At 44.6% G+C, this 72,089-nt stretch overlaps 1 protein-coding gene across 1 annotated transcript; it reads left to right on the top strand.

Annotated features, from left to right (window-relative positions):
- Window positions 1-33,360: 33,360 nt before the first annotated feature.
- Window positions 33,361-59,253, top strand: LOC138472464 (uncharacterized). The gene is made up of 4 exons (XM_069610649.1): window positions 33,361-33,453; window positions 33,560-34,134; window positions 58,469-58,568; window positions 58,675-59,253. Exons 1-4 carry the CDS (start codon window positions 33,361-33,363, stop codon window positions 59,251-59,253), a joined length of 1,347 nt encoding a protein of 448 aa, XP_069466750.1.
- The last annotated feature ends 12,836 nt before the right edge of the window (window positions 59,254-72,089 follow it).

The following is a 72,089-nucleotide window of genomic DNA, read 5'->3' as shown; positions in this document are numbered from 1 at the left end:
CCTTGCTTGCTCAGTTTCACCCTGATCTTTGTGTTGTCATGTAAAGCTTTTATCGGGCCCGTGATGGACGCTGGGCATTTCCAGTCACTTAGTTTTGACCATAGTTTTGCTCGGTCCACTTTATCGAATGCTTTCGATAAGTCTGCAAACGCCAGGTAAACTTTAGGAGATCCTTCTCTTACTTTCGCTTTCAGAATATGTAGCATCAAGATGTTTATTGTCGTACTTCCATTTTTCTGAAACCCTGTCTGGAAGGTGTCAAAGCAGGGTGCGCTTTTAGCCCACATTCTAAAGTGGACCAGCAGCTGCGTTGCGTAGATTTTGCCCACAATATCTAACAAGGCTATGGGCCTATAACTTTCCGGGTTATCTCTTCCACCTTTTTTATACACCGGCACAATTATAGCCTTTAACCATGTTTCCGGGTCCCATTTTTGTTTGAGCGCAATGCGTGAAGATTTTGCTTATTATGACTGCCCAAGCGCTCGAAGCTTGTTTCAGGTCCACATTGGTCAATCCATCGGGCCCGGGCGCCCTCGATGTTTTTAAGCTTTTGATTGTCCTTTCGATATCGGTAACCTTCGCCACGTCCACCCAAGGGACTTTTGGATCTACTTTTTCGATAGTTGTTTTTGGCTTGGGGCGCTCAAATTGGGCCGTTAGGTATGTTTTCCAGCTTGTCTCAGAAACCGCATTTACCGATTCTGGTGGTTTTGAAGGATTTGCTGCTTTGATTATTGACCAGAAGTCACTAGATTTCTTGGAACTGAGACTTTTCAACATACTTTCGGCATCTTGTTTGTACAACTGTAGCCTGTGGTGTTTTATCCAGTGTTTGTACCTCTTAGTCTCAATGTGCCAATTTTCCTAGGCTTCCTTGTGGTCTTCTTTTTTAGCTATTTTTCTTAGTCTCCTGACCACTTTTCTTTTTTCCACCACCTGCTTGTTATAGACATGTGTTGCACTTGGCTTTTTCCTTGCCTGTCTTCCCACTGGTTTTCTGTATGGCATTAACAGTGGAAGATAATTTGGTCGATTTACAGGCACTTGTACCTTGGCTGCGTCTGGGAGTATATATTTATCTGTTATTCTTCTAATGTCTTCTTCCGACAAACGGACTCTCGATTGTTGGATATTAGACTCCAGGTTATAGTTGTATGCATGCTTCTGCATTTGTGCTCCTCGCCATTTGCATGTCAGGAGATTATGATCACTGTGCATTGTTCTATGGACTTCGTACTCTTCGATCATTGGTAAGAACTCTGTTGACACAAAAATATAGTCCAGTGTTGCTTTGCAGTTCATGTTCTCCCACGTTGGAATATTCTTTTGGTTCGGGAGTACCGCTGCGATGTTATGAAGGTTTCTTGGTTTAACCAACGCCCCCCATGCAATACCTCTCTCACGGGTCGTTCCTTGTACTTTCTCCAACTTCTTTTCTTTACTCCCATCACTATAATCCGCGTTTAAATCTCCACAGACAATGATGTCCGCATTCTCGTACTCCGCGTTGAGTGAGTCTATTACTTCCGCCATTTTGGCGCAATAGATTTTGGTTGCCATTTTCTGTGGATTCCAATATGTGTTTATTATGATGAGTTGATTTTTGTCCACCTTCATCCCCGATTCAGATTGGTCGGTCCATGAGGTCAGCGTAACTAATGTCTCATACGATTCGTGTAGCTTAGTCGGTGTTGCCAAGCCTACTCCCGTTTTTGTGGCTGTCAACAGGCCTGACGATGGGCGGCCTAGCACACCCTTGCTTGCCGACGATATTTCAACTACAAAGCCGTCAAGGCAGGGTTTTTCTTGCAGCCAAGTCTCTTGTAGACATATAATGTCTAGTGAACCTAAATCGACGTCACCAGGTCTGGTTAAGTGAACATGCCCCCTTGTGTTCCATGATCCCAAAACAAAGCACTTCTTACTTTCATCTTGCTTTCCGTCATTCTGTTCACCCACCATAGCTGCCGCTAACAACTTTGATTGCTAGTTCTCTTTTTTTAAATTCAGTGCTGCTCTTATCCATGCCAATGGACCTGTGCCTTCTCACGTACTGCTTGCTTCCACCGGGGCTGGTTTGCCTGACCTCTCGTTTCGGTTGTGGTAAGTGGTTCGTTCTATGCTATGTTGGCGATAGAAGTGTCGCGCTTCGGCTCTTGGTCGTGCGCTGTATTTATCTGGTACTGTTCCTTATGTTCATTCCTTGATTGCTTATTATCTTTGCTTTTCTCCTCACCATACCATCTTTTATTGTGTTTTTTATCCTCTAGTCGTACATACTCCCTCTCCGAGTCATAACCCTTTTTTTCTAAGCCTTTACAGATTCTATTGTCTCGATAGCGCTCTTCTGTTCGTGATGTATAGTGGTATTCTCTCTCTCCTTTCTGGTTGTAGAGGTGGTCTTTCTTATCTCTTGGCGTTTCTCTCTTTATTTCTGTCAGCCCAAACCCGTTTTGTTCCATTTCTCTGATTGCGTTATCATCTGTGTGTTGCACGCTAGTTTCTTTAACATGGATGTAAGCCTTTGCGATCTTTCCTCTTTGATATGGCTCTACTAACAAGATTTCTTCTGTTTTTATCTTTTTCAGCAAATTCATTCTGCTCATTAGTTTCAAGATCGTCTTCCTGTTCAGAATCATGTATTCCTTTTTTGTATCAAGTTGTTCGACTTTGAAAATGCGTCCCTGTTTTTTTACTTTGGGAGAATCTGTTCTTCGACGATCCTCTAAGCTTTTAGCAGCCCCCATTCGCTGTGGTGGACTTTGTCGTCCCTGTTTTTTTGCTTTGGGCGAATCTGTTCTTCGATGATCCTATGAGCTTTTGGAGGCCTCTATTCGCTGTGGTCGACTTTGTCGTCTCATTCTTTGGTCTCTAGGAGACCTAAGTCCCTCTTCCCTCTTCTTTTTTTGTTCCCCTACTACTGTTCTCTTTTGTCTCTCATGTTCCTCTTGTAATCCTTTACTTGTTTGTGCTTTTGGGGTTTCTATGTGCTCGATTGCTTTCTCTGGTTCTTTCTGTTCTTTTGTTTGTTGGTCCATATTCACCTCAATCACTGAGTTGTTTGAGGCGGTCTCCCAGTGTTGGGATAGATTCATCAAATTTGTATCGCACATGAAATCTTCTACCGATCGCGGGGAGCTCCTCATTTTATCTCTGTTTGTCACTCTCGGTGTATCTTCTTGGCTTTCCTTGTTTTTCTTTACTTTTTTTTCCTTTGCCTTTGATGGTTCCGGCTGCTTCGCCTTCTCTCCCGGTGACGATTTCTGAATCTTGTCATTATTCGCTATTTTTAGTACCACTGGGACTTTTCTTTGAGGGTGGTTAAGCAGTCCCGATTTAATTAGGTATAAGTGCTGGATTTTTGGACTTTCTTCATTTGCTTCCTTTATCTCTTGCTTTTTCTTTGAGTTGTCCACGATTTCGTCGTTCTGTCTTTTCTAATTGATTCCTCATGGTTCTCAACTCCTTTTGGCCCCTCTCCCTTGGTAAAAGCTCAATTTGTTTTTTAAGGTCCTCCACTTCTTTTTCCCATCCTTTATGATGTCCGATATTCCTTTCTTCTTATGCAGTGATGTAGCCTTCTATTTGGGTGATTTTCGTGGACATAGAAGCCAGGATTGATGTGTTGTCCTGTATTCCCTCTTTTATTGCTTCGTACAATTTGCACGGGGCATGAGCGGGGGTGAGGGGCAGGGAGAGAGACACACGGGGCATGAGCGGGGGTGGGGGGGAGGGAGAGAGACACACGGGGCCTGAGCGGGGGTCGGGGGGAGGGAGAGAGACACACGGGGCATGAGCGGGGGTGGGCAGGAGGGATAGAGACACACGGGGCATGAAAGGGGGGTGCGTGGGAGGGATAGAGACACACGGGGCATGAGCGGGGGGTGGGCGGGAGGGATAGAGACAGACGGGGCATGTCAATCAATCTTACTTGAGCTGTGAGTCTTTTCACCTTGTCCCATAGCTGGTCTTGCATGGCTTTATCAGCCGGTGACCCGTCCATGGTCACCCCTAGATATTTGAACTTGTCGACTACTTCCAGCTTTGTATCCTCCAAATGCCATTTCTGCTCCTTCAATCTCTTCTTTCTGGTTTTCTCGAGAACCAGCACTTTTGTTTTTGATGTATTAATTTCCAAATTATTTCTTCTCATATAGCTTGCCAGATTTGTCAATTTTCGTTGCAGCCCGATAGGCGTTTGGTCGATAATGATGGCATCATTTGCATAAAGCAGACGTGAGATGTTACTATTGCCAATTTTCGGTGGGAAAGCTCTTATCTTTTCCATCCCCCTTCTGGTAGTCCCCCAAGAAAACGATGAACAAGGCCGGGGCTAATGGGCAGCCCTGTTTAACACCTTGTTGGACTGCAATCTCTTCCGACAAGATGCCTTGCTTGCTCAGTTTCACCCTGATCTTTGTGTTGTCATGTAAAGCTTTTATCGGGCCCGTGATGGACGCTGGGCATTTCCAGTCACTTAGTTTTGACCATAGTTTTGCTCGGTCCACTTTATCGAATGCTTTCGATAAGTCTGCAAACGCCAGGTAAACCTTGGGAGATCCTTCTCTTACTTTCGCTTTCAGAATATGTAGCATCAAGATGTTTATTGTCGTACTTCCATTTTTCTGAAACCCTGTCTGGAAGGTGTCAAAGCAGGATGCGCTTTTAGCCCACATTCTAAAGTGGACCAGCAGCTGCGTTGCGTAGGTTTTGCCCACAATATCTAACAAGGCTATGGGCCTATAACTTTCCGGGTTATCTCTTCCACCTTTTTTATACACCGGCACAATTATAGCCTTTAACCATGTTTCCGGGTCCCATTTTTGTTTGAGCGCAATGTGTGAAGATTTTGCTTATTATGACTGCCCAAGCGCTCGAAGCTTGTTTCAGGTCCACATTGGTCAATCCATCGGGCCCGGGCGCCCTCGATGTTTTTAAGCTTTTGATTGTCCTTTCGATATCGGTAACCTTCGCCACGTCCACCCAAGGGACTTTTGGATCTACTTTTTCGATAGTTGTTTTTGGCTTGGGGCGCTCAAATTGGGCCGTTAGGTATGTTTTCCAGCTTGTCTCAGAAACCGCATTTACCAATTCTGGTGGTTTTGAAGGATTTGCTGCTTTGATTATTGACCAGAAGTCACTAGATTTCTTGGAACTGAGACTTTTCAACATACTTTCGGCATCTTGTTGGTACAACTGTAGCCTGTGGTGTTTTATCCAGTGTTTGTACCTCTTAGTCTCAATGCACCAAATTTCCTAGGCTTCCTTGTGGTCTTCTTTTTTAGCTATTTTTCTTAGTCTCCTCACCACTTTTCTTTTTTCCACCACCTGCTTGTCATAGACATGTGTTGCACTTGGCTTTTTCCTTGCCTGACTTCCCACTGGTTTTCTGTATGGCATTAACAGCGGAAGATAATTTGGTCGATTTACAGGCACTTGTACCTTGGCTGCGTCTGGGAGTATATATTTATCTGTTATTCTTCTAATGTCTTCTTCCGACAAACGGACTCTCGATTGTTGGATATTAGACTCCAGGTTATAGTTGTATGCATGCTTCTGCATTTGTGCTCCTCGCCATTTGCATGTCAGGAGATTATGATCACTGTGCATTGTTCTATGGACTTCGTACTCTTCGATCATTGGTAAGAACTCCGTTGACACAAAAATATAGTCCAGTGTTGCTTTGCAGTTCATGTTCTCCCACGTTGGAATATTCTTTTGGTTCGGGAATACCGCTGCGATGTTATGAAGGTTTCTTGGTTTAACCAACTCCCCCCATGCAATACCTCTCTCACAGGTCGTTCCTTGTACTTTCTCCAACTTCTTTTCTTTACTCCCATCACTACAATCCGCGTTTAAATCTCCACAGACAATGATGTCCGCATTCTCGTACTCCGCGTTGAGTGAGTCTATTACTTCCGCCATTTTGGCGCAATAGATTTTGGTTGCCATTTTCTGTGGATTCCAATATGTGTTTATTATGATGAGTTGATTTTTGTCCACCTTCATCCCCGATTCAGATTGGTCGGTCCATGAGGTCAGCGTAACTAATGTCTCATACGATTCGTGTAGCTTAGTCGGTGTTGCCAAGCCTACTCCCGTTTTTGTGGCTGTCAACAGGCCTGACGATGGGCGGCCTAGCACACCCTTGCTTGCCGACGATATTTCAACTACAAAGCCGTCAAGGCAGGGTTTTTCTTGCAGCCAAGTCTCTTGTTGACATATAATGTCTAGTGAACCTAAATCGACGTCACCAGGTCTGGTTAAATGAACATGCCCCTTGTGTTCCATGATCCCAAAACAAAGCACTTCTTACTTTCATCTTGCTTTCCGTCATTCTGTTCACCCACCATAGCTGCCGCTAACAACTTTGATTGCTAGTTCTCTTTTTTTAAATTCAGTGCTGCTCTTATCCATGCCAATGGACCTGTGCCTTCTCACGTACTGCTTGCTTCCACCGGGGCTGGTTTGCCTGACCTCTCGTTTCGGTTGTGGTAAGTGGTTCGTTCTATGCTATGTTGGCGATAGAAGTGTCGCGCTTCGGCTCTTGGTCGTGCGCTGTATTTATCTGGTACTGTTCCTTATGTTCATTCCTTGATTGCTTATTATCTTTGCTTTTCTCCTCACCATACCATCTTTTATTGTGTTTTTTATCCTCTAGTCGTACATACTCCCTCTCCGAGTCATAACCCTTTTTTTCTAAGCCTTTACAGATTCTATTGTCTCGATAGCGCTCTTCTGTTCGTGATGTATAGTGGTATTCTCTCTCTCCTTTCTGGTTGTAGAGGTGGTCTTTCTTATCTCTTGGCGTTTCTCTCTTTATTTCTGTCAGCCCAAACCCGTTTTGTTCCATTTCTCTGATTGCGTTATCATCTGTGTGTTGCACGCTAGTTTCTTTAACATGGATGTAAGCCTTTGCGATCTTTCCTCTTTGATATGGCTCTACTAACAAGATTTCTTCTGTTTTTATCTTTTTCAGCGAATTCATTCTGCTCATTAGTTTCAAGATCGTCTTCCTGTTCAGAATCATGGATTCCTTTTTTGTATCAAGTTGTTCGACTTTGAAAATGCGTCCCTGTTTTTTTACTTTGGGAGAATCTGTTCTTCGACGATCCTCTGAGCTTTTAGCAGCCCCCATTCGCTCTGGTGGACTTTGTCGTCCCTGTTTTTTTGCTTTGGGCGAATCTGTTCTTCGATGATCCTCTGAGCTTTTGGAGGCCTCTATTCGCTGTGGTCGACTTTGTCGTCTCATTCTTTGGTCTCTAGGAGACCTAAGTCCCTCTTCCCTCTTCTTCTTTTGTTCCCCTACTACTGTTCTCTTTTGTCTCTCATGTTCCTCTTGTAATCCTTTACTTGTTTGTGCTTTTGGGGTTTCTATGTTCTCGATTTCTTTCTCTGGTTCTTTCTGTTCTTTTGTTTGTTGGTCCATATTCACCTCAATCACTGAGTTGTTTGAGGCGGTCTCCCAGTGTTGGGATAGATTCATCAAATTTGTATCGCACATGAAATCTTCTACCGATCGCGGGGAGCTCCTCATTTTATCTCTGTTTGTCACTCTCGGTGTATCTTCTTGGCTTTCCTTGTTTTTCATTACTTTTTTTTCCTTTGCCTTTGATGGTTCCGGCTGCTTCGCCTTCTCTCCCGGTGACGATTTCTGAATCTTGTCATTATTCGCTATTTTTAGTACCACTGGGACTTTTCTTTGAGGGTGGTTAAGCAGTCCCGATTTAATTGGGTATAAGTGTTGGATTTTTGGACTTTCTTCATTTGCTTCCTTTATCTCTTGCTTTTTCTTTGAATTGTCCACGATTTCGTCGTTCTGTCTTTTCTAATTGATTCCTCATGGTTCTCAACTCCTTTTGGCCCCTCTCCCTTGGTAAAAGCTCAATTTGTTTTTTAAGGTCCTCCACTTCTTTTTCCCATCCTTTATGATGTCCGATATTCCTTTCTTCTTATGCAGTGATGTAGCCTTCTATTTGGGTGATTTTCGTGGACATAGAAGCCAGGATTGATGTGTTGTCCTGTATTCCCTCTTCTATTGCTTCGTACAATTTGCACGGGGCATGAGCGGGGGTGGGGGGGAGGTAGAGAGACACACGGGGCATGAACGGGAGTTGGGGGGAGGGAGATAGACACACGGGGCATGAGTGGGGGTGGGGGGCAGGGAGAGAGACACACGGGGCATGAGCGGGGGTGGGGGGGAGGGAGAGAGACACACGGGGCCTGAGCGGGGGTCGGGGGGAGGGAGAGAGACACACGGGGCATGAGCGGGGGTGGGCAGGAGGGATAGAGACACACGGGGCATGAACGGGGGGTGCGTGGGAGGGATAGAGACACACGGGGCATGAGCGGGGGGTGGGCGGGAGGGATAGAGACACACGGGGCATGTCAATCAATCTTACTTGAGCTGTGAGTCTTTTCACCTTGTCCCATAGCTGGTCTTGCATGGCTTTATCAGCCGGTGACCCGTCCATGGTCACCCCTAGATATTTGAACTTGTCGACTACTTCCAGCTTTGTATCCTCCAAATGCCATTTCTGCTCCTTCAATCTCTTCTTTCTGGTTTTCTCGAGAACCAGCACTTTTGTTTTTGATGTATTAATTTCCAAATTATTTCTTCTCATATAGCTTGCCAGATTTGTCAATTTTCGTTGCAGCCCGATAGGCGTTTGGTCGATAATGATGGCATCATTTGCATAAAGCAGACGTGAGATGTTACTATTGCCAATTTTCGGTGGGAAAGCTCTTATCTTTTCCATCCTCCTTCTGGTAGTCCCCCAAGAAAGCGATGAACAAGGCCGGGGCTAATGGGCAGCCCTGTTTAACACCTTGTTGGACTGCAATCTCTTCCGACAAGATGCCTTGCTTGCTCAGTTTCACCCTGATCTTTGTGTTGTCATGTAAAGCTTTTATCGGGCCCGTGATGGACGCTGGGCATTTCCAGTCACTTAGTTTTGACCATAGTTTTGCTCGGTCCACTTTATCGAATGCTTTCGATAAGTCTGCAAACGCCAGTTAAACTTTAGGAGATCCTTCTCTTACTTTCGCTTTCAGAATATGTAGCATCAAGATGTTTATTGTCGTACTTCCATTTTTCTGAAACCCTGTCTGGAAGGTGTCAAAGCAGGGTGCGCTTTTAGCCCACATTCTAAAGTGGACCAGCAGCTGCGTTGCGTAGATTTTGCCCACAATATCTAACAAGGCTATGGGCCTATAACTTTCCGGGTTATCTCTTCCACCTTTTTTATACACCGGCACAATTATAGCCTTTAACCATGTTTCCGGGTCCCATTTTTGTTTGAGCGCAATGCGTGAAGATTTTGCTTATTATGACTGCCCAAGCGCTCGAAGCTTGTTTCAGGTCCACATTGGTCAATCCATCGGGCCCGGGCGCCCTCGATGTTTTTAAGCTTTTGATTGTCCTTTCGATATCGGTAACCTTCGCCACGTCCACCCAAGGGACTTTTGGATCTACTTTTTCGATAGTTGTTTTTGGCTTGGGGCGCTCAAATTGGGCCGTTAGGTATGTTTTCCAGCTTGTCTCAGAAACCGCATTTACCAATTCTGGTGGTTTTGAAGGATTTGCTGCTTTGATTATTGACCAGAAGTCACTAGATTTCTTGGAACTGAGACTTTTCAACATACTTTCGGCATCTTGTTGGTACCACTGTAGCCTGTGGTGTTTTATCCAGTGTTTGTACCTCTTAGTCTCAATGCGCCAATTTTCCTAGGCTTCCTTGTGGTCTTCGTTTTTAGCTATTTTTCTTAGTCTCCTGACCACTTTTCTTTTTTCCACCACCTGCTTGTCATAGACATGTGTTGCACTTGGCTTTTTCCTTGCCTGACTTCCCACTGGTTTTCTGTATGGCATTAACAGCGGAAGATAATTTGGTCGATTTACAGGCACTTGTACCTTGGCTGCGTCTGGGAGTATATATTTATCTGTTATTCTTCTAATGTCTTCTTCCGACAAACGGACTCTCGATTGTTGGATATTAGACTCCAGGTTATAGTTGTATGCATGCTTCTGCATTTGTGCTCCTCGCCATTTGCATGTCAGGAGATTATGATCACTGTGCATTGTTCTATGGACTTCGTACTCTTCGATCATTGGTAAGAACTCCGTTGACACAAAAATATAGTCCAGTGTTGCTTTGCAGTTCATGTTCTCCCACGTTGGAATATTCTTTTGGTTCGGGAATACCGCTGCGATGTTATGAAGGTTTCTTGGTTTAACCAACGCCCCCCATGCAATACCTCTCTCACGGGTCGTTCCTTGTACTTTCTCCAACTTCTTTTCTTTACTCCCATCACTACAATCCGCGTTTAAATCTCCACAGACAATGATGTCCGCATTCTCGTACTCCGCGTTGAGTGAGTCTATTACTTCCGCCATTTTGGCGCAATAGATTTTGGTTGCCATTTTCTGTGGATTCCAATATGTGTTTATTATGATGAGTTGATTTTTGTCCACCTTCATCCCCGATTCAGATTGGTCGGTCCATGAGGTCAGCGTAACTAACGTCTCATACGATTCGTGTAGCTTAGTCGGTGTTGCCAAGCCTACTCCCATTTTTGTGGTGTCAACAGGCCTGACGATGGGCGGCCTAGCACACCCTTGCTTGCCGACGATATTTCAACTACAAAGCCGTCAAGGCAGGGTTTTTCTTGCAGCCAAGTCTCTTGTAGACATATAATGTCTAGTGAACCTAAATCGACGTCACCAGGTCTGGTTAAATGAACATGCCCCCTTGTGTTCCATGATCCCAAAACAAAGCACTTCTTACTTTCATCTTGCTTTCCGTCATTCTGTTCACCCACCATAGCTGCCGCTAACAACTTTGATTGCTAGTTCTCTTTTTTTAAATTCAGTGCTGCTCTTATCCATGCCAATGGACCTGTGCCTTCTCACGTACTGCTTGCTTCCACCGGGGCTGGTTTGCCTGACCTCTCGTTTCGGTTGTGGTAAGTGGTTCGTTCTATGCTATGTTGGCGATAGAAGTGTCGCGCTTCGGCTCTTGGTTGTGCGCTGTATTTATCTGGTACTGTTCCTTATGTTCATTCCTTGATTGCTTATTATCTTTGCTTTTCTCCTCACCATACCATCTTTTATTGTGTTTTTTATCCTCTAGTCGCACATACTCCCTCTCCGAGTCATAACCCTTTTTTTCTAAGCCTTTACAGATTCTATTGTCTCGATAACGCACTTCTGTTCGTGATGTATAGTGGTATTCTCTCTCTCCTTTCTGGTTGTAGAGGTGGTCTTTCTTATCTCTTGGCGTTTCTCTCTTTATTTCTGTCAGCCCAAACCTGTTTTGTTCCATTTCTCTGATTGCGTTATCATTTGTGTGTTGCACGCTAGTTTCTTTAACATGGATGTAAGCCTTTGCGATCTTTCCTCTTTGATATGGCTCTACTAACAAGATTTCTTCTGTTTTTATCTTTTTCAGCGAATTCATTCTGCTCATTAGTTTCAAGATGCTCTTCCTGTTCAGAATCATGTGTCCCTTTTTTGTATCAAGTTGCTCGACTTTGAAAATGCGTCCCTGTTTTTTTACTTTGGGAGAATCTGTTCTTCGATGATCCTCTGAGCTTTTGGAGGCCTCTATTCGCTGTGGTCGACTTTGTCGTCTCATTCTTTGGTCTCTAGGAGACCTAAGTCCCTCTTCCCTCTTCTTTTTTTGTTCCCCTACTACTGTTCTCTTTTGTCTCTCATGTTCCTCTTGTAATCCTTTACTTGTTTGTGCTTTTGGGGTTTCTATGTTCTCGATTTCTTTCTCTGGTTCTTTCTGTTCTTTTGTTTGTTGGTCCATATTCACCTCAATCACTGAGTTGTTTGAGGCGGTCTCCCAGTGTTGGGATAGATTCATCAAATTTGTATCGCACATGAAATCTTCTACCGATTGTGGGGAGCTCCTCATTTTATCTCTGTTTGTCACTCTCGGTGTATCTTCTTGGCTTTCCTTGTTTTTCTTTACTTTTCTTTCCTTTGCCTTTGATGGTTCCGGCTGCTTCGCCTTCTCTCCCGGTGACGATTTCTGAATCTTGTCATTATTCGCTATTTTCAGTACCACTGGGACTTTTTCTTTGAGGGTGGTTAAGCAGTCCCGATTTAATTGGGTATAAGTGTTGGATTTTTGGACTTTCTTCATTTGCTTCCTTTATCTCTTGCTTTTTCTTTGAGTTGTCCACGATTTCGTCGTTCTGTCTTTTCTGATTGATTCCTCATGGTTCTCACTCCTTTTGGCCCCTCTCCCTTGGTAAAAGCTCAATTTGTTTTTTAAGGTCCTCCACTTCTTTTTCCCAGCCTTTATGATGTCCGATATTCCTTTTTCTTATGCAGTGATGTACCCTTCTATTTGGGTGATTTTCGTGGACATAGAAGCCAGGATTGATGTGTTGTCCTGTATTCCCTCTTTTATTGTTTCGTACAATTTGCACGGGGCATGAGCAGAGGGTGGGTGGGAGGGATAGAGACACATGTGGCATGAGCGGGGGTGGGTGGGAGGGATAGAGACACACGGGGCATGAGCCGGGTGGGTGAGAGGGCAAGAAACACACGGGGCATGAGTAGGGGTTGAGGGGAAAGACACACAGGGCATGAGTGGAGGGTGGGTGGGAGGGGTAGAGACACACGGGGCATGAGCGGGGGGTGGGTGGGAGAGATAGAGACACACGGGGCATGAGCGGGGGGTGGGTGTGAGGGATAGAGACACACGGGGCATGAGCGGCGGTGGGTGGGAGACATAGAGACACACGGGCATGAGCGGGGGGTGGGTGGGAGGGATAGAGACACACGGGGCATGAGCGGGGGGTGGGTGGGAGTGCTAGGGGCATGAGCGGGGGGTGGGTGGGAGGGCTAGAGACACACAGGGCATGAGTACGTGGTGAGGGGAGAGACACATGGGGCGTGAGCAGGGGGTGGGGGAGGGGGAGAGACACACACGGGGAATGAGCGGGGGGTGGGTGGGAGGGCTAGAGACAGACGGGGCATGAGCGGGGGGTGGGTGGGAGGGCTAGAGACACACGGGGCATGAGCGGGGGGTGGGTGGGATTGCTAGAGACACATGGGGCATGAGCGGGGGGTGGGTGGGAGGGCTAGAGACACACGGGGCATGAGCGGGAATGGGGGGGGAGAGAGACACACGGGGCATGAGCGGGGGTGGGTGGGAGGGAGAGAGACACACGGGGCATGAGCGGAGGGTGTGGGGGGCGAGAGACACACGGGGCATGGGTGGGGGGTGGGCGGGAGGGAGAGACACACACGGGGCATGAGCGGGGGTGGGGGGAGGGAGAGACACACACGGGGCATGAGCAGGGGGTGGGGGGAGGGAGAGAGACACACGGGGCATGAGCGGGGGGTGGCAGTTGGGAGAGAGACACACGGGGCACGAGCAGGGGCTGGGGGAGGGAGAGACACACACGGGGCATGAGCGGGGGGTGGGCAGGAGGGATAGAGACACACACGGGGCATGAGCGGGGGCTGGGGGGACAAACAAAAACACGGACATGCCGCACGGACATGAGTTCGTGCGGCAGATCCCGCTCCTCGGCCCTCCGCTGGCCACCGACACGGGGCATGAGGGGGGGTGGGGTGGAGGTAGAGAGACACACGGGGCATGAGCGGGGGTCGGGGGGGAGGGAGAGAGACACACGGGGCATGAGCGGGGGTGAGGGGGAGGGAGAGAGACACACAGGGCATGAGCGGGGGTGGGGGGGCAGGGAGAGAGACACACGGGGCATGAGCGGGGGAGGGAGAAAGACACACGGGGCATGAGCGGGGGTGGGGGGAGGGAGAGAGACACACGGGGCATGAGCAGGGGGTGGGCCGGAGGGATAGAGACACACGGGTTATGAGCTAGGGTGGGGGGACGAACAAACACACAGACATGCCGCACGTACATGAGTTCGTTCGGCAGATCCCGCTCCTCGGCCCTCCGCTGGCCACCGTGTGCGATGGCGTGAGCGGAGGGCTGGAGGAACAGGGGACATACGGAGCATGAGTGGGGGTGGGGGGACAGGAAGGACACACGGGGCATGAGCGGGGGTGGGGGAACAGAAAGGACACACGGGGCATGAGCGGGGGGTGGTGCAGACACGGGCATGAGCGGGGATGGAAGGAACAAGAGACAGACACGCTCCTGCTGACCTGACAAAGCCTCTCATGCGGCAAAGAATGACGCACTGGACACTTTCACCGCATCCAATGAGAGAGCACGTCAGATGTCCAGGGACATCACGCAAGCTGCTGGCCCAATCACCGTCCTGTCCGCGGAGCGAACAGGGAAGTCCGTCCGCGGACCGAACACAGATATCACTAATTTTTTTTTACCTACTTTTTGGTCATTTTAAAAAAAACTAATGGACGGATTTTCACCAAATTTGCAAAAGCACGCTTTCGGGAACAAGCTGCTGCTCCTGGTCCAAATTTGGTGAAAATCCGTCCAGCGGTTTGGGTTGTAGACGCGAGCAAATTCGTTTTCCCATTAAGTCTATGGGAAAAAAAAGTTTTGGGACCCCCCCCTATAACTTTGCCCCCCCAGGACGAATCCTCACCAAACTTTTCAAAAAAATTTAGAGTGACCAAAATACTTGTTTGGTGAGGATTCGTCCAGGGAGAGCGAAGTTATACGCCGCCCAAAAAGTGCTCTTCCTATGGAAACAGCAACTTAACCATAACTACATGGCCACTACCGTGGCCATGTAATATATAAGCCGCCCAAAAAGTGCTCTTCCTATAGAAACAGCAACTTAACCATAACTACATGGCCACTAGCGTGGCCATGTGATATATATATATATTCAATGAAAAAACGTTAGTTAAGAGAGAGTTAAGGTGCTCAGATTTAATGCAACAAAACCCCTGAAATGCAGGACTCGTATTTTAAGCCAAGTCCACCTTACTTATTCACTCCCTGTTCCGCAGCAAATGACCACAATGATGACATCACTGGTGGTCACTATTTACATCACACATGACATCAATGATGACATCAATGATAGTGTTCCTAATGACATCATGCATAATATCACTGATATCACTGATTTTATTAACTACGTTTTGAAATATGACTGTTTTGCTACATAACAAATATGAACATATTTCATACTTACTCACTACATTGTATCTGCACTTGTTTCCTTAAATGTAATGGACAGTGCATAAGTGTAGGTGCATACAGACATTATTACAATGAAGAGTAGTATATAAGCATGTATGTACTTTGGAAGGTAATTGTTATATTATATTGGAAAACAAATGAATAATTTATTTTAAAAAGAAATGACTAAAATATCAGTAATGAAATAGACATGTCTATAATTAAATATTTACTTTCTAATCTTAATTTCTTTTCTATAAATGTAGTTATGTAGTATAAGTAGCAAATGTTTGTGTATATTAGCCAAACTTCAAATTCTTAAATACTATACTATAACAATGCACACATGTACATGCTTTCTTTTATATGTGATTATTTTTTATAAAACTTGTCATTTAGGAATGAATGTGTTCATGTAATGTTATTACTATAAGGAGAATTGTAAATTTATATTGTAATTGCTTACTAATACATGAAATTGAAACCATTTTATATGACACTACAAATTGTTCTTTTAAATTGTATATTGATAAGTTCGACAAATTAATGTTCCACGCATACTCATATGATTCTCCTGTATCAGTGTATTTTTCAATGTCATGTTGTTATTAAGTGTACGAAAATAAAATATTTATCTAAAGAGGTGAAAAAAGTATTCTAACTTATATAATCAATAATTTCATATATGATGTAATCATTGATCCAATCAGTGATATCATTAGTGATGCCATCAGTGATGTCAACGGTGATGACATGTGTGATGTCATCATTGTTGGCATACGATGTGCAACAGGGGGGCGCATAGTTAAGGTGGACCTGCTTGAGTGCTTGTCTTGCGAGTTCTCAATTTCAAGGGTTTTGTTGCATTAAATTTGGTCACCTTAATTGATGTTTCCACTGAATTTGAATGGTTTTGTTATACTATAGTTTTCCCGGGACATTCTAGCCATGGCCACTGTACATGTTGCACAAATAGTTTTCTTTTGGGCCCACTAGCCATCGCCACTGGCCATGTCACCATTAGTTTGTTACCAAACACCCAAGCCCCGAAGCCCAGTAGATGTAGGTTCTGCAGATATCAAACCTTTTTATAAACTCCTTATTCCTGCGATAAATTCACAGTAATCATTTCCAATAACCCTGATTGCCTCACTAGCCCTCTCCCATTACCCTCTGTCACTCATTGCTTCGTGTGACGCAATTTTGTCTTAGCAGGTCTTGCAGCGTTGTTGTAGCAATCTCACGAGATTCCTGCAGTCTTCCTTAGATAAATCAAACAATGTTGTAACTGCAACTGGCTCCCCAACCCATCTCCAAATCCCCAACTTCACATGGTGTCTTCTTTCTTACTCCCGACCTCTGATGTGATTTCTATTGCTATGGGTATTGGTATTTATATAGCATCTACGGACAGGCCAACTGAGCTCTGTTCTTCAAAACAGTCAGTGTTCCCCTGGGAGTTACTACATAAACAGAAGGGTTTTGAGTCTCTCTTTGAAGTTGAGAGAGATGGTTATTAGACTCTCTAAGTTCATGAGGGAGTTCATTTCAAAGCGTGATTGCATCCTTTTGACTCCTCCAAATAGTGTAGTAAGTTTTTATTTTTGGCTTATCGCAGGAATCGCTTACATTGAGAAAAAAAAAATAATGAAAAGCCTCTGAGCCTCTCTGTTGCAAAGTAGCAAGACCGATATATATAAACGTTTTGAATATTTTAAAAACTTCTGGCTGGATTTACTCCAAACTAGTCAAGGAAATTAAGTTAACACTATGTGCCCAAGTTGTTTCTTGTTTGGTCCAAACCAGTGATTTTCAACCTACGGCCGTTCAATAACTGCGCTTATTCTCCATGTGACAATGATTGTGAGTAGGCTGAAAACTGTATTTTTTTGTTTTCTTAATTCTTTTTCATTCTTTTATGAATTGCCCCCAAAACATCCAGTTCAAGAGCGCCCTTGACAAACTTATTGTTTGGAAAATTTCATTCAAATCCATCCACCAAGTCAAAGGTTATTAGCAATAGAATATTGGGAAGAAAGACCTGCTTTTAACTTCTGAAAAGCATCTCAGACTCTGCTACAAAGCTTCATTTGAGGTAAATAAAAGTTTTTAGGAGCACGGGGCACCCCCTTCTCTGTCAAATATTTTAAAAAAGACTGGTCGGATTTTTCCCAAAACCAGTCAAGGAATGTATGCTTTGAGCCCAAGTTGTCTTTGATTTGGACCAAATTCACCTAGATGTTTTCGCGCTATGGCTTCCCACAATTGCACTTTTTCTCTATGGGGAAAATGAATGGTAGTAGGCCTGAAAATAGCGTTTCTTTGTTTTCTTAATGTCTTTTTCATTTTTTAACAAATTGTTCCCAGAATTTCCAGTTTGCGGGGGGCACATGACAAACATTTTGTTTGAAACAAAACATGTCATCCAAATCCGTCCAGCGAGTCAAAGGTTATTAACAACAGACATTTGTGAAAAGTCTATGTACAATGGTTTCACTTAACTATAGGGCGGCGACCACTGCCCCCTATAAAATATATGTCAATATGTTGTTCTTTTAGCGTGAACAAGTGCCAGGTGGGGCACTAAACACAAAGCTGGCTGCTCTCTTGCGCAAACATTTGTTCTTTATTAAAACGCTTCTATAACAGATTACTTTATATTTCTGTTATTTTTCATTCATTTCCTGCTGCCTATATTTATTTCTATTTATATATATACATACACACATCAGAGGCAATGAAGACCTCAGCAAGTGTAGTGTCAACACTGCTGTCTACACTAGTGAGTAATGGGCATAGCACCCTGTATCCCTCACCCAGCACATATCAGTGAAGTGCATGGTGTTAGGTAAAAGCTTCACCTATCTGCTGCACTGGTGCACACTAAGGGCCTCATCACGAGTTGGGCTGTAGCCCTTAAATGCGGTGGTAACGGTATTACCACTGCATTTAAGGGCTGGCCCTATCACGAGTTGGGCACTAAATGGGCTGTGTTACCTCCAGTTTTTTCTGTAGGAGAAAATCCTTGTTTCGGCGGTATTACCGAAAACTGTATTAGCCTGCAGTGTTAGTGTTGAAAATGCTCCATTGGATCCAATGGACCCAATGGGGAATGGGGATTTACCGTTAACGCCCAACCCGTGATCCGGCTGTAATACAGCCTGACCGGTGGGTGCTAAGGCTATTACAGTCGGGCACTATTACAGGCGGGATACAGCCCAACTCGTGATGAGGCCCTAAGTGTGCAACTACACAGGATAGCAGCTGCCATACCATGAAAGAGGGATCCTCTCCTACTTCTCTGTAATGCTGTATTTGGCATCTCCACCCTTTAAAGAGGTGCATTAGGGCCTGCTCAGGTGTGGGTACCAGGAACTCCCCCAGCAAGGCAGTTGTTCTGAGTCTTTAGCACCCAATTGAAAGTCTTGGAAGTTTTTGTTCAAGTTCTGATACCACCTTGAGAATGAATCTTGCACATATTCTGAGAGTACAGCATTGTTTTATTTTGTGCTGAGTATCTGAGTGTTTCAGGTCATTTGATATGTTACCAGAAGGAGTCAGTAATAGCTTTGAATCACTTAATGAGCATTTCCAAGTAGCACATCAGAAAGAACTCCTCAAGTATAAACATTTCAGATCCTTGGCACACACACTGACATGGCCTTCGGCTTTGACATATCACTGCATTATCTCTTTTTTGTAGAACCACAGTGACCAGCGCACGGAGAGCTAAGCTGCACCAAGAACCATCGTCACATGACTTGAACCTAGAATTGGAGAGGAAAGACAAAGAACTAAACATGGTAAATTCCTTTTGCTTTTTAAATTAAAGAAAGTATCTTAAAAAATGTGTGAACTGTGTCATCACTTTCATATATTGCTCTGAATGGGCTTTCTTCACTTTGTCAGAGCTCCTGCACATCGCTTGACAACACTGCTCATGTTCCTCGCAGAAATCTGCACTCGCTGCAGGGGGGAGAGATGAATCGCACCAGATCCTTCAGCGAACTACCAATCAGTAGTGCAATGCATGACAGGGAAATAGGAGCAAGGCCAAAGGTCATGAAATTCCTTTCTAAAGCAAAGCGCAATTCAGAATCCAGTGCAGAGGCTCATATGGACATAAACCCAAGCGGCATATCGCCCCTCAATGGCAAAGCTGAAAAACAGTCAAAGGCCAACAGATTCTGCATTGGTATATCACCCGACAAAAGAAAGTGCAGGAACAAGTTAAGTGCAGAGCCTGATCTGGACAAGAACGCTAGTGGCATATCACCCCTTAATGGGAAAGCTGAAGAGGAGTCAGAGGCCAGCAGATTCTGCATTGGCACATCACCCGACAAGAGAAAATGCAGGAGTGAGTCAAGTGCAAAGCTTAAAATCAACATATCCTGCATAAAAGGGGATCCTGAAGAAGAGTCACAGGACATCGGATTGTCCACTGGTACACATCTCACACATGAGCCTCAGGTCACCAGAACCAAGTAAGTGAAATTAGATTTCAGACAAACTGAATGGTGGGAGAATTTGGCAAAAGTGAGAGAAACCAAACAATGTGGTTTATTTCAGCAATGCAGAGTATGACCCAGTCAAAGCAGGAAGGAGGGTATATATTGCATAGCAGGTCTGTATTGACCATAACATTAAACGAGGATTAAATTATACTAGGTTGTCCTAAACAAAAATCCCAAGCAATGTTTTTTAACATGAAATCCACTGGAACTGCATAGCCAGAAACAGTGACATTTTAATGAAACCAAATAGAAATCCTGTTAGAAGCTGCAGAAAGATAATAAAGTAGCGCTTTATTGTTCGCAGTAGTTGTACAGCCCAAAACATTGTCTAATTTTAATTTATGATGCTTACGAATTCATGTTCCACATCTGTCCATATTTATGTATTTATGCTGTATATAGGATTAATGGATTTAGTTATAATGTCAGTTCCATGTACAGAATAAAACATGACACGCCTAGTTCTCAAAAACGATCTTTTTATAGGAGGTCATTGGGCCTCATTACGACTTTACAGGTGCAGAATTAACGTGCTGGCCTTACTGTGTACCGGCACGTCTGTGCACCAGCAAAGTACAAGTTTTCACATGGACACCTGATTCACCTCCAGCTAAGAGCTCGAGGTATGTCAGACACCTTACCCGAAAATGTCCCAGAAACCGTGGAGTTTACGGTTGAGGACTGGTCCTTCTGCGACCACATTGATGTTTCGCCGATTTCAGGCAACCATCTCATGAGTGAAGGTGCTTAAATATGGGGAAGGTGTGGGGAGTCCAAATGTTATGTAGCCAGTCATGTTCGGAGGGTACTAACAGTTAACTATTCAAAACCTGGTGCAGATTGGTGAAACAGTGTGGAATTGTATAAGGAACGATGCTTCGCCAAGCAACAAACCCACAAATTCTGAGTTTTGCTTAAATCTAGGGAAAGGGATGGGGTGTCCAGATGTCATGTAGCCAGCAATGTCCAGAGGGTCCTAACAGGTAACTATGCAACATTTGGTATAGACTGGTGAAACAATGTGGAATTGTATAAGGAAGAACGTTTTGCCACAAACCCAGCCACCCACACATTTTCACTTTTATAAATATAGATAGATAGATGTAGTGCAGATCAGCTCCAGCACAGAATCCTTTTTTTCTCTAGTTATATATGTAAATTAGGGTTACCACCTCCAGCTGAAGCTGTCCAGGGAGGTTTATTTTTGCCATGTTTATAGCTGTCATTGTTCATTAGTTCTTGCAGTTTTTGTGAAAAGCACTGGTAAACTATTGAGGCACAGGAAGTTATCAAAACTACCCATTGTGATGAATCCTCAGATGTCGCCCCTTCTTCTCTAGGGAGAGCCCTTCCCATGAGGCCAGGGAGGTGAGGCTGCTACCTAATAGTTCCCCTGTGGGTGGCACTCAGAGGGTGGATCTCATGGAGAGGGATCCCCTATGGGACTAGGTATGATTGCCCCATAGAATGTAGTCTGCCAAAACATATCCCAACCTCCCTCCTCCTCCCACCCTATACAGGGTCCCATAATCCCACACAGATCCATGTATTTGTGTTGGGTAGAGGATTTGTCCCCCTCCCCCCCAAGAAAGTAATGAGATGAGAAAGAGTAAGGACTACCTATGCAAGTCTTGTGTGGAAACTGGGACGAAGAAGAGTACAAGTAACAAGTAACAAGTATTGATGTTGAGAACATCAATACTGAGATGAAGAATAGGCGCAGAGTAATGAAGAATACTCTGAGGCACCAAGATCAACATTCTTCTTTTTTTTTTTTTTATTACTTGAATTTAATCGAAAAGAGTTTAACGATTTTTACAAGAACCTTTCTTCTACAGATGCGCTTGTGCGCTCCGATGCTGGGTTGCGGGGTTAAAAAATCTTGGGTTAAAGTTCGAGTAACACGAACCCTCAATGTCTGGGCTCTGTTTCCTCTTAGCTGGTTCCAGAGAGAGACAAGGTGGCTGAAGATGCCGATGACATCACCTCCTCTCCTTCTACTATATTAGTCTGTGTGCTGGCTATCATTTCGAATGCCAGATCTATCAATTTCACCGTTGTGATTGTCCATCTCGTTGTTTCTCCTGAGATTAACCTATTCCACACCGCCTCTTCATCTAGCGTGATCACCCCTTGCAGGCAGGATTGAAGATATATGTCTCTGTTTGTCCTCGTCTTGGGGCATCTTAGGACTAGTTGTTTCAGTGTTTCCACTTCCTCCTTGTCCTTACATAAGCGACATCTATTATCCATCTTCGGTGACCGAATTGCTAGGATTTGGTAGGTCATCAGCAGGTTTAATCTGGCTCTCAAAAATGTTCCTCGCATCTTTTTGTTCGGAAATTTCATGCAGTAATTCAAAGGCGTTTTCACCTTATTGAACATCGGCGGGAGATGTGTGAGTAACTTATTTTCCCTCGCAGTATCAATTGTCCGAATCCAATCCATTAGCTCGATTTTTGTTTTTACTCGATTCGGATTTATTCTTAGATCTTCTTCTGAGCAAGATATTTCATTCAGAGCTTCTTTGATTGTTGTTGCCCAGTTATTAAGTGCCTTACAGGTTCCGTTTTTGAGTTCTTCCGCGATCATAGCATATATTGGTAAAGAATCAGCCATTATGATTTTTCTGTAAAGTCTCATCTTGCTTTGTTCCACTGATGATGCGAGGGAGACCAGGCCTAGTTCCCTTCTAATTGCTGACATGGAGGTCGATTTAGGTAGACCTAGTACTGACTTCCACACATGGCCTTCCAGTTTTTGCCATATGGAGTTCGGCATGTTGAGAGAGGCTTCCATACCATATTTAATAGCTGGCACCACCTTCGCCTTGTAAAACTTTATCGCTGGCACTATGGAGAATTTCCCAAATTTTTTGTCAATCAATCTTACTTGAGCTGTGAGTCTTTTCACCTTGTCCCATAGCTGGTCTTGCATGGCTTTATCAGCCGGTGACCCGTCCATGGTCACCCCTAGATATTTGAACTTGTCGACTACTTCCAGCTTTGTATCCTCCAAATGCCATTTCTGCTCCTTCAATCTCTTCTTTCTGGTTTTCTCGAGAACCAGCACTTTTGTTTTTGATGTATTAATTTCCAAATTATTTCTTCTCATATAGCTTGCCAGATTTGTCAATTTTCGTTGCAGCCCGATAGGCGTTTGGTCGATAATGATGGCATCATTTGCATAAAGCAGACGTGAGATGTTACTATTGCCAATTTTCGGTGGGAAACTCTTATCTTTTCCATCCTCCTTCTGGTAGTCCCCCAAGAAAGCGATGAACAAGGCCGGGGCTAATGGGCAGCCCTGTTTAACACCTTGTTGGACTGCAATCTCTTCCGACAAGATGCCTTGCTTGCTCAGTTTCACCCTGATCTTTGTGTTGTCATGTAAAGCTTTTATCGGGCCCGTGATGGACGCTGGGCATTTCCAGTCACTTAGTTTTGACCATAGTTTTTCTCGGTCCGCTTTATCGAATGCTTTCGATAAGTCTGCAAACGCCAGGTAAACTTTAGGAGATCCTTCTCTTACTTTCGCTTTCAGAATATGTAGCATCAAGATGTTTATTGTCGTACTTCCATTTTTCTGAAACCCTGTGTGGAAGGTGTCAAAGCAGGGTGCGCTTTTAGCCCACATTCTAAAGTGGACCAGCAGCTGCGTTGCGTAGATTTTGCCCACAATATCTAACAAGGCTATGGGCCTATAACCTTCCGGGTTATCTCTTCCACCTTTTTTATACACCGGCACAATTATAGCCTTTAACCATGTTTCCGGGTCCCATTTTTGTTTGAGCGCAATGCATGAAGATTTTGCTTATTATGACTGCCCAAGCGCTCGAAGCTTGTTTCAGGTCCACATTGGTCAATCCATCGGGCCCGGGCGCCCTCGATGTTTTTAAGCTTTTGATTGTCCTTTCGATATCGGTAACCTTCGCCACGTCCACCCAAGGGACTTTTGGATCTACTTTTTCGATAGTTGTTTTTGGCTTGGGGCGCTCAAATTGGGCCGTTAGGTATGTTTTCCAGCTTGTCTCAGAAACCGCATTTACCAATTCTGGTGGTTTTGAAGGATTTGCTGCTTTGATTATTGACCAGAAGTCACTAGATTTCTTGGAACTGAGACTTTTCAACATACTTTCGGCATCTTGTTGGTACAACTGTAGCCTGTGGTGTTTTATCCAGTGTTTGTACCTCTTAGTCTCAATGCGCCAATTTTCCTAGGCTTCCTTGTGGTCTTCTTTTTTAGCTATTTTTCTTAGTCTCCTGACCACTTTTCTTTTTTCCACCACCTGTTTGTCATAGACATGTGTTGCACTTGGCTTTTTCCTTGCCTGACTTCCCACTGGTTTTCTGTATGGCATTAACAGCGGAAGATAATTTGGTCGATTTACATGCACTTGTACCTTGGCTGCGTCTGGGAGTATATATTCATCTGTTATTCTTCTAATGTCTTCTTCCGACAAACAGACTCTCGATTGTTGGATATTAGACTCCAGGTTATAGTTGTATGCATGCTTCTGCATTTGTGCTCCTCGCCATTTGCATGTCAGGAGATTATGATCACTGTGCATTGTTCTATGGACTTCGTACTCTTCGATCATTGTTAAGAACTCCGTTGACACAAAAATATAGTCCAGTGTTGCTTTGCAGTTCATGTTCTCCCACGTTGGAATATTCTTTTGGTTCGGGAATACCGCTGCGATGTTATGAAGGTTTCTTGGTTTAACCAACGCCCCCCATGCAATACCTCTCTCACGGGTCGTTCCTTGTACTTTCTCCAACTTCTTTTCTTTACTCCCATCACTACAATCCGCGTTTAAATCTCCACAGACAATGATGTCCACATTCTCGTACTCCGCGTTGAGTGAGTCTATTACTTCCGCCATTTTGGCGCAATAGATTTTGGTTGCCATTTGCTGTGGATTCCAATATGTGTTTATTATGATGAGTTGATTTTTGTCCACCTTCATCCCCGATTCAGATTGGTCGGTCCATGAGGTCAGCGTAACTAACGTCTCATACGATTCGTGTAGCTTAGTCGGTGTTGCCAAGCCTACTCCCGTTTTTGTGGCTGTCAACAGGCCTGACGATGGGCGGCCTAGCACACCCTTGCTTGCCGACGATATTTCAACTACAAAGCCGTCAAGGCAGGGTTTTTCTTGCAGCCAAGTCGCTTGTAGACATATAATGTCTAGTGAACCTAAATCGACGTCACCAGGTCTGGTTAAATGAACATGCCCCCTTGTGTTCCATGATCCCAAAACAAAGCACTTCTTACTTTCATCTTGCTTTCCGTCATTCTGTTCACCCACCATAGCTGCCGCTAACAACTTTGATTGCTAGTTCTCTTTTTTTAAATTCAGTGCTGCTCTTATCCATGCCAATGGACCTGTGCCTTCTCACGTACTGCTTGCTTCCAGCGGGGCTGGTTTGCCTGACCTCTCGTTTTGGTTGTGGTACGTGGTTCGTTCTATGCTATGTTGGCGATAGAAGTGTCGCGCTTCGGCTCTTGGTCGTGCGCTGTATTTATCTGGTACTGTTCCTTATGTTCATTCCTTGATTGCTTATTATCTTTGCTTTTCTCCTCACCATACCATCTTTTATTGTGTTTTTTATCCTCTAGTCGTACATACTCCCTCTCCGAGTCATAACCCTTTCTTTCTAAGCCTTTACAGATTCTATTGTCTCGATAACGCTCTTCTGTTTGTGATGTATAGTGGTATTCTCTCTCTCCTTTCTGGTTGTAGAGGTGGTCTTTCTTCTCTCTTGGCGTTTCTCTCTTTATTTCTGTCAGCCCAAACCCGTTTTGTTCCATTTCTCTGATTGCGTTATCATCTGTGTGTTGCACGCTAGTTTCTTTAACATGGATGTAAGCCTTTGCGATCTTTCCTCTTTGATATGGCTCTACTAACAAGATTTCTTCTGTTTTTATCTTTTTCAGCGAATTCATTCTGCTCATTAGTTTCAAGATCGTCTTCCTGTTCAGAATCATGTATCCCTTTTTTGTATCAAGTTGTTCGACTTTGAAAATGCGTCCCTGTTTTTTTACTTTGGGAGAATCTGTTCTTCGACGATCCTCTGAGCTTTTAGCGGCCCCCATTCGCTGTGGTGGACTTTGTCGTCCCTGTTTTTTTGCTTTGGGCGAATCTGTTCTTCGATGATCCTCTTGAGCTTTTGGAGGCCTCTATTCGCTGTGGTCGACTTTGTCGTCTCATTCTTTGGTCTCTAGGAGACCTAAGTCCCTCTTCCCTCTTCTTTTTTTGTTCCCCTACTACTGTTCTCTTTTGTCTCTCATGTTCCTCTTGTAATCCTTTACTTGTTTGTGCTTTTGGGGTTTCTATGTTCTCGATTTCTTTCTCTGGATCTTTCTGTTCTTTTGTTTGTTGGTCCATATTCACCTCAATCACTGAGTTGTTTGAGGCGGTCTCCCAGTGTTTGGATAGATTCATCAAATTTGTATCGCACATGAAATCTTCTACCAATCGTGGGGAGCTCCTCATTTTATCTCTGTTTGTCACTCTAGGTGTATCTTCTTGGCTTTCCTTGTTTTTCTTTACTTTTTTTTCCTTTGCCTTTGATGGTTCCGGCTGCTTCGCCTTCTCTCCCGGTGACGATTTCTGAATCTTGTCATTATTCGCTATTTTTAGTACCACTGGGACTTTTCTTTGAGGGTGGTTAAGCAGTCCCGATTTAATTGGGTATAAGTGTTGGATTTTTGGACTTTCTTCATTTGCTTCCTTTATCTCTTGCTTTTTCTTTGCGTTGTCCACGATTTCGTCGTTCTGTCTTTTCTGATTGATTCCTCATGGTTCTCAACTCCTTTTGGCCCCTCTCCCTTGGTAAAAGCTCAATTTGTTTTTTAAGGTCCTCCACTTCGTTTTCCCAGCCTTTATGATGTCCAATGTTCCTTTCTTCTTATGCAGTGATGTAGCCTTCTATTTGGGTGATTTTCGTGGACATAGAAGCCAGGATTGATGTGTTGTCCTGTATTCCCTCTTTTATTGCTTCGTACAATTTGCACGGGGCATGAGCAGGGGTGGGGGGGAGGTAGAGAGACACATGGGGCATGAGCAGGGGTTGGGGGGAGGGAGATAGACACACGGGGCATGAGCGGGGGTGGGGGGGCAGGGAGAGAGACACACGGGGCATGAGCGGGGGTGGTGGGGAGAGAGAGAGACACACGGGGCCTGAGCGGGGGTCGGGGGGAGGGAGAGAGACACACGGGGCATGAGCGGGGGTCAGGTGGAGGGAGAGAGACACACGGGGCATGAGCGGGGGGTGGGCAGGAGGGATAGAGACACACGGGGCATGAACGGGGGGTGGGCGGGAGGGATAGAGACACACGGGGCATGAGCGGGGGGTGGGCGGGAGGGATAGAGACACACGGGGCATGAGCGGGGGGTGGGCGGGAGGGATAGAGACACACGGGGCATGAGCGGGGGTGGGGGGAGGGAGAGAGACACACGGGGCATGAGCGGAGGGTGGGTGGGAGGGATAGAGACACACGGGGCATGAGCGGGGGAGGGTGGGAGGGATAGAGACACACGGGGCATGAGCGGGGTGGGTGAGAGGGCAAGAGACACACGGGGCATGAGTAGGAGTTGAGGGGAGAGACACACGGGGCATGAGTGGGGGGTGGGTGGGAGGGATAGAGACACACGGGACATGAGTGGGGGGTGGGTGGGAGTGATAGAGACACACGCACGGGGCATGAGCGGGGGGTGGGTGGGAGGGATAGAGACACACGGGGTATGAGCAGGGGGTGGGTGGGAGTTATAGAGACACACGGGGCATGAGCGGGGGGTGGGTGGGAGGGATAGAAACACACGGGGCATGAGCGGGGGGTGGGTGGGAGGGCTAGGGGCATGAGCGGGGGTGGGTGGGAGGGCTAGAGACACACGGGGCATGAGCGGGGGGTGGGTGGGAGGGCTAGAGACACACGGGGCATGAGCGGGGGGTGGGTGGGATTGCTAGAGACACATGGGGCATGAGCGGGGGGTGGGTGGGAGGGCTAGAGACACACGGGGCATGAGCAGGAGTGGGGGGGAGGGAGAGAGACACACGGAGCATGAGCGGGGGTGGGTGGAAGGGAGAGAGACACACGGGGCATGAGCGTGGGGTGGGGGGGCGAGAGACACACGGGGCATGGGTGGGGGGTGGGCGGGAGGGAGAGAGACACACGTGGCATGAGCGGGGGTGGGGGGAGGGAGAGACACACACGGGGCATGAGCAGGGGGTGGGGGGAGGGAGAGAGACACACGGGGTATGAGCGGGGGATGGGCAGGAGGGAGCGAGACACATGGTGCGCGAGCGGCGGCTGGGGGAGGGAGAGACACACACGGGGCATGAGCGGGGGGTGGGCAGGATGGATAGAGACACACACGGGGCATGAGCAGGCGGTGGGGGGACAAACAAAAACACGGACATGCCGCACGGACATGAGTTCATGCGGCAGGTCCAGCTCCTCGGCCCTCCGCTGGCCACCGACACGGGGCATGAGCGGGGGTGGGGTGGAGGTAGAGAGACACACGGGGCATGAGCGGGGGTCGGGGGGAGGGAGAGAGACACACGGGGCATGAGCGGGGGTGGGGGGAGGGAGAGAGACACACGGGGCATGAGCGGGGGTGGGGGGGCAGGGAGAGAGACACACGGGGCATGAGCGGGGGGAGGGAGAAAGACACACGGGGCATGAGCGGGGGTGGGGTGGAGGGAGAGAGACACACGGGGCATGAGCGGGGGGTGGGCGGGAGGGATAGAGACACACGGGGCATGAGCGAGGGTGGGGGGGACGAACAAACACACGGACATGCCGCACGTACATGAGTTCGTTCGGCAGATCCCGCTCCTCGGCCCTCCGCTGGCCACCGTGTGCGATGGCGTGAGCGGAGGGCTGGAGGAACAGGGGACATACGGAGCATGAGTGGGGGTGGGGGCACAGGAAGGACACACGGGGCATGAGCGGGGGTGGGGGGACAGAAAGGACACACGGGGCATGAGCGGGGGGTGGTGCAGACACGGGCATGAGCGGCGGTGGAAGGAACAAGAGACAGACACGCTCCTGCTGACCTGACAAAGCCTCTCATGCGGCAAAGAAAGATGGCGGGCATCTCTGAAGCCAGACGCATTGCACACTTTCACCGCATCCAATGAGAGAGCACGTCAGATGTCCACGGACATCACGCAAGCTGCTGGCCCAATCACCGTCCTGTCCACGGAGCGAACAGGGAAGTCCGTCCGCGGACCGAACACAGATATCACTAATTTTTTTTTACCTACTTTTTGGTCATTTAAAAAAAAACTAATGGACGGATTTTCACCAAATTTGCAAAAGCACGCTTTCGGGACCAAGCTGCTGCTCCTGGTCCAAATTTGGTGAAAATCCGTCCAGCGGTTTGGGGTGTAGACGCGAGCAAATTCATTTTCCCATTAAGTCTATGGGAAAAAAAAAGTTTTGGGACCCCCCCTATAACTTTGCCCCCCCAGGACGAATCCTCACCAAACTTTTCAAAAAAATTTAGAGTGACCCAAATACTTGTTTGGTGAGGATTCGTCCAGGGAGAGCGAAGTTATAAGCCGCCCAAAAAGTGCTCTTCCTATGGAAACAGCAACTTAACCATAACTACATGGCCACTACTGTGGCCATGTAATATATAAGCCGCCCAAAAAGTGCTCTTCCTATAGAAACAGCAACTTAACCATAACTACATGGCCACTACCGTGGCCATGTGATATATATATATATTCAGTGAAAAAACGTTAGTTAAGAGAAAGTTCAGGTGCTCAGATTTAATGCAACAAAACCCCTGAAATGCAGGACTCGTATTTTAAGCCAAGTCCACCTTACTTATTCACTCCCTGTTCCGCAGCAAATGACCACAATGATGACATCACTGGTGGCCACTATTTACATCACACATGACATCAATGATGACATCAATGATAGTGTTCCTAATGACATCATGCATAATATCACTGATATCACTGATTTTATTAACTACGTTTTGAAATATGACTGTTTTGCTACATAACACATATGAACATATTTCATACTTACTCACTACATTGTATCTGCACTTGTTTCCTTAAATGTAATGGACAGTGCATAAGTGTAGGTGCATACAGACATTATTACAATGAAGAGTAGTATATAAGCATGTATGTACTTTGGAAGGTAATTGTTATATTATATTGGAAAACAAATTAATACTTTATTTTAAAAAGAAATGACTAAAATATCAGTAATAAAATAGACATGTCTATAATTAAATATTTACTTTCTAATCTTAATTTCTTTTCTATAAATGTAGTTATGTAGTATAAGTAGCAAATGTTTGTGTATATTAGCCAAACTTCAAATTCTTAAATACTATACTATAACAATGCACACATGTACATGCTTTCTTTTATATGTGATTATTTTTTATAAAACTTGTCATTTAGGAATGAATGTGTTCATGTAATGTTATTACTATAAGGAGAATTGTAAATTTAAATTGTAATTGCTTACTAATACATGAAATTGAAACCATTTTATATGACACTACAAATTGTTCTTTTAAATTGTATATTGATAAGTTCGACAAATTAATGTTCCACGCATACTCATATGATTCTCCTGTATCAGTGTATTTTTCGATGTCATGTTGTTATTAAGTGTACGAAAATAAAATATTTATCTAAAGAGGTGAAAAAAGTATTCTAACTTATATAATCAATAATTTCATATATGATGTAATCATTGATCCAATCAGTGATATCATTACTGATGCCATCAGTGATGCCATCGGTGATGACATGTGTGATGCCATCATTGTTGGCATACGCTGTGCAACAGGGAGCGCATAGTTAAGGTGGACCTGCTTGAGTGCTTGTCTTGCGAGTTCTCAATTTTAAGGGTTTTGTTGCATTAAATTTGGTCACCTTAATTGATGTTTCCACTGAATTTGAATGGTTTTGTTATACTATAGTTTTCCCGGGACATTCTAGCCATGGCCACTGTACATGTTGCACAAATAGTTTTCTTTTGGGCCCACTAGCCATCGCCACTGGCTATGTCACCATTAGTTTGTTACCAAACACCCAAGCCCCGCTGCCCAGTAGATGTAGGTTCTGCAGATATCAAACCTTTTTTTAAACTCCTTATTCGTGCAATAAATTCACAGTAATCATTTCCAATAACTCTGATTGCCTCACTAGCCCTCTCCCATTACCCTCTGTCACTCATTGCTTCGTGTGACGCAATTTTTTCTTAGCAGGTCTTGCAGCGTTGTTGTAGCAATCTCACGAGATTCCTGCAGTCTTCCTTAGATAAATCAAACAATTTTGTAACTGCAACTGGCTCCCCAACCCATCTCCAAATCCCCAACTTCACATGGTGTCTTCTTTCTTACTCCCGACCTCTGATGTGATTTCTATTGCTATGAGTATTGGTATTTATATAGCATCTACGGACAGGCCAACTGAGCTCTGTTGTTCAAAACAGTCAGTGTTCCCCTGGGAGTTACTACATAAACAGAAGGGTTTTGAGTCTCTCTTTGAAGTTGAGAGAGATGGTTATTAGACTCTCTAAGTTCATGAGGGAGTTCATTTCAAAGCGTGATTGCATCCTTTTGACTCCTCCAAATAGTGTAGTAAGTTTTTATTTTTGGCTTATCGCAGGAATCGCTTACATTGAGAAAAAAAAAATAATGAAAAGCCTCTGAGCCTCTCTGTTGCAAAGTAGCAAGACCGATATATATAAACGTTTTGAATATTTTAAAAACTTCTGGCTGGATTTACTCCAAACTAGTCAAGGAAATTAAGTTAACACTATGTGCCCAAGTTGTTTCTTGTTTGGTCCAAACCAGTGATTTTCAACCTACGGCCGTTCAATAACTGCGCTTATTCTCCATGTGACAATGATTGTGAGTAGGCTGAAAACTGTATTTTTTTGTTTTCTTAATTATTTTTCATTCTTTTATGAATTGCCCCCAAAACATCCAGTTCAAGAGCGCCCTTGACAAACTTATTGTTTGGAAAATTTCGTTCAAATCCATCCACCAAGTCAAAGGTTATTAGCAATAGAATTTTGGGAAGAAAGACCTGCTTTTAACTTCTGAAAAGCATCTCAGACTCTGCTACAAAGCTTCATTTGTGGTAAATAAAAGTTTTTAGGAGCACGGGGCACCCCCTTCTCTGTCAAATATTTTAAAAAAGACTGGTCGGATTTTTCCCAAAACCAGTCAAGGAATGTATGCTTTGAGCCCAAGTTGTCTTTGATTTGGACCAAATTCACCTAGATGTTTTCGCGCTATGGCTTCCCACAATTGCACTTTTTATCTATGGGGAAAATGAATGGTAGTAGGCCTGAAAATAGCGTTTCTTTGTTTTCTTAATGTCTTTTTCATTTTTTAACAAATTGTTCCCAGAATTTCCAGTTTGCGGGGGGCACATGACAAACATTTTGTTTGAAACATGTCATCCAAATCCGTCCAGCGAGTCAAAGGTTATTAACAACAGACATTTGTGAAAAGTCTATGTACAATGGTTTCACTTAACTATAGGGCGGCGACCACTGCCCCCTATAAAATATATGTCAATATGTTGTTCTTTTAGCGTGAACAAGTGCCAGGTGGGGCACTAAACACAAAGCTGGCTGCTCTCTTGCGCAAACATTTGTTCTTTATTAAAACGCTTCTATAACAGATTACTTTATATTTCTGTTATTTTTCATTCATTTCCTGCTGCCTATATTTATTTCTATTTATATGTACATACACACATCAGAGGCAATGAAGACCTCAGCAAGTGTAGTGTCAACACTGCTGTCTACACTAGTGAGTAATGGGCATAGCACCCTGTATCCCTCACCCAGCACATATCAGTGAAGTGCATGGTGTTAGGTAAAAGCTTCACCTATCTGCTGCACTGGTGCACACTAAGGGCCTCATCACGAGTTGGGCTGTAGCCCTTAAATGCGGTGGTAACGGTATTACCACTGCATTTAAGGGCTGGCCCTATCACGAGTTGGGCACTAAATGGGCTGTGTTACCTCCAGTTTTTTCTGTAGGAGAAAATCCTTGTTTCGGCGGTATTACCGCCAACTGTATTAGCCTGCAGTGTTAGTGTTGAAAATGCTCCATTGGATCCAATGGACCCAATGGGGAATGGGGATTTACCGTTAACGCCCAACCCGTGATCCGGCTGTAATACAGCCGGACCGGTGGGTGCTAAGGCTATTACAGTCGGGCACTATTACAGGCGGGATACAGCCCAACTCGTGATGAGGCCCTAAGTGTGCAACTACACAGGATAGCAGCTGCCATACCATGAAAGAGGGATCCTCTCCTACTTCTCTGTAATGCTGTATTTGGCATCTCCACCCTTTAAAGAGGTGCATTAGGGCCTGCTCAGGTGTGGGTACCAGGAACTCCCCCAGCAAGGCAGTTGCTCTGAGTCTTTAGCACCCAATTGAAAGTCTGGGAAGTTTTTGTTCAAGTTCTGATACCACCTTGAGGATGAATCTTGCTCATATTCTGAGAGTACAGCATTGTTTTATTTTGTGCTGAGTATCTGAGTGTTTCAGGTCATTTGATATGTAACCAGAAGGAGTCAGTAATAGCTTTGAATCACTTAATGAGCATTTCCAAGTAGCACATCAGAAAGAACTCCTCAAGTATAAACATTTCAGATCCTTGGCACACACACTGACATGGCCTTCGGCTTTGACATATCACTGCATTATCTCTTTTTTGTAGAACCACAATGACCAGAGCACGGAGAGCTAAGCTGCACCAAGAACCATCGTCACATGACTTGAACCTAGAATTGGAGAGGAAAGACAAAGAACTAAACATGGTAAATTCCTTTTGCTTTTTAAATTAAAGAAAGTATCTTAAAAAATGTGTGAACTGTGTCATCACTTTCATATATTGCTCTGAATGGGCTTTCTTCACTTTGTCAGAGCTCCTGCACATCGCTTGACAACACTGCTCATGTTCCTCGCAGAAATCTGCACTCGCTGCAGGGGGGAGAGATGAATCGCACCAGATCCTTCAGCGAACCACCAATCAGTAGTGCAATGCATGACAGGGAAATAGGAGCAAGGCCAAAGGTCATGAAATTCCTTTCTAAAGCAAAGCGCAATTCAGAATCCAGTGCAGAGGCTCATATGGACATACACCCAAGCGGCATATCGCCCCTCAATGGCAAAGCTGAAAAACAGTCAAAGGCCAACAGATTCTGCATTGGTATATCACCCGGCAAAAGAAAGTGCAGGAACAAGTTAAGTGCAGAGCCTGATCTGGACAAGAACGTTAGTGGCATATCACCCCTTAATGGGAAAGCTGAAGAGGAGTCAGAGGCCAGCAGATTCTGCATTGGCACATCACCCGACAAGAGAAAATGCAGGAATGAGTTAAGTGCAAAGCTTAAAATCAACATATCCTGCATAAAAGGGGATCCTGAAGAAGAGTCACAGGACATCGGATTGTCCACTGGTACACATCTCACACATGAGCCTCAGATCACCAGAACCAAGTAAGTGAAATTAGATTTCAGACAAACTGAATGGTGGGAGAATTTGGCAAAAGTGAGAGAAACCAAACAATGTGGTTTATTTCAGCAATGCAGAGTATGACCCAGTCAAAGCAGGAAGGAGGGTATATATTGCATAGCAGGTCTGTATTGACCATAACATTAAACGAGGATTAGATTATACTAGGTTGTCCCAAACAAAAATCCTAAGCAATGTTTTTTAACATGAAATCCACTGGAACTGCATAGCCAGAAACAGTGACATTTTAATGAAACCAAATAGAAATCCTGTTAGAAGCTGCAGAAAGATAATAAAGTAGCGCTTTATTGTTCGCAGTAGTTGTACAGCCCAAAACATTGTCTAATTTTAATTTATGATGCTTACGAATTCATGTTCCACATCTGTCCGTATTTATGTATTCATGCTGTATATAGGATTAATGGATTTAGTTATATTGTCAGTTCCATGTACAGAATAAAACATGACACGCCTAGTTCTCAAAAACGATCTTTTTATAGGAGGTCATTGGGCCTCATTACGACTTCACAGGTGCAGAATTAACGTGCTGGCCTTACTGTGTACCGGCACGTCTGTGCACCAGCAAAGTACAAGTTTTCACATGGGACACCTGATTCACCTCCAGCTAAGAGCTCGAGGTATGTCAGACACCTTACCCGAAAATGTCCCAGAAACCGTGGAGTTTACGGTTGAGGACTGATCCTTCTGCGACCACATTGATGTTTCGCCGATTTCAGGCAACCATCTCATGAGTGAAGGTGCTTAAATATGGGGAAGGTGTGGGGTGTCCAAATGTTATGTAGCCAGTCATGTTCGGAGGGTACTAACAGTTAACTATTCAAAACCTGGTGCAGATTGGTGAAACAGTGTGGAATTGTATAAGGAACGATGCTTCGCCAAACAACAAACCCACAAATTCTGAGTTTTGCTTAAATCTAGGGAAAGGGATGGGGTGTCCAGATGTCATGTAGCCAGCAATGTCCAGAGGGTCCTAACAGGTAACTATGCAACATTTGGTATAGATTGGTGAAACAATGTGGAATTGTATAAGGAAGAACGTTTTGCCACAAACCCAGCCACCCACACATTTTCACTTTTATAAATATAAATAGATAGATGTAGTGCAGATCAGCTCCAGCACAGAATCCTTTTTTTCTCTAGTTATATATGTAAATTAGGGTTACCACCTCCAGCTGAAGCTGTCCAGGGAGGTTTATTTTTGCCATGTTTATAGCTGTCATTGTTCATTAGTTCTTGCAGTTTTTGTGAAAAGCACTGGTAAACTATTGCGGCACAGGAAGTTATCAAAACTACCCATTGTGATGAATCCTCAGATGTCGCCCCTTCTTCTCTAGGGAGAGCCCTTTCCCATGAGGCCAGGGAGGTGAGGCTGCTACCTAATAGTTCCCCTGTGGGTGGCACTCAGAGGGTGGATCTCATGGAGAGGGATCCCCTATGGGACTAGGTATGATTGCCCCATAGAATGTAGTATGCCAAAACATATCCCAACCTCCCTCCTCCTCCCACCCTATACAGGGTCCCATAATCCCACACAGATCCATGTATTTGTGTTGGGTAGAGGATTTGTTCCCCCCCCCCCCCCCCAAGAAAGTAATGAGATGAGAAAGAGTAAGGACTACCTATGCAAGTCTTGTGTGGAAACTGGGACGAAGAAGAGTACAAGTAACAAGTAACAAGTATTGATGTTGAGAACATCAATACTGAGATGAAGAATAGGCACAGAGTAATGAAGAATACTCTGAGGCACCAAGATCAACATTCTTATTTTTTTTTTTTGATTACTTGAATTTAATCGAAAAGAGTTTAACGATTTTTACAAGAACCTTTCTTCTACAGATGCGCTTGTGCGCTCCGATGCTGGGGTTGCGGGGTTAAAAAATCTTGGGTTAAACTTCGAGTAACACGAACCCTCAATGTCTGGGCTCTGTTTCCTCTTAGCTGGTTCCAGAGAGAGACAAGGTGGCTGAAGATGCCGATGACATCACCTCCTCTCCTTCTACTATATTAGTCTGTGTGCTGGCTATCATTTTGAATGCCAGATCTATCAATTTCATCGTTGTGATTGTCCATCTCGTTGTTTCTCCTGAGATTAACCTATTCCACACCGCCTCTTCATCTAGCGTGATCACCCCTTGCAGGCAGGATTGAAGATATATGTCTCTGTTTGTCCTCGTCTTGGGGCATCTTAGGACTAGATGTTTCAGTGTTTCCACTTCCTCCTTGTCCTTACATAAGCGACATCTATTATCCATCTTCGGTGACCGAATTGCTAGGATTTGGTGGGTCATCAGCAGGTTTAATCTGGCTCTCAAAAATGTTCCTCGCATCTTTTTGTTCGGAAATTTCATGCAGTAATTCAAAGGCGTTTTCACCTTATTGAACATCGGCGGGAGATGTGTGAGTAACTTATTTTCCCTCGCAGTATCAATTGTCCAAATCCAATCCTGTCACGTCCGCTCCCTCTAGGGGGCGGCTCACGTGGACTTTCTGGCATAGGTGGAGACGAATTTCATGCATCGCCTCTACCCCCTCCAACATGGCGGTAGCAAGGAAAAGCAGCGCTCCAGCCTTCCGAATCCGAGAGTGTCGGATGACTCCACCCCCAACCTCGCAGAATGGATTTCCTTCGGCGGCGTCTTCGGTCCAGCGCGTTGCTACTGTTTTCAGAGGCCACGCTCCACTCCTCTACCCGTGGTCCTCTTCCCTACCAGCTCTCCATACACTCAAACCGAAGGCATTGGTTCTACACTCTGCAGTACGTATAGTTCCGTACCCCCCCCCCCAGCATACAACATACTTTCATTCATTCCAAAACTAATCTTTCTCCATTCTTCAGTCTCTTCTGCAAGGACAGGGAGTTACTGTCTACCACACGCTGAACAAAATACAACCTTTGTGCAAGCCGTCTTACACCCCCTCAACAGACATCCAGATTTAAAGGTATATCGCTCACCAGAGTCCTACTGCAGCAACCTCTCCCTTTTCTAAAACACCATCTGGTTTCTCTCTTCAGGATAGTTCGCGATCGCAAGTCCAATGCCCGAAGTCACTCCTGGGAATCAAGACTCGCCCATCGCTTCTTTTCAGTTCCTGGTACAACAGGGTTTTTTCCCCCACGAGGGTTTCCCTGACTTCCCCTCCTCGACCTGGGTTTCTCCGGCGCGGGGAGAGGAGGTGAGGGGAGCTTTTCATTCTTCTCTACGAATTTCTACTGGACCAGGTTAGTGTTGTCTTGTTGTTTATCTGATATCTGCGGTAGGGACTGTGAATACCACACCTTTGGAATCGAAAGGTACACAGATTGTGACAAATCCATTAGCTCGATTTTTGTTTTTACTCGATTCGGATTTATTCTTAGATCTTCTTCTGAGCAAGATATTTCTTTCAGAGCTTCTTTGATTGTTGTTGCCCAGTTATTAAGTGCCTTACAGGTTCCGTTTTTGAGTTCTTCCGCGATCATAGCATATATTGGTAAAGAATCAGCCATTATGATTTTTCTGTAAAGTCTCATCTTGCTTTGTTCCACTGATGATGCGAGGGAGACCAAGCCTAGTTCCCTTCTAATTGCTGACATGGAGGTCGATTTAGGTAGACCTAGTACTGACTTCCACACATGGCCTTCCAGTTTTTGCCATATGGAGTTCGGCATATTGAGAGAGGCTTCCATACCATATATAATAGCTGGCACCACCTTCGCCTTGTAAAACTTTATCGCTGGCACTATGGAGAATTTCCCAAATTTTTTGTCAATCAATCTTACTTGAGCTGTGAGTCTTTTCACCTTGTCCCATAGCTGGTCTTGCATGGCTTTATCAGCCGGTGACCCGTCCATGGTCACCCCTAGATATTTGAATTTGTCGACTACTTCCAGCTTTGTATCCTCCAAATGCCATTTCTGCTCCTTCAATCTCTTCTTTCTGGTTTTCTCGAGAACCAGCACTTTTGTTTTTGATGTATTAATTTCCAAATTATTTATTCTCATATAGCTTGCCAGATTTGTCAATTTTCGTTGCAGCCCGATAGGCGTTTGGTCGATAATGATGGCATCATTTGCATAAAGCAGACGTGAGATGTTACTATTGCCAATTTTCGGTGGGAAAGCTCTTATCTTTTCCATCCTCCTTCTGGTAGTCCCCCAAGAAAGCGATGAACGAGGCCGGGGCTAATGGGCAGCCCTGTTTAACACCTTGTTGGACTGCAATCTCTTCCGACAAGATGCCTTGCTTGCTCAGTTTCTGTCAGGTACTGTTAGGATACAGTGACATATTCTGAGACATTAGGTCTGGGGAAAATTAGTATAGAAAGGTTTTTGGAAGTTATTATGAGTTTAATTTTAAAACAGCCAATTTTGCCCTTAACATTCATTGCAGTCTATGGAGAATGCCCCAAGCCAAGATGGAGGTCCTCAGTCTAAGTTCTGATTGGCTGGTGATTGTTTATAGGGAAGACAATGAACATTCTAAACTGCCTTTCATCGTCTTTGCCCAGCTGAGAGGTCGTGTATTAAGCTGCTCCTGCTTAACTTGTTCAGGGGTTTCAAGTTTCAAGCGGTCGAGCGGCTTATTTTGGAAAAGCAAACAGGAATCTTGCGGAGATTCATTTTGGCACTGAACAGGAGTAAGAAGATTTCGAGTTATCCAAGAAGAAAAAAGTTTCAAAGACTCTTCACAAGATAAGTCCTTTTAAAACTCAAGACTCTTTCTATAATGTCATTGTAGAAGATTTAATCTAATTTTCAAGTTCATATGAAAAATATTTACTAAGAACTATATTGCTGTCGCATGTTTGGCTTTGCTACGCTACGTTTTCTATCAAGCGCGTGGTTTTTCCGTTAACAGAAGCCTGCGCGTGAGAGTCTTCGCTTGAGTATCTAGCGCGAGCTCTTTGGTGTCGCGTGATACTCTTGTGCGTGTGTTTTTTCTACCCGCGGTTGGATTTCCGCACGTGTGCCTCTTGTTTTGAGCGCGTGTGGATTTTTCCCGCTTTTCCGACTTTAGCGCGTGTGCGTGTGATCGCATCGTGGACTAAGCGCGTGTGGATTTTTACCCGCGGTTTGTCGTCAGCGCGTGTGCTCGCATCTTGGACTAAGCGCCTGTGGATATTTCCCGCGGTTGAACTTCAGCGCGTGTGCGTGTTTTCGTTTAATCGCGTGTGGATTTTTTCCCACGGTTTCGACTTAGCGCGTGTGAGTGTTTTCGCATTTTGGAAAAAGCGCATGTGGTTTTTTCTCTCGCGGTTCAATTTCAGCGCGTGTGAGTTTACTCGCTCCTTGGATAAGCGCGTGTGGTTTTTTCCTGCGGTTTAATCTACAGCGTTTCAACGATATTCACTCAGTTTGGATCCCTATGCGAGTTCAAGAGATTTCCACGTGAGATTTTTGACGCAAGTTTCAAGAACTGTTTATTTAAGTAAAAACACTCTAAAAAGAAATTTATAAGAAGAAATATAAATACTTTCCAGAAACACTAGAACTTCCATTTACTTTTAATGAACTTAAGACTTTGTTCAAGCTTCTTGAGTTTAAAGAAGATTACCTGCAAAGTTAATTTCACATTCATGGACCTACTAAGAAGGCTGAATGATCGTTGAGATTCAAGTCAACTAGTAAGGAAGTCTAGTCAGCTTATCACTTCTCTGGGCATTTTGTAGAGAAGTTCCAGGTATGGTTTTTACTTTATTTGGTAAAGGATATTGATACTTAAGGTTAGTATAGTGCCTCATGAATAACAAGGTGTATTATATGTTTATGTTTTACCACAGGTGAAGAACCAGCTAGTCTTAGCTTGCAGCCTGGTGTTTGTTAATTTGTTCCTTCCCCCTTTCCCCTGGAAGTGAGGTAAACCGAGCAGTTTATAGTATCAGCTCAGAGTGCCACATTTTGGGTGGATTGTCGGGGGCTCAGCAGCTTCTGCAGACACCAGGATCTCAGCCTGACAGAATGAAAGGCCAATAAAAAAGAAAAAGTCTGCCCAAGCTGTATGAACCCCGACGAGACAGCCATGGAGGTGTTGGGAGAAATGGTTAGGGAAATTAGAGAAGAGTTACGGGTGGCTCATCGAGAACACTCAAATCTTAATAAAAGAATAGATGAGTTAAATTTAAAGGTAACACAAATACAAGAAAAGGAAGTTTCGGAAGGTGCAGGAAACCCACCTGAGTTGGTGAGAGTAGGGGAAGAACAAGAACATAGACTTTCAAGGGAAGTGGTGGGTGGTTTAAGAACTTTAGTTATGCCAGTTCCTTTGGCTGCTCCTGAGCGTTTTTTGGGAGATCCGAGAAAGTTTCAAATTTTTCAGACTCAGTGTGAATTACATTTCTTAAGTCGTCCCGAGTTATTTTCAACAGATGCTTCCAAGGTCACATTTACATTATCTTATTTATCAGGAGAAGCATCTGCGTGGGGAAGTCTCTTGGTGAGTCAAAAGAGTTTGGCTTTGAATAATTATTCCCTGTTCCAGGCCGAATTTAAAAAGATGTTTGATAAGAGACAGGTATCTCTAGAGATAGATGGAGAACTACTGGAGTTGCGTCAGGGAGGAAAGGAGTTGATTTCTTATATCACTCAATTTAGAACTTTAATTTTAGAGAGTAGATGGCCAGAGGAGAAGAGGGCTTCCTTATTTTATCGGGGCTTAAAAGATGAATTGAAAGATGCTTTGGCTGGTGTTTTGGAACGACCAACTACTTTAGATGCTCTAATTGATTTGGTGGTTCGGTTAGATTTTCGTTTAACCGAAAGACGTTTAGAGCATAGACATTCTCAGGGGGAAATTAGGTTTCCAGGAAGAGTAGAGAGATCTAAGGTTGAGGTGGTGAACAGGGAAGTTAAGTCAAAGGGAAATGAGCTGCAGAGTCAGGTGAGAGGTTTGTTGTCAAGGGAAGAGAAGACAAGAAGAAGGGAGAATAATTTGTGCCTATACTGCGGTAGGAGTGGTCATTTCCTTGAAAACTGTCCTTTTACCTCCAAGAAGATCTTCAATTCTTCAGGCAGAGTACAACAAGTTGCTAACACGATACAGACAGCTGTTCCTCATATAACTGTGAACGTATCCTTAATGTTTGAAAAGAAAATTTTAGGTTCTGGGCCAATTATTATTGATTCAGGGGCTACAGGAAATTTTATGGACAGAGGATTGGCAAAGAGTTTAGGTGTTCCTTTAGTGGCTAAGAAAGAAGTTGAGCAGGTAAGGGCAGTTGAAGGTACATCTCTTTCTTCAGGTCCAATCACTCATAATACAGAGGTACTTGAGATGGAGTTAACTGGAGGTCATAAGGAAACTATCTCTTTTGAATTAATTGATGCTCCAATCTTGAAAATAATCTTGGGTATGCCCTGGCTTACTCTGCATAATCCTAGAATTGATTGGAGTGCAAGAATTGTATCCCTAGAATCAACTTGTTGTAAGGAACATTGTTTCTTGGGGAAAAGTCATGGAGAGGAAGAAAGATTTGTGAATTCTGTTTCGTTTTCACTTGCAGAAAGAGGGGCAATAGGTTTTGATGTTGGAGCAGTAGTGGGTGAACTTCCTACTTGTTATCAAGATTTTTGGGATGTATTTGATGAAAAGGAAGCTGGAGAGTTGCCTCCTCATAGACTGTTTGACTGCAGGATAGATTTGGAGCCTGGAGCTATTTTACCTAGCAGTAGGGTTCATGCCCTGACAGAAAAAGAGAATGACTATTTGAAAGAATACTTAAAGGAAAATTTGGCTAAGGGTTTTATTCGGCACTCTCAATCGCCGGCTGCCTCACCATTGTTTTTTGTGCCAAAATCTGACGGTTCCCTCAGAACTTGTATAGATTATAGGGCCGTTTGTTGTTGAAAGGGTGATAAATCCAGTGGCTGTTCGCCTTAGATTACCAAGACATATGAAAACTCATCCAACTTTTCATGTTAGCTTGTTGAAACCTGTGGTTAAAGGAACTAGATTGACACCTACTCCTTCACCAGTTGTATTTGAGGAAGATGATTCAGAAGAATTTGTAGTTAAGAAAATTCTGGACTCTAGAATAGTGAGAGGAAAGCTACAGTATCTCATTGATTGGGAGGGTTTTGGTCCTGAAGAACGCACTTGGGAGAAAGCAAGTGATGTACATGCTCCTCATTTGGTTAAAAAATTCCATAAGAAATTTCCATTGAAAAAAGGCCCGGGGACTGGGCGTTAGAAGGGGGGTACTGTCAGGTACTGTTAGGATACAGTGACATATTCTGAGACATTAGGTCTGGGGAAAATTAGTATAGAAAGGTTTTTGGAAGTTATTATGAGTTTAATTTTAAAACAGCCAATTTTGCCCTTAACATTCATTGCAGTCTATGGAGAATGCCCCAAGCCAAGATGGAGGTCCTCAGTCTAAGTTCTGATTGGCTGGTGATTGTTTATAGGGAAGACAATGAACATTCTAAACTGCCTTTCATCATCTTTGCCCAGCTGAGAGGTCGTGTATTAAGCTGCTCCTGCTTAACTTGTTCAGGGGTTTCAAGTTTCAAGCGGTCGAGCGGCTTATTTTGGAAAAGCAAACAGGAATCTTGCGGAGATTCATTTTGGCACTGAACAGGAGTAAGAAGATTTCGAGTTATCCAAGAAGAAAAAAGTTTCAAAGACTCTTCACAAGATAAGTCCTTTTAAAACTCAAGACTCTTTCTATAATGTCATTGTAGAAGATTTAATCTAATTTTCAAGTTCATATGAAAAATATTTACTAAGAACTATATTGCTGTCGCATGTTTGGCTTTGCTACGCTACTTTTTCTATCAAGCGCGTGGTTTTTCCGTTAACAGAAGCCTGCGCGTGAGAGTCTTCGCTTGAGTATCTAGCGCGAGCTCTTTGGTGTCGCGTGATACTCTTGTGCGTGTGTTTTTTCCACCCGCGGTTGGATTTCCGCGCGTGTGCATCTTGTTTTAAGCGCGTGTGGATTTTTCCCGCTTTTCCGACTTTAGCGTGTGTGCGTGTGATCGCATCGTGGACTAAGCGCGTGTGGATTTTTACCCGCGGTTTGTCGTCAGCGCGTGTGCTCGCATCTTGGACTAAGCGCGTGTGGATATTTCCCACGGTTGAACTTCAGCGCGTGTGCGTGTTTTCGTTTAATCGCGTGTGGTTTTTTCCTGCGGTTTAATCTACAGCGTTTCAACGATATTCACTCAGTTTGGATCCCTATGCGAGTTCAAGAGATTTCCACGTGAGATTTTTGACGCACGTTTCAAGAACTGTTTATTTAAGTAAAAACACTCTAAAAAGAAATTTATAAGAAGAAATATAAATACTTTCCAGAAACACTAGAACTTCCATTTACTTTTAATGAACTTAAGACTTTGTTCAAGCTTCTTGAGTTTAAAGAAGATTACCTGCAAAGTTAATTTCACATTCATGGACCTACTAAGAAGGCTGAATGATCGTTGAGATTCAAGTCAACTAGTAAGGAAGTCTAGTCAGCTTATCACTTCTCTGGGCATTTTGTAGAGAAGTTCCAGGTATGGTTTTTACTTTATTTGGTAAAGGATATTGATACTTAAGGTTAGTATAGTGCCTCATGAATAACAAGGTGTATTATATGTTTATGTTTTACCACAGGTGAAGAACCAGCTAGTCTTAGCTTGCAGCCTGGTGTTTGTTAATTTGTTCCTTCCCCCTTTCCCCTGGAAGTGAGGTAAACTGAGCAGTTTATAGTATCAGCTCAGAGTGCCACATTTTGGGTGGATTGTCGGGGGCTCAGCAGTTTCTGCAGACACCAGGATCTCAGCCTGACAGTTTCACCCTGATCTTTGTGTTGTCATGTAAAGCTTTTATCGGGCCCGTGATGGACGCTGGGCATTTCCAGTCACTTAGTTTTGACCATAGTTTTTCTCGGTCCACTTTATCGAATGCTTTCGATAAGTCTGCAAACGCCAGGTAAGCTTTAGGAGATCCTTCTCTTACTTTCGCTTTCAGAATATGTAGCATCAAGATGTTTATTGTCGTACTTCCATTTTTCTGAAACCCTGTCTGGAAGGTGTCAAAGCAGGGTGCGCTTTTAGCCCACATTCTAAAGTGGACCAGCAGCTGCGTTGCGTAGATTTTGCCCACAATATCTAACAAGGCTATGGGCCTATAACTTTCCGGGTTATCTCTTCCACCTTTTTTATACACCGGCACAATTATAGCCTTTAACCATGTTTCCGGGTCCCATTTTTGTTTGAGCGCAATGTGTGAAGATTTTGCTTATTATGACTGCCCAAGCGCTCGAAGCTTGTTTCAGGTCCACATTGGTCAATCCATCGGGCCCGGGCGCCCTCGATGTTTTTAAGCTTTCGATTGTCCTTTCGATATCGGTAACCTTCGCCACGTCCACCCAAGGGACTTTTGGATCTCCTTTTTCGATAGTTGTTTATGGCTTGGGGCGCTCAAATTGGGCCGTTAGGTATGTTTTCCAGCTTGTCTCAGAAACCGCATTTACCAATTCTGGTGGTTTTGAAGGATTTGCTGCTTTGATTATTGACCAGAAGTCATTAGATTTCTTGGAACTGAGACTTTTCAACATACTTTCGGCATCTTGTTGGTACATCTGTAGCCTGTGGTGTTTTATCCAGTGTTTGTACCTCTTAGTCTCAATGCGCCAATTTTCCTAGGCTTCCTTGTGGTCTTCTTTTTTAGCTATTTTTCTTAGTCTGCTGACCACTTTTTTTTTTTTCACCACCTGTTTGTCATAGACATGTGTTGCACTTGGCTTTTTCCTTGCCTGACTTCCCACTGGTTTTCTGTATGGCATTAACAGCGGAAGATAATTTGGTCGATTTACAGGCACTTGTACCTTGGCTGCGTCTGGGAGTATATATTTATCTGTTATTCTTCTAATGTCTTCTTCCAACAAACGGACTCTCGATTGTTGGATATTAGACTCCAGGTTATAGTTGTATGCATGCTTCTGCATTTGTGCTCCTCGCCATTTGCATGTCAGGAGATTATGATCACTGTGCATTGTTCTATGGACTTCATACTCTTCGATCATTGGTAAGAACTCCGTTGACACAAAAATATAGTCCAGTGTTGCTTTGCAGTTCATGTTCTCCCACTTTGGAATATTCTTTTGGTTCGGGAATACCGCTGCGATGTTATGAAGGTTTCTTGGTTTAACCAACGCCCCCCATGCAATACCTGTCTCACGGGTCGTTCCTTGTACTTTCTCCAACTTCTTTTCTTTACTCCCATCACTACAATCCGGGTTTAAATCTCCACAGACAATGATGTCCGCATTCTCGTACTAAGCGTTGAGTGAGTCTATTACTTCCGCCATTTTGGCGCAATAGATTTTGGTTGCCATTTTCTGTGGATTCCAATATGTGTTTAATATGATGAGTTGATTTTTGTCCACCTTCATCCCCGATTCAGATTGGTCGGTCCATGAGGTCAGCGTAACTAACGTCTCATACGATTCGTGTAGCTTAGTCGGTGTTGCCAAGCCTACTCCCGTTTTTGTGGCTGTCAACATGCCTGACGATGGCGGCCTAGCACACCCTTGCTTGCCGACGATATTTCAACTACAAAGCCGTCAAGGCAGGGTTTTTCTTGCAGCCAAGTCTCTTGTAGACATATAATGTCTAGTGAACCTAAATCGACGTCACCAGGACTGGTTAAATGAACATGCCCCCTTGTGTTCCATGATCCCAAAACAGAGCACTTCTTACTTTCATCTTGCTTTCCGTCATTCTGTTCACCCACCATAGCTGCCGCTAACAACTTTGATTGCTAGTTCTCTTTTTTTAAATTCAGTGCTGCTCTTATCCATGCCAATGGACCTGTGCCTTCTCACGTACTTCTTGCTTCCACCGGGGCTGGTTTGCCTGACCTCTCGTTTCGGTTGTGGTAAGTGGTTCGTTCTATGCTATGTTGGCGATAGAAGTGTCGCGCTTCGGCTCTTGGTCGTGCGCTGTATTCATCTGGTACTGTTCCTTATGTTCATTCCTTGATTGCTTATTATCTTTGCTTTTCTCCTCACCATACCATCTTTTATTGTGTTTTTTATCCTCTAGTCGTACATACTCCCTCTCCGAGTCATAACCCTTTTTTTCTAAGCCTTTACAGATTCTATTGTCTCGATAACGCTCTTCTGTTCGTGATGTATAGTGGTATTCTCTCTCTCCTTTCTGGTTGTAGAGGTGGTCTTTCTTATCTCTTGGCGTTTCTCTCTTTATTTCTGTCAGCCCAAACCCGTTTTGTTCCATTTCTCTGATTGCGTTATCATCTGTGTGTTGCACGCTAGTTTCTTTAACATGGATGTAAGCCTTTGCGATCTTTCCTCTTTGATATGGCTCTACTAACAAGATTTCTTCTGTTTTTATCTTTTTCAGCGAATTCATTCTGCTCATTAGTTTCAAGATCGTCTTCCTGTTCAGATTCATGTATCCCTTTTTTGTATCAAGTTGTTCGACTTTGAAAATGCGTCCCTGTTTTTTTACTTTGGGAGAATCTGTTCTTCGACGATCCTCTGAGCTTTTAGCAGCCCCCATTCGCTGTGGTGGACTTTGTCGTCCCTGTTTTTTTGCTTTGGGCGAATCTGTTCTTCGATGATCCTCTGAGCTTTTGGAGGCCTCTATTCGCTGTGGTCGACTTTGTCGTCTCATTCTTTGGTCTCTAGGAGACCTAAGTCCCTCTTCCCTCTTCTTTTTTTTGTTCCCCTACTACTGTTCTCTTTTGTCTCTCATGTTCCTCTTGTAATCCTTTACTTGTTTGTGCTTTTGGGGTTTCTATGTTCTCGATTTCTTTCTCTGGTTCTTTCTGTTCTTTTGTTTGTTGGTCCATATTCACCTCAATCACTGAGTTGTTTGAGGTGGTCTCCCAGTGTTGGGATAGATTCATCAAATTTGTATCGCACATGAAATCTTCTACCGATCGTGGGGAGCTCCTCATTTTATCTCTGTTTGTCACTCTCGGTGTATCTTCTTGGCTTTCCTTGTTTTTCTTTACTTTTTTTTCCTTTGCCTTTGATGGTTCCGGCTGCTTCGCCTTCTCTCCCGGTGACGATTTCTGAATCTTGTCATTATTCGCTATTTTTAGTACCACTGGGACTTTTCTTTGAGGGTGGTTAAGCAGTCCCGATTTAATTGGGTATAAGTGTTGGATTTTTGGACTTTCTTCATTTGCTTCCTTTATCTCTTGCTTTTTCTTTGAGTTGTCCACGATTTCATCGTTCTGTCTTTTCAAATTGATTCCTCATGGTTCTCAACTCCTTTTGGCCCCTCTCCCTTGGTAAAAGCTCAATTTGTTTTTTAAGGTCCTCCACTTCTTTTTCCCAGCCTTTATGATGTCCGATATTCCTTTCTTCTTATGCAGTGATGTAGCCTTCTATTTGGGTGATTTTCGTGGACATAGAAGCCAGGATTGATGTGTTGTCCTGTATTCCCTCTTTTATTGCTTTGTACAATTTGCACGGGCATGAGCGGGGGTGGGGGGGAGGTAGAGAGACACACGGGGCATGAGCGGGAGTTGGGGGGAGGGAGATAGACACACGGGGCATGAGCGGGGGTGGGGAGAGGTAGAGAGACACACGGGGCATGAGCGGGGGTTGGGGGGAGGGAGATAGACACACGGGGCATGAGTGGGGGTTGGGGGGCAGGGAGAGAGACACACGGGGCATGAGCGGGGGTGGGGGAGAGGGAGAGAGACACACGGGGCCTAAGCGGGGGTCGGAGGGAGGGAGAGAGACACACGGGGCATGAGCGGGGGTGGGCAGGAGGGATAGAGACACACGGGGCATGAACGGGGGGTGCGCGGGAGGGATAGAGACACACGGGGCATGAGCGGGGGGTGGGCGGGAGGGATAGAGACACACGGGGCATGTCAATCAATCTTACTTGAGCTGTGAGTCTTTTCACCTTGTCCCATAGCTGGTCTTGCATGGCTTTATCAGCCGGTGACCCCTCCATGGTCACCCCTAGATATTTGAACTTGTCGACTACTTCCAGCTTTGTATCCTCCAAATGCCATTTCTGCTCCTTCAATCTCTTCTTTCTGGTTTTCTCGAGAACCAGCACTTTTGTTTTTGATGTATTAATTTCCAAATTATTTCTTCTCATATAGCTTGCCAGATTTGTCAATTTTCGTTGCAGCCCGATAGGCGTTTGGTCGATAATGATGGCATCATTTGCATAAAGAAGACGTGAGATGTTACTATTGCCAATTTTCGGTGGGAAAGCTCTTATCTTTTCCATCCTCCTTCTGGTAGTCCCCCAAGAAAGCGATGAACAAGGCCGGGGCTAATGGGCAGCCCTGTTTAACACCTTGTTGGACTGCAATCTCTTCCGACAAGATGCCTTGCTTGCTCAGTTTCACCCTGATCTTTGTGTTGTCATGTAAAGCTTTTATCGGGCCCGTGATGGACGCTGGGCATTTCCAGTCACTTAGTTTTGACCATAGTTTTTCTCGGTCCACTTTATCGAATGCTTTCGATAAGTCTGCAAACGCCAGGTAAACTTTAGGAGATCCTTCTCTTACTTTCGCTTTCAGAATATGTAACATCAAGATGTTTATTGTCGTACTTCCATTTTTCTGAAACCCTGTCTGGAAGGTGTCAAAGCAGGGTGCCCTTTTAGCCCACATTCTAAAGTGCACCAGCAGCTGCGTTGCGTAGATTTTGTCCACAATATCTAACAAGGCTATGGGCCCATAACTTTCCGGGTTATCTCTTCCACCTTTTTTATACACCGGCACAATTATAGCCTTTAACCATGTTTCCGGGTCCCATTTTTGTTTGAGCGCAATGCGTGAAGATTTTGCTTATTATGACTGCCCAAGCGCTCGAAGCTTGTTTCAGGTCCACATTGGTCAATCCATCGGGCCCGGGCACCCTTGATGTTTTTAAGCTGTTGATTGTCCTTTCGATATCGGTAACCTTCGCCACGTCCACCCAAGGGACTTTTGGATCTACTTTTTCGATAGTTGTTTTTGGCTTGGGGCGCTCAAATTGGGCCGTTAGGTATGTTTTCCAGCTTGTCTCAGAAACCGCATTTACCAATTCTGGTGGTTTTGAAGGATTTGCTGCTTTGATTATTGACCAGAAGTCACTAGATTTCTTGGAACTGAGACTTTTCAACATACTTTCGGCATCTTGTTGGTACAACTGTAGCCTGTGGTGTTTTATCCAGTGTTTGTACCTCTTAGTCTCAATGCGCCAATTTTCCTAGGCTTCCTTGTGGTCTTCTTTTTTAGCTATTTTTCTTAGTCTCCTGACCTCTTTTCTTTTTTCCACCACCTGTTTGTCATAGACATGTGTTGCACTTGGCTTTTTCCTTGCCTGACTTCCCACTGGTTTTCTGTATGGCATTAACAGCGGAAGATAATTTGGTCGATTTACAGGCACTTGTACCTTGGCTGCGTCTGGGAGTATATATTTATCTGTTATTCTTCTAATGTCTTCTTCCGACAAACGGACTCTCGATTGTTGGATATTAGACTCCAGGTTATAGTTGTATGCATGCTTCTGCATTTGTGCTCCTCGCCATTTGCATGTCAGGAGATTATGATCACTGTGCATTGTTCTATGGACTTCGTACTCTTCGATCATTGGTAAGAACTCCGTTGACACAAAAATATAGTCCAGTGTTGCTTTGCCGTTCATGTTCTCCCACGTTGGAATATTCTTTTGGTTGGGGAATACCGCTGCGATGTTATGAAGGTTTCTTGGTTTAACCAACGCCCCCCATGCAATACCTCTCTCACGGGTCGTTCCTTGTACTTTCTCCAACTTCTTTTCTTTACTCCCATCACTACAATCCGCGTTTAAATCTCCACAGACAATGATGTCCGCATTCTCGTACTCCGCGTTGAGTGAGTCTATTACTTCTGCCATTTTGGCGCAATAGATTTTGGTTGCCATTTTGTGTGGATTCCAATATGTGTTTATTATGATGAGTTGATTTTTGTCCACCTTCATCCCCGATTCAGATTGGTCGGTCCATGAGGTCAGCGTAACTAACGTCTCATACGATTCGTGTAGCTTAGTCGGTGTTGCCAAGCCTACTCCCGTTTTTGTGGCTGTCAACAGGCCTGACGATGGGCGGCCTAGCACACCCTTGCTTGCCGACGATATTTCAACTACAAAGCCGTCAAGGCAGGGTTTTTCTTGCAGCCAAGTCTCTTGTAGACATATAATGTCTAGTGAACCTAAATCGACGTAACCAGGTCTGGTTAAATGAACATGCCCCCTTGTGTTCCATGATCCCAAAACAAAGCACTTCTTACTTTCATCTTGCTTTCCGTCATTCTGTTCACCCACCATAGCTGCCGCTAACAACTTTGATTGCTAGTTCTCTTTTTTTAAATTCAGTGCTGCTCTTATCCATGCCAATGGACCTGTGCCTTCTCACGTACTGCTTGCTTCCACCGGGGCTGGTTTGCCTGACCTCTCGTTTCGGTTGTGGTAAGTGGTTCGTTCTATGCTATGTTGGCGATAGTAGTGTCGCGCTTCGGCTCTTGGTCGTGCGCTGCATTCATCTGGTACTGTTCCTTATGTTCATTCTTTGATTGCTTATTATCTTTGCTTTTCTCCTCACCATACCATCTTTTATTGTGTTTTTTATCCTCTAGTCGTACATACTCCCTCTCCGAGTCATAACCCTTTTTTTCTAAGCCTTTACAGATTCTATTGTCTCGATAACGCTCTTCTGTTCGTGATGTATAGTGGTATTCTCTCTCTCCTTTCTGGTTGTAGAGGTGGTCTTTCTTCTCTCTTGGCGTTTCTCTCTTTATTTCTGTCAGCCCAAACCCGTTTTGTTCCATTTCTCTGATTGCGTTATCATCTGTGTGTTGCACGCTAGTTTCTTTAACATGGATGTAAGCCTTTGCGATCTTTCCTCTTTGATATGGCTCTACTAACAAGATTTCTTCTGTTTTTATCTTTTTCAGCGAATTCATTCTGCTCATTAGTTTCAAGATCGTCTTCCTGTTCAGAATCATGTATCCCTTTTTTGTATCAAGTTGTTCGACTTTGAAAATGCGTCCCTGTTTTTTTACTTTGGGAGAATCCGTTCTTCGACGATCCTCTGAGCTTTTAGCAGCCCCCATTCGCTGTGGTGGACTTTGTCGTCCCTGTTTTTTTGCTTTGGGCGAATCTGTTCTTCGATGATCCTCTGAGCTTTTGGAGGCCTCTATTCGCTGTGGTCGACTTTGTCGTCTCATTCTTTGGTCTCTAGGAGACCTAAGTCCCTCTTCCCTCTTCTTTTTTTGTTCCCCTACTACTGTTCTCTTTTGTCTCTCATGTTCCTCTTGTAATCCTTTACTTGTTTGTGCTTTTGGGGTTTCTCGATTTCTTTCTCTGGTTCTTTCTGTTCTTTTGTTTGTTGGTCCATATTCACCTCAAGCACTGAGTTGTTTGAGGCGGTCTCCCAGTGTTGGGATAGATTCATCAAATTTGTATCGCACATGAAATCTTTTACCGATCGTGGGGAGCTCCTCATTTTATCTCTGTTTGTCACTCTCGGTGTATCTTCTTGGCTTTCCTTGTTTTTCTTTACTTTTTTTTCCTTTGCCTTTGATGGTTCCGGTTGCTTCGCCTTCTCTCCCGGTGACGATTTCTGAATCTTGTCATTATTCGCTATTTTTAGTACCACTGGGACTTTTCTTTGAGGGTGGTTAAGCAGTCCCGATTTAATTGGGTATAAGTGTTGGATTTTTGGACTTTCTTCATTTGCTTCCTTTATCTCTTGCTTTTTCTTTGAGTTGTCCACAATTTCGTCGTTCTGTCTTTTCTAATTGATTTCTCATGGTTCTCAACTCCTTTTGGCCCCTCTCCCTTGGTAAAAGCTCAATTTGTTTTTTAAGGTCCTCCACTTCTTTTTCCCAGCCTTTATGATGTCCGATATTCCTTTCTTCTTATGCAGTGATGTAGCCTTCTATTTGGGTGATTTTCGTGGACATAGAAGCCAGGATTGATGTGTTGTCCTGTATTTCCTCTTTTATTGCTTCGTACAATTTGCACGGGGCATGAGCGGAGGGTGGGTGTGAGGGATAGAGACACACGGGGCATGAGCGGGGGTGGGTGGGAGGGATAGAGACACACGGGGCATGAGCGGGGTGGGTAAGAGGGCAAGAAACACACGGGGGATGAGTACGAGTTGAGGGGAAAGACACACAGGGCATGAGTGGGGGGTGGGTGGGAGGGATAGAGACACACGGGGCATGAGCGGGGGGTGGGTGGGAGGGATAGAGACACACGGGGCATGAGCGGGGGTGGGTGTGAGGGATAGAGACACACGGGGCATGAGCGGGGGGTGGGTGGGAGGGATAGAGACACACGGGGTATGAGCGGGGGGTGGGTGGGAGGGATAGAGACACACACGGGGCATGAGCGGGGGGTGGGTGGGAGGGCTAGAGACACACAGGGCATGAGTACGGGGTGAGGGGAGAGACACATGGGGCGTGAGCAGGGGGTGGGGGAGGGGAGAGACACACACGGGGCATGAGCGGGGGGTGGGTGGGAGGGCTAGAGACACACGGGGCATGAGCGGGGGGTGGGTGGGAGGGCTAGAGACACACGGGGCATGAGCGGAGGTGGGTGGGATTGCTAGAGACACATGGGGCATGAGCGGGGGTGGGTGGGAGGGCTAGAGACACACAGGGCATGAGCGGGAGTGGGGGGGAGGGAGAGAGACACACGGGGCATGAGCGGGGGTGGGTGGGAGGGAGAGAGACACACGGGGCATGAGCGGGGGGTGGGGGGGTGAGAGACACACGGGGCATGGGTGGGGGGTGGGCGGGAGGGAGAGACACACACGGGGCATGAGCGGGGGTGGGGGGAGGGAGAGACACACACGGGGCATGAGCAGGGGGTGGGGGGAGGGAGAGAGACACACGGGGCATGAGCGGGGGGTGGCAGGAGGGAGAGAGACACACGGGGCACGAGCAGGGGCTGGGGGAGGGAGAGACACACACGGGGCATGAGCGGGGGGTGGGCAGGAGGGATAGAGACACACACGGGGCATGAGCGGGGGCTGGGGGGACAAACAAAAACACGGACATGCCGCACGGACATGAGTTCGTGCCGCAGATCCCGCTCCTCGGCCCTCCGCTGGCCACCGACACGGGGCATGAGCGGGGGTGGGGTGGAGGTAGAGAGACACACGGGGCATGAGCGGGGGTCGGGGGGCAGGGAGAGAGACACACGGGGCATGAGCGGGGGTGAGGGGGAGGGAGAGAGACACACAGGGCATGAGCGGGGGTGGGGGGGCAGGGAGAGAGACACAAGGGGCATGAGCGGGGGGAGGGAGAAAGACACACGGGGCATGAGCGGGGGTGGGAGGGAGGGAGAGAGACACACGGGGCATGAGCGGGGGGTGGGCGGGAGGGCTAGAGACACACGGTTATGAGCGAGGGTGGGGGGGACGAACAAACACACAGACATGCCGCACGTACATGAGTTCGTTCGGCAGATCCCGCTCCTCGACCCTCCGCTGGCCACCGTGTGCGATGGCGTGAGCGGAGGGCTGGAGGAACAGGGGACATACGGAGCATGAGTGGGGGTGGGGGGACAGGAAGGACACACGGGGCATGAGCGGGGGTGGGGGGACAGAAACGACACACGGGGCATGAGCGGGGGGTGGTGCAGACACAGGCATGAGCGGGGATGGAAGGAACAAGAGACAGACACGCTCCTGCTGACCTGACAAAGCCTCTCATGCGGCAAAGAAAGATGGCGGGCATCTCTGAAGCCAGACGCACTGCACACTTTCACCGCATCCAATGAGAGAGCACGTCAGATGTCCACGGACATCACGCAAGCTGCTGACCCAATCACCGTCCTGTCCGCGTAGCGAACAGGGAAGTCCGTCCGCGGACCGAACACAGATATCACTAATTTTTTTTTACCTACTTTTTGGTCATTTTAAAAAAAAACTAATGGACGGATTTTCACCAAATTTGCAAAAGCACGCTTTCGGACCAAGCTGCTGCTCCTGGTCCAAATTTGGTGAAAATCCGTCCAGCGGTTTGGGTTGTAGACGCAAGCAAATTCGTTTTCCCATTACGTCTATGGGAAAAAAAAAGTTTTGGGACCCCCCCTATAACTTTGCCCCCCCAGGACGAATCCTCACCAAACTTTTCAAAAAAATTTAGAGTGACCCAAATACTTGTTTGGTGAGGATTCATCCAGGGAGAGCGAAGTTATACGCTGCCCAAAAAGTGCTCTTCCTATGGAAACAGCAACTTAACCATAACTACATGGCCACTACCGTGCCATGTAATATATAAGCCGCCCAAAAAGTGCTCTTCCTATAGAAACAGCAACTTAACCATAACTACATGGCCACTACCGTGGCCATGTGATATATATATATATATTCAGTGAAAAAACGTTAGTTAAGAGAGAGTTAAGGTGCTCAGATTTAATGCAACAAAACCCCTGAAATGCAGGACTCGTATTTTAAGCCAAGTCCACCTTACTTATTCACTCCCTGTTCCGCAGCAAATGACCACAATGATGACATCACTGGTGGCCACTATTTACATCACACATGACATCAATGATGACATCAATGATAGTGTTCCTAATGACATCATGCATAATATCACTGATATCACTGATTTTATTAACTACGTTTTGAAATATGACTGTTTTGCTACATAACAAATATGAACATATTTCATACTTACACACTACATTGTATTCTGCACTTGTTTCCTTAAATGTAATGGACAGTGCATAATTGTAGGTGCATACAGTCAAAATTACAATGAAGAGTAGTATATAAGCATGTATGTACTTTGGAAGGTAATTGTTATATTATATTGGAAAACAAATTAATAATTTATTTTAAAAAGAAATGACTAAAATATCAGTAATAAAATAGACATGTCTATAATTAAATATTTACTTTCTAATCTTAATTTCTTTTCTATAAATGTAGTTATGTAGTATAAGTAGCAAATGTTTGTGTATATTAGCCAAACTTCAAATTCTTAAATACTATACTACAACAATGCACACATGTACATGCTTTCTTTTATATGTGATTATTTTTTATAAAACTTGTCATTTAGGAATGAATGTGTTCATGTAATGTTATTACTATAAGGAGAATTGTAAATTTAAATTGTATTTGCTTACTAATACATGAAATTGAAACCATTTTATATGACACTACAAATTGTTCTTTTAAATTGTATATTGATAAGTTCGACAAATTAATGTTCCACGCATACTCATATGATTCTCCTGTATCAGTGTATTTTTCGATGTCATGTTGTTATTAAGTGTACGAAAATAAAATATTTATCTAAAGAGGTGAAAAAAGTATTCTAACTTATATAATCAATAATTTCATATATGATGTAATCATTGATCCAATCAGTGATATCATTAGTGATGCCATCAGTGATGTCATCGGTGATGACATGTGTGATGTCATCATTGTTGGCATACGCTGTGCAACAGGGGGCGCATAGTTAAGGTGGACCTGCTTGAGTGCTTGTCTTGCGAGTTCTCAATTTCAAGGGTTTTGTTGCATTAAATTTGGTCACCTTAATTGATGTTTCCACTGAATTTGAATGGTTTTGTTATACTATAGTTTTCCCGGGACATTCTAGCCATGGCCACTGTACATGTTGCACAAATAGTTTTCTTTTGGGCCCACTAGCCATCGCCACTGGCCATGTCACCATTAGTTTGTTACCAAACACCCATGCCCCGCTGCCCAGTAGATGTAGGTTCTGCAGATATCAAACCTTTTTTTAAACTCCTTATTCCTGCGATAAATTCACAGTAATCATTTCCAATAACTCTGATTGCCTCACTAGCCCTCTCCCATTACCCTCTGTCACTCATTGCTTCGTGTGACGCAATTTTGTCTGAGCAGGTCTTGCAGCGTTGTTGTAGCAATCTCACGAGATTCCTGCAGTCTTCCTTAGATAAACCAAACAATGTTGTAACTGCAACTGGCTCCCCAACCCATCTCCAAATCCCCAACTTCACATGGTGTCTTCTTTCTTACTCCCGACCTCTGATGTGATTTCTATTGCTATGGGTATTGGTATTTATATAGCATCTACGGACAGGCCAACTGAGCTCTGTTGTTCAAAACAGTCAGTGTTCCCCTGGGAGTTACTACATAAACAGAAGGGTTTTGAGTCTCTCTTTGAAGTTGAGAGAGATGGTTATTAGACTCTCTAAGTTCATGAGGGAGTTCATTTCAAAGCGTGATTGCATCCTTTTGACTCCTCCAAATAGTGTAGTAAGTTTTTATTTTTGGCTTATCGCAGGAATCGCTTACATTGAGAAAAAAAAAATAATGAAAAGCCTCTGAGCCTCTCTGTTGCAAAGTAGCAAGACCGATATATATAAACGTTTTGAATATTTTAAAAACTTCTGGCTGGATTTACTCCAAACTAGTCAAGGAAATTAAGTTAACACTATGTGCCCAAGTTGTTTCTTATTTGGTCCAAACCAGTGATTTTCACCCTACGGCCGTTCAATAACTGCGCTTATTCTCCATGTGACAATGATTGTGAGTAGGCTGAAAACTGTATTTTTTTGTTTTCTTAATTCTTTTTCATTCTTTTATGAATTGCCCCCAAAACATCCAGTTCGAGAGCACCCTTGACAAACTTATTGTTTGGAAAATTTCGTTCAAATCCATCCACCAAGTCAAAGGTTATTAGCAATAGAATATTGGGAAGAAAGACCTGCTTTTAATTTCTGAAAAGCATCTCAGACTCTGCTACAAAGCTTCATTTGAGGTAAATAAAAGTTTTTAGGAGCATGGGGCACCCCCTTCTCTGTCAAATATTTTAAAAAAGACTGGTCAGATTTTTCCCAAAACCAGTCAAGGAATGTATGATTTGAGCCCAAGTTGTCTTTGATTTGGACCAAATTCACCTAGATGTTTTCGCGCTATGGCTTCCCACAATTGCACTTTTTCTCTATGGGGAAAATGAATGGTAGTAGGCCTGAAAATAGCGTTTCTTTGTTTTCTTAATGTCTTTTTCATTTTTTAACAAATTGTTCCCAGAATTTCCAGTTTGCGGGGGGCACATGACAAACATTTTGTTTGAAACATGTCATCCAAATCCGTCCAGCGAGTCAAAGGTTATTAACAACAGACATTTGTGAAAAGTCTATGTACAATGGTTTCACTTAACTATAGGGCGGCGACCACTGCCCTATAAAATATATGTCAATATGTTGTTCTTTTAGCGTGAACAAGTGCCAGGTGGGGCACTAAACACAAAGCTGGCTGCTCTCTTGCGCAAACATTTGTTCTTTATTAAAACGCTTCTATAACAGATTACTTTATATTTCTGTTATTTTTCATTCATTTCCTGCTGCCTATATTTATTTCTATTTATATATATACATACACACATCAGAGGCAATGAAGACCTCAGCAAGTGTAGTGTCAACACTGCTGTCTACACTAGTGAGTAATGGGCATAGCACCCTGTATCCCTCACCCAGCACATATCAGTGAAGTGCATGGTGTTAGGTAAAAGCTTCACCTATCTGCTGCACTGGTGCACACTAAGGGCCTCATCATGAGTTGGGCTGTAGCCCTTAAATGCAGTGGTAACGGTATTACCACTGCATTTAAGGGCTGGCCCTATCACGAGTTGGGCACTAAATGGGCTGTTACCTCCAGTTTTTTCTGTAGGAGAAAATCCCTGTTTTCGGCGGTATTACCGCCAACTGTATTAGCCTGCAGTGTTATTGTTGAAAATGCTCCATTGGATCCAATGGACCCAATGGGGAATGGGGATTTACCGTTAACGCCCAACCCGTGATCCGGCTGTAATACAGCCGGACCGGTGGGTGCTAAGGCTATTACAGTCGGGCACTATTACAGGCGGGATACAGCCCAACTCGTGATGAGGCCCTAAGTGTGCAACTACACAGGATAGCAGCTGCCATACCATGAAAGAGGGATCCTCTCCTACTTCTCTGTAATGCTGTATTTGGCATCTCCACCCTTTAAAGAGGTGCATTAGGGCCTGCTCAGGTGTGGGTACCAGGAACTCCCCCAGCAAGGCAGTTGCTCTGAGTCTTTAGCACCCAATTGAAAGTCTGGGAAGTTTTTGTTCAAGTTCTGATACCACCTTGAGGATGAATCTTGCTCATATTCTGAGAGTACAGCATTGTTTTATTTTGTGCTGAGTATCTGAGTGTTTCAGGTCATTTGATATGTAACCAGAAGGAGTCAGTAATAGCTTTGAATCACTTAATGAGCATTTCCAAGTAGCACATCAGAAAGAACTCCTCAAGTATAAACATTTCAGATCCTTGGCACACACACTGACATGGCCTTCGGCTTTGACATATCACTGCATTATCTCTTTTTTGTAGAACCACAATGACCAGCGCACGGAGAGCTAAGCTGCACCAAGAACCATCGTCACATGACTTGAACCTAGAATTGGAGAGGAAAGACAAAGAACTAAACATGGTAAATTCCTTTTGCTTTTTAAATTAAAGAAAGTATCTTAAAACATGTGTGAACTGTGTCATCACTTTCATATATTGCTCTGAATGGGCTTTCTTCACTTTGTCAGAGCTCCTGCACATCGCTTGACAACACTGCTCATGTTCCTCGCAGAAATCTGCACTCGCTGCAGGGGGTAGAGATGAATCACACCAGATCCTTCAGCGAACCACCAATCAGTAGTGCAATGCATGACAGGGAAATAGGAGCAAGGCCAAAGGTCATGAAATTCCTTTCTAAAGCAAAGCGCAATTCAGAATCCAGTGCAGAGGCTCATATGGACATAAACCCAAGCGGCATATCGCCCCTCAATGGCAAAGCTGAAAAACAGTCAAAGGCCAACAGATTCTGCATTGGGATATCACCCGGCAAAAGAAAGTGCAGGAACAAGTTAAGTGCAGAGCCTGATCTGGACAAGAACGCTAGTGGCATATCACCCCTTAATGGGAAAGCTGAAGAGGAGTCAGAGGCCAGCAGATTCTGCATTGGCACATCACCCGACAAGAGACAATGCAGGAATGAGTTAAGTGCAAAGCTTAAAATCAACATATCCTGCATAAAAGGGGATCCTGAAGAAGAGTCACAGGACATCGGATTGTCCACTGGTACACATCTCACACATGAGCCTCAGATCACCAGAACCAAGTAAGTGAAATTAGATTTCAGACAAACTGAATGGTGGGAGAATTTGGCAAAAGTGAGAGAAACCAAACAATGTGGTTTATTTCAGCAATGCAGAGTATGACCCAGTCAAAGCAGGAAGGAGGGTATATATTGCATAGCAGGTCTGTATTGACCATAACATTAAACGAGGATTAGATTATACTAGGTTGTCCTAAACAAAAATCCCAAGTAATGTTTTTTAACATGAAATCCACTGGAACTGCATAGCCAGAAACAGTGACATTTTAATGAAACCAAATAGAAATCCTGTTAGAAGCTGAAGAAAGATAATAAAGTAGCGCTTTATTGTTCGCAGTAGTTGTACAGCCCAAAACATTGTCTAATTTTAATTTATGATGCTTACGAATTCATGTTCCACATCTGTCCATATTTATGTATTCATGCTGTATATAGGATTAATGGATTTAGTTATATTGTCAGTTCCATGTACAGAATAAAACATGACACGCCTAGTTCTCAAAAACAATCTTTTTGTAGGAGGTCATTGGGCCTCATTACGACTTCACAGGTGCAGAATTAACGTGCTGGCCTTACTGTGTACCGGCACGTCTGTGCACCAGCAAAGTACAAGTTTTCACATGGGACACCTGATTCACCTCCAGCTAAGAGCTCGAGGTATGTCAGACACCTTACCCGAAAATGTCCCAGAAACCGTGGAGTTTACGGTTGAGGACTGGTCCTTCTGCGACCACATTGATGTTTCGCCGATTTCAGGCAACCATCTCATGAGTGAAGGTGCTTAAATATGGGGAAGGTGTGGGGTGTCCAAATGTTATGTAGCCAGTCATGTTCGGAGGGTACTAACAGTTAACTATTCAAAACCTGGTGCAGATTGGTGAAACAGTGTGGAATTGTATAAGGAACGATGCTTCGCCAAGCAACAAACCCACAAATTCTGAGTTTTGCTTAAATCTAGGGAAAGGGATGGGGTGTCCAGATGTCATGTAGCCAGCAATGTCCAGAGGGTCCTAACAGCTAACTATGCAACATTTGGTATAGATTGGTGAAACAATGTGGAATTGTATAAGGAAGAACGTTTTGCCACAAACCCAGCCACCCACACATTTTCACTTTTATAAATATAAATAGATAGATGTAGTGCAGATCAGCTCCAGCACAGAATCCTTTTTTTCTCTAGTTATATATGTAAATTAGGGTTACCACCTCCAGCTGAAGCTGTCCAGGGAGGTTTATTTTTGCCATGTTTATAGCTGTCATTGTTCATTAGTTCTTGCAGTTTTTGTGAAAAGCACTGGTAAACTATTGCGGCACAGGAAGTTATCAAAACTACCCATTGTGATGAATCCTCAGATGTCGCCCCTTCTTCTCTAGGGAGAGCCCTTTCCCATGAGGCCAGGGAGGTGAGGCTGCTACCTAATAGTTCCCCTGTGGGTGGCACTCAGAGGGTGGATCTCATGGAGAGGGATCCCCTATGGGACTACGTATGATTGCCCCATAGAATGTAGTATGCCAAAACATATCCCAACCTCCCTCCTCCTCCCACCCTATACAGGGTCCCATAATCCCACACAGATCCATGTATTTGTGTTGGGTAGAGGATTTGTTCCCCTCCCCCCCAAGAAAGTAATGAGATGAGAAAGAGTAAGGACAACCTATGCAAGTCTTGTGTGGAAACTGGGACGAAGAAGAGTACAAGTAACAAGTAACAAGTATTGATGTTGAGAACATTAATACTGAGATGAAGAATAGGCACAGAGTAATGAAGAATACTCTGAGGCACCAAGATCAACATTCTTATTTTTTTTTTTTGATTACTTGAATTTAATCGAAAACAGTTTAACGATTTTTACAAGAACCTTTCTTCTACAGATGCGCTTGTGCGCTCCGATGCTGGGGTTGCGGGGTTAAAAAATCTTGGGTTAAAGTTCGAGTAACACGAACCCTCAATGTCTGGGCTCTGTTTCCTCTTAGCTGGTTCCAGAGAGAGACAAGGTGGCTGAAGATGCCGATGACATCACCTCCTCTCCTTCTACTATATTAGTCTGTGTGCTGGCTATCATTTTGAATGCCAGATCTATCAATTTCACCGTTGTGATTGTCCATCTCGTTGTTTCTCCTGAGATTAACCTATTCCACACCGCCTCTTCATCTAGCGTGATCACCCCTTGCAGGCAGGATTGAAGATATATGTCTCTGTTTGTCCTCGTCTTGGGGCATCTTAGGACTAGATGTTTCAGTGTTTCCACTTCCTCCTTGTCCTTACATAAGCGACATCTATTATCCATCTTCGGTGACCGAATTGCTAGGATTTGGTGGGTCATCAGCAGGTTTAATCTGGCTCTCAAAAATGTTCCTCGCATCTTTTTGTTCGGAAATTTCATGCAGTAATTCAAAGGCGTTTTCACCTTATTGAACATCGGCGGGAGATGTGTGAGTAACTTATTTTCCCTCGCAGTATCAATTGTCCAAATCCAATCCTGTCACGTCCGCTCCCTCTAGGGGGCGGCTCACGTGGACTTTCTGGCATAGGTGGAGACGAATTTCATGCATCGCCTCTACCCCCTCCAACATGGCGGTAGCAAGGAAAAGCAGCGCTCCAGCCTTCCGAATCCGAGAGTGTCGGATGACTCCGCCCCCAACCTCGCAGAATGGATTTCCTTCGGCGGCGTCTTCGGTCCAGCGCGTTGCTACTGTTTTCAGAGGCCACGCTCCACTCCTCTACCCGTGGTCCTCTTCCCTACCAGCTCTCCATACACTCACACCGAAGGCATTGGTTCTACACTCTGCAGTACGTATAGTTCCGTACCCCCCCCAGCATACAACATACTTTCATTCATTCCAAAACTAATCTTTCTCCATTCTTCAGTCTCTTCTGCAAGGACAGGGAGTTACTTTCTACCACACGCTGAACAAAATACAACCTTCGTGCAAGCCGTCTTACACCCCCTCAACAGACATCCAGATTTAAAGGTATATCACTCACCAGAGTCCTACTGCAGCAACCTCTCCCTTTTCTAAAACACCATCTGGTTTCTCTCTTCAGGATAGTTCGCGATCGCAAGTCCAACTCCCAAAGTCACTCCTGGGAATCAAGACTCGCCCATCGCTTCTTTTCAGTTCCTGGTACAACAGGGTTTTTTCCCCTACGAGGGTTTCCCTGACTTCCCCTCCTCGACCTGGGTTTCTCCGGCCCGGGGAGAGGAGGTGAGGGGAGCTTTTCATTCTTCTCTACGAATTTCTACTGGACCAGGTTAGTGTTGTCTTGTTGTTTATCTGATATCTGCGGTAGGGACTGTGAATACCACACCTTTGGAATCGAAAGGTACATTGATTGTGACAGTTAGCAACGCCCGAAATTTTTCAATTATATACCGGCCTCACAGTCTTTATTGACAGAATCAGAGGATCCATTATGGAACAACAAATACAACAATTAATGGCAGCGGTTCAGTCCCTGTCATCCGAGGTACAGCTATTGAAGCTAGAGAATACCAGCTTGAGGCAACAGGTGGGTCGAGCAGCCCATAGCTCGGAAGTACCTCCTGGCCCATTACCCACAGGACGTTTCGATGGTAATCCCCATGCAGTCAAGGAATTTCTTGAGTCCTGTTCTGTACAGTTCGCCTTTAAGGCAGCCTTTTTCCCGACAGATAGAGACAAGGTGGGCCATATGATTGCCCAAATGTCAGGGGCTGCGTTAGCTTGGGCCACTCCTTTGGTTACCAGTAACAATCCCATACTTGATTCCTACCCTGCTTTTTGTAACAGCATAAAGAGTATGTTTGGGAGTCAGGAGATAACAATTGCCTCACAGGAAAAGTTATTGGATTGTAAACAGGGTAGTCAGGATCTCCTTTCCTATATCACACGCTTTAAGCAACTAGCTTCTGACACGGCATGGGCCGATGAAGCTTTGATGACCATATTCCGAAGAGGACTTTCTGAGGATTTAAAGGACGAGGTGTCCCGAGCCCCACGTCCACATAACATGGCGGAATACATCTCACTGGTTATGCAGTTAGACTATAGACTTCAAGAAAGACAGAAGGAAAGAAGAAAAGGAAAGAGCAGACAAACCATTGAAGGTACCCTGTCTCCTATTAGACCAGTTCCTTCCGAGGAGCCGATGCAAATAGGCAATACTAGAGGTCCTTTATCTGTGGCTGAACGTACCAGAAGGCGTACTCAGGGTCTTTGTATGTATTGTGGAGAGAGCTCTCACTTGGTTAAGGAATGTCCCCATACTCCCCCTAGGAAGGCGGGAAACGCCAGCACCCGACCGTAAGGGGAACGACAGTGCAAGGTTCCAGAGTTACTAGTTCCCTTCAAAGCATTCCCAGGGTTCAACAAGATTTATCCACAGAAAATCAGATGATAGTACTTGAAGTTACGCTAGCCTGGGGTAGCACAAGATTGGAAAACGTGCCCGCACTTATCGATAGCGGAGCCGCAGGACATTTTTTAGATGACACCTTTGCTACTAAACAGGGGATTCCAAAAGTACCCAAGGCATTAATGATCCCAGTTGAGAGTGTGGACGGTAGCCCTCTTACTTCCGGTCCCATAAAAGACCACACTTCTCCTCTCACGATGACTATAGCGGCACATCAAGAGATCCTGAAATTAGATTTAATTAAGACTGCACATTATCCAGTAATCTTAGGATTGCCATGGCTGAGATTTCACAACCCCTTTATTAACTGGAGAGCTGGAACTCTTTTTTTGGGATCAGAACATTGTGTTCACAACTGCCATAACTTAGTCGCCTCCACCTCCAAGAACAAGCACTCTCAAGAGTCTTTTTGTGTCACAAATAAGATTCTTAACGAAGTAAACACTCTTCCTCATGAATATCAGGAATTCCACCAGGTCTTTGCAAAAACAGAATTCACCGAATTACCACCTCACCGCAGAGATGACTGTTGTATAGATCTGATTCCGAATAGTCCTCTTCCCTTTGGTCGCATGTACATATTGTCCGCCAAGGAAAAAGAGGCACTGAAAGAATATCTGAAGACAAATCTAGAAAATGGCTTAATCACGGAATCCACCTCTCCTGCAGCGGCGTCACTCTTCTTTATTCCAAAGAAAAACACGACTGAGTTACGTCCCTGCATTGACTTCAGAGTATTAAATAAGATCACAGTGCCGGACAAGTATCCCATGCCGCTTATCCCGGATATCTTGGAAGCGCTTAGAGGAGCTAGACTCTACACTAAACTGGATCTACGAGGTGCTTATCACCTCATCCGCATAAGAAAAGGGGACGAATGGAAGACCGCCTTTCGGACACCATTTGGTCATTTCCAATATAGTGTAATGCCATTTGGATTAGCCAATGCCCCAGCAATATTCCAAAGGTTTATGGACCACATTTTTGCAGATATAGCCCTACATTTTGTCATTGTCTATTTAGATGACATTTTGGTATTTTCATCCACCCTTGCAGACCATGTCATTCATGTTAAAGAAGTCTTACACAGACTACAGAAGAACCATCTCTTTTGTAAACTAGAGAAATGTGAATTCCATAAAGACAAAGTGGCATATCTAGGGTATATCCTGTCCGATCAAGGAGTCTCCATGGACCCCTCAAAGGTGTCAGCTATCCTTGATTGGCCAGCACCCAAGTCAGTTAAAGAAATACAGCGACTTCTTGGCTTCGCGAATTTCTACAGGCGCTTCATTCCTCATTTTTCTACGCTCACCCATCCCATCACTCATCTGCTAAAGAAAGGGGTTGTGTTTCGGTGGACAAATGAAACTCAGGAATCCTTTCAGGAGCTAAAAGCCTTATTTACTAGAGCTCCTACCTTGGCAATGCCGGATCAGCTTCACAGATTCATAGTGGAATCAGATGCCTCAGACCAGTGTATTGGAGCGGTTCTGTTACAACCGGACGCCAGGGGGTTCGAAAGACCCATTGCTTACCTATCGAAGACTCTGTCCCCGGCAGAAGTAAATTACACGGTTCTCGCGAAAGAGTTGCTCGCGATCAAGAGTGCTTTTGAAGAATGGCGTCATTTGCTTTTGGGAGCATTATTTCCTATTGAAATAAGAACCGACCATCACAACCTCCGAGCACTGCAATATGCCCAAACTAACAATAGTAGACAAGCTAGATGGGCGCATTTTTTCTCACCCTTTCGAGTTACATTCACTTTCATACCGGGCAAGACTAATCTCAAAGCGGATGCTTTATCCCGCAGTAATCCACTAAAAGGAGCTCCCTTTCAGCCTGAACCTATGTTTCCCAACCTGGTCACAGTGCCTGTTGTCCATTCTTTTCTTCAAAAGGTAGCACAAAGGACGAGAAATCTAGACTTGGATCAGGACGATACCCTGCGAGAACTAGGACTTACTGCTGATCGGGGTCTTCTTTTCAAGGAAGCCAAGATGTATCTTCCCGATCAAGAACTACAACCAGAGGTACTTAAAATGTGTCATGACGCCAAGGCAGCCGGGCATAGAGGTACTCTCAATACTACAGAACAAATTCAAAGGCACTTCTGGTGGCCGACACTTCGCAAGGATGTAATGGACTATGTTGCATCTTGTCCGGTGTGTCTACAAACCAAGACCCCAAGGATTTCTCCTATTGGCAAACTTATCCTAACCCAAATTCCTACAAAACCTTGGCAAATAATATCAACGGACTTTATCGTGGATTTACCAAGGTCAGAGGGTTGTAATACCATCATGGTGACGATAGACTCTTTGACCAAATTGGCGCATTTCGTCCCTCTCCCATCTGTTCCATCTGCACCTGTTATGGCCAGGGTATTCGTGAAACGCATTTTTTCACTCCACGGACTACCGGAGGTCATTATCTTGGATCTAGGACCACAATACACGTCACAGTACTGGAAACATGTTTGTTGTTTACTAGGGATCTCAAGGGCGCTCAGTTCAGGATACCACCCTCAGACCAACGGCCAGACTGAACGTTTAAATCAAACCCTGGAAGCATATCTAAGATGTTATATATCAGCTTTACAAGATAATTGGAAGGTTTTACTGCCTATAGCAGAATTTGCCTATAATAATGCGGTTCATTCCACCATACGTGTTAGTCCTTTCTTTAGTACATATGGATTTCATCCAGAGGTGTACCCATCGACTGTTCCCATGGATACTTCCTTTCCGGATTTAGACGGGTTAATCACCTCCATTCAACAAGGACATCGAAATGCACAGGTAGCTCTAAAAGATGCTCATGAACGCTATAAGATACAAGCCGACAAACATCGGAGTCCCACACCTTCCATTCAAGTTGGTGACAAGGTCTGGTTGTCGAGTAAATATCTCCCCAAGAGTTTGAAACCTTCAAAATTATCGCCGAGATACTTTGGACCCTTTTTGGTTCTTGAAAATAAAGGCTTGGCTGCTTTCAAGTTATGTCTCTCTTTTTCTTGGAAACGCATACACCCTACATTCCATGTTTCTCAGTTGAAGCCTGACGTACAATCCCGATTCCATGTGACCAAGAAGGGAACTCCCCCTCCGGTCCTGACAAGTGAAGGACCAGAAAACGAAGTCTCCTCGATCTGTGATTCACGCTATAGAAGAGGGGTGCTACAGTTTCTTATAGACTGGAAGGGATATTCTCAGGCGGAACGTTCTTGGGAACCCGCCTCAGCGGTTCATGCTCCCCGTTTGGTTAGCAGGTTTTACCGGCTACATCCTGGTAAACCGGGTTTCGTCGCCCTTCGGAGGGGGCATACTGTCACGTCCGCTCCCTGTAGGGGGCGGCTCACGTGGACTTTCTGGCATAGGTGGAGACGAATTTCATGCATCGCCTCTACCCCCTCCAACATGGCGGTAGCAAGGAAAAGCAGCGCTCCAGCCTTCCGAATCCGAGAGTGTCGGATGACTCCACCCCCAACCTCGCAGAATGGATTTCCTTCGGCGGCGTCCTCGGTCCAGCGCGTTGCTACTGTTTTCAGAGGCCACGCTCCACTCCTCTACCCGTGGTCCTCTTCCCTACCAGCTCTCCATACACTCACACCGAAGGCATTGGTTCTACACTCTGCAGTACGTATAGTTCCGTACCCCCCCCCCAGCATACAACATACTTTCATTCATTCCAAAACTAATCTTTCTCCATTCTTCAGTCTCTTCTGCAAGGACAGGGAGTTACTTTCTACCACACGCTGAGCAAAATACAACCTTTGTGCAAGCCGTCTTACACCCCCTCAACAGACATCCAGATTTAAAGGTATATCGCTCACCAGAGTCCTACTGCAGCAACCTCTCCCTTTTCTAAAACACCATCTGGTTTCTCTCTTCAGGATAGTTCGCGATCGCAAGTCCAACTCCCGAAGTCACTCCTGGGAATCAAGACTCGCCCATCGCTTCTTTTCAGTTCCTGGTACAACAGGGTTTTTTCCCCCACGAGGGTTTCCCTGACTTCCCCTCCTCGACCTGGGTTTCTCCGGCGCGGGGAGAGGAGGTGAGGGGAGCTTTTCATTCTTCTCTACGAATTTCTACTGGACCAGGTTAGTGTTGTCTTGTTGTTTATCTGATATCTGCGGTAGGGACTGTGAATACCACACCTTTGGAATCGAAAGGTACACAGATTGTGACAAATCCATTAGCTCGATTTTTGTTTTTACTCGATTCGGATTTATTCTTAGATCTTCTTCTGAGCAAGATATTTCTTTCAGAGCTTCTTTGATTGTTGTTGCCCAGTTATTAAGTGCCTTACAGGTTCCGTTTTTGAGTTCTTCCGCGATCATAGCATATATTGGTAAAGAATCAGCCATTATGATTTTTCTGTAAAGTCTCATCTTGCTTTGTTCCACTGATGATGCGAGGGAGACCAGGCCTAGTTCCCTTCTAATTGCTGACATGGAGGTCGATTTAGGTAGACCTAGTACTGACTTCCACACATGGCCTTCCAGTTTTTGCCATATGGAGTTCGGCATGTTGAGAGAGGCTTCCATACCATATATAATAGTTGGCACCACCTTCGCCTTGTAAAACTTTATCGCTGGCACTATGGAGAATTTCCCAAATTTTTTGTCAATCAATCTTACTTGAGCTGTGAGTCTTTTCACCTTGTCCCATAGCTGGTCTTGCATGGCTTTATCAGCCGGTGACTTGTCCATGGTCACCCCTAGATATTTGAATTTGTCGACTACTTCCAGCTTTGTATCCTCCAAATGCCATTTCTGCTCCTTCAATCTCTTCTTTCTGGTTTTCTCGAGAACCAGCACTTTTGTTTTTGATGTATTAATTTCCAAATTATTTCTTCTCATATAGCTTGCCAGATTTGTCAATTTTCGTTGCAGCCCGATAGGCGTTTGGTCGATAATGATGGCATCATTTGCATAAAGAAGACGTGAGATGTTACTATTGCCAATTTTCGGTGGGAAAGCTCTTATCTTTTCCATCCTCCTTCTGGTAGTCCCCCAAGAAAGCGATGAACAAGGCCGGGGCTAATGGGCAGCCCTGTTTAACACCTTGTTGGACTGCAATCTCTTCCGACAAGATGCCTTGCTTGCTCAGTTTCACCCTGATCTTTGTGTTGTCATGTAAAGCTTTTATCGGGCCCGTGATGGACGCTGAGCATTTCCAGTCACTTAGTTTTGACCATAGTTTTTCTCGGTCCACTTTATCGAATGCTTTCGATAAGTCTGCAAACGCCAGGTAAACTTTAGGAGATCCTTCTCTTACTTTCGCTTTCAGAATATGTAGCATCAAGATGTTTATTGTCGTACTTCCATTTTTCTGAAACCCTGTCTGGAAGTTGTCAAAGCAGGGTGCGCTTTTAGCCCACATTCTAAAGTGGACCAGCAGCTGCGTTGCGTAGATTTTGCCCACAATATCTAACAAGGCTATGGGCCTATAACTTTCCGGGTTATCTCTTCAACCTTTTTTATACACCGGCACAATTATAGCCTTTAACCATGTTTCCAGGTCCAATTTTTGTTTGAGCACAATGCATGAAGATTTTGCTTGTTATTGCTGCCCAATGGCTCGAAGCTTGTTTCAGGTCCACATTGGTCAATCCATCGGGCCTGGGCGCCCTCGATGTTTTTAAGCTTTTGATTGTCCTTTCGATATCGGTAACCTTCGCCACGTCCACCCAAGGGACTTTTGGATCTCCTTTTTCGATAGTTGTTTATGGCTTGGGGCGCTCAAATTGGGCCGTTAGGTATGTTTTCCAGCTTGTCTCAGAAACCGCATTTACCAATTCTGGTGGTTTTGAAGGATTTGCTGCTTTGATTATTGACCAGAAGTCATTAGATTTCTTGGAACTGAGACTTTTCAACATACTTTCGGCATCTTGTTGGTACATCTGTAGCCTGTGGTGTTTTATCCAGTGTTTGTACCTCTTAGTCTCAATGCGCCAATTTTCCTAGGCTTCCTTGTGGTCTTCTTTTTTAGCTATTTTTCTTAGTCTCCTGACCACTTTTCTTTTTTTCACCACCTGTTTGTCATAGACATGTGTTGCACTTGGCTTTTTCCTTGCCTGACTTCCCACTGGTTTTCTGTATGGCATTAACAGCGGAAGATAATTTGGTCGATTTACAGGCACTTGTACCTTGGCTGCGTCTAGGAGTATATATTTATCTGTTATTCTTCTAATGTCTTCTTCCGACAAACGGACTCTCGATTGTTGGATATTAGACTCCAGGTTATAGTTGTATGCATGCTTCTGCATTTGTGCTCCTCGCCATTTGCATGTCAGGAGATTATGATCACTGTGCATTGTTCTATGGACTTCGTACTCTTCGATCATTGGTAAGAACTCCGTTGACACAAAAATATAGTCCAGTGTTGCTTTGCAGTTCATGTTCTCCCACGTTGGAATATTCTTTTGGTTGGGGAATACCGCTGCGATGTTATGAAGGTTTCTTGGTTTAACCAACGCCCCCCATGCAATACCTCTCTCACGGGTCGTTCCTTGTACTTTCTCCAACTTCTTTTCTTTACTCCCATCACTACAATCCGCGTTTAAATCTCCACAGACAATGATGTCCGCATTCTCGTACTCCGCGTTGAGTGAGTCTATTACTTCCGCCATTTTGGCGCAATAGATTTTGGTTGCCATTTTCTGTGGATTCCAATATGTGTTTATTATGATGAGTTGATTTTTGTCCACCTTCATCCCCGATTCAGATTGGTCGGTCCATGAGGTCAGCGTAACTAATGTCTCATACGATTCGTGTAGCTTAGTCGGTGTTGCCAAGCCTACTCCCGTTTTTGTGGCTGTCAACAGGCCTGACGATGGCGGCCTAGCACACCCTTGCTTGCCGACGATATTTCAACTACAAAGCCGTCAAGGCAGGGTTTTTCTTGCAGCCAAGTCTCTTGTAGACATATAATGTCTAGTGAACCTAAATCGACGTCACCAGGTCTGGTTAAATGAACATGCCCCCTTGTGTTCCATGATCCCAAAACAGAGCACTTCTTACTTTCATCTTGCTTTCCGTCATTCTGTTCACCCACCATAGCTGCCGCTAACAACTTTGATTGCTAGTCTCTTTTTTTAAATTCAGTGCTGCTTATCCATGCCAATGGACCTGTGCCTTCTCACGTACTGCTTGCTTCCACCGGGGCTGGTTTGCCTGACCTCTCGTTTCGGTTGTGGTAAGTGGTTCGTTCTATGCTATGTTGGCGATAGAAGTGTCGCGCTTCGGCTCTTGGTCGTGCGCTGTATTCATCTGGTACTGTTCCTTATGTTCATTCCTTGATTGCTTATTATCTTTGCTTTTCTCCTCACCATACCATCTTTTATTGTGTTTTTTATCCTCTAGTCGTACATACTCCCTCTCCGAGTCATAACCCTTTTTTTCTAAGCCTTTACAGATTCTATTGTCTCGATAACGCTCTTCTGTTCGTGATGTATAGTGGTATTCTCTCTCTCCTTTCTGGTTGTAGAGGTGGTCTTTCTTGTCTCTTGGCGTTTCTCTCTTTATTTCTGTCAGCCCAAACCCGTTTTGTTCCATTTCTCTGATTGCGTTATCATCTGTGTGTTGCACGCTAGTTTCTTTAACATGGATGTAAGCCTTTGCGATCTTTCCTCTTTGATATGGCTCTACTAACAAGATTTCTTCTGTTTTTATCTTTTTCAGCGAATTCATTCTGCTCATTAGTTTCAAGATCGTCTTCCTGTTCAGAATCATGTATCCCTTTTTTTTATCAAGTTGTTCGACTTTGAAAATGCGTCCCTGTTTTTTTACTTTGGGAGAATCTGTTCTTCGACGATCCTCTGAGCTTTTAGCAGCCCCCATTCGCTGTGGTGGACTTTGTCGTCCCTGTTTTTTTGCTTTGGGCGAATCTGTTCTTCGATGATCCTCTGAGCTTTTGGAGGCCTCTATTCGCTGTGGTCGACTTTGTCGTCTCATTCTTTGGTCTCTAGGAGACCTAAGTCCCTCTTCCCTCTTCTTTTTTTGTTCCCCTACTACTGTTCTCTTTTGTCTCTCATGTTCCTCTTGTAATCCTTTACTTGTTTGTGCTTTTGGGGTTTCTATGTTCTCGATTTCTTTCTCTGGTTCTTTCTGTTCTTTTGTTTGTTGGTCCATATTCACCTCAATCACTGAGTTGTTTGAGGCGCTCTCCCAGTGTTGGGATAGATTCATCAAATTTGTATCGCACATGAAATCTTTTACCGATCGTGGGGAGCTCCTCATTTTATCTCTGTTTGTCACTCTCGGTGTATCTTCTTGGCTTTCCTTGTTTATCTTTACTTTTTTTCCTTTGCCTTTGATGGTTCCGGCTGCTTCGCCTTCTCTCCCGGTGACGATTTCTGAATCTTGTCATTATTCGCTATTTTTAGTACCACTGGGACTTTTCTTTGAGGGTGGTTAAGCAGTCCCGATTTAATTGGGT

Source organism: Ambystoma mexicanum, chromosome 8 (assembly GCF_040938575.1).
Source record: "Ambystoma mexicanum isolate Mex_15411 chromosome 8, UKY_AmexF1_1, whole genome shotgun sequence".
NCBI classification, from domain to species: domain Eukaryota; kingdom Metazoa; phylum Chordata; class Amphibia; order Caudata; family Ambystomatidae; genus Ambystoma; species Ambystoma mexicanum.
This window is presented reverse-complemented; position numbering and strand designations above follow the sequence as displayed.

What these genes read in the sequence shown, in the direction of transcription:
- LOC138472464 (XM_069610649.1), top strand. Translation starts at nt 33,361, where the DNA reads ATGACCAGAGCACGGAGAGCTAAGCTGCACCAAGAACCATCGTCACAT. An exon ending in AAGACAAAGAACTAAACATG is followed by an intron (nt 33,454 to 33,559) that starts GTAAATTCCTTT and finishes TCACTTTGTCAG; the next exon opens with AGCTCCTGCACATCGCTTGA. An exon ending in CCTCAGATCACCAGAACCAA is followed by an intron (nt 34,135 to 58,468) that starts GTAAGTGAAATT and finishes TCTTTTTTGTAG; the next exon opens with AACCACAATGACCAGCGCAC.